The sequence below is a fragment of the Lepidochelys kempii genome, chromosome 21, assembly GCF_965140265.1.
Source record: "Lepidochelys kempii isolate rLepKem1 chromosome 21, rLepKem1.hap2, whole genome shotgun sequence".
NCBI classification, from domain to species: Eukaryota; Metazoa; Chordata; order Testudines; family Cheloniidae; genus Lepidochelys; species Lepidochelys kempii.
The window spans coordinates 12,472,007-12,542,399 of record NC_133276.1 but is presented as its reverse complement, the minus strand read 5'-3'; the positions used below and the strand labels follow the sequence as shown (position 1 = coordinate 12,542,399).

Genomic DNA, 70,393 nt, shown 5'->3' with positions numbered 1-70,393 from the left:
AAACTGTTACATCAATATGGGCCAAATTTTGCCCTTGACCACACACCCACAGTTCCCACTGAAGTCAGCTGCAGGCACCTACATAAATATGAGGGCCAAATTGGCCTTATCTCTTATGGAGATGATGCAGTGGCTGCCAAGATGGGTGCTTTAAGAATTCCCTGTAGAACTACATCACTAACACCCTTATTCTTGTGTAGGGAAAAGTCTCATGGGTTCTTTAATAACCATGAATGGTCACAGCCTTGATTTTGCATCTCATCTATGCGCTGGCTATAACTGGAGCAGGTGGAAGCTTTTCAGATTTTTTTTTTTTTTAATTGGCCACTAGCATTGGCCACTGTTTAAGACAGGATACTGGGAGCTTTGGTCTGACCCAGTGTGGCTGTTCTTATGTTAATTAATAGCATTTATTCTATCATTAATTTATTTATTTTGCAATACAAGTTCATTTTTCCATATTTTGCACAATATTTTCCTGATGTTGTTTACTGAAAACATTGTCAAAATGGCTGTCAAGTCTTTTTTGTTTTGATTTGGGGGAACTGAAGGATTTTGAAAATGATTTCCGTAGTGATTTTTTATTTAAAAAACTTCAAAAAATATTTTTTTTTTTAAAGAAAATAGATCAGCTTTGAACCCTGAGGAATGGAAACAAAGGCAGTTTTTTCGTTAAAATTTTTAATTAATTTTTCAACCTAACTCTGGGGTCGGCTGAAACTATTGCAACAAACTTCCAAGGGAAGTGGCGGATTCTCCGTCTCTCCATGGCTTCAAATCAAGACCAGACGCCTTTCTGGAAGAGAGGCTCTATCATGTAAACCCAGACCCCGATGGACCAAATCCATGCCGGTCAGTGGGGTTAGGCTAGTCTTTACCCTGATGTGTTCAGAAGCTGTGTAGGGTTATGATTTGAAGAAACTGCAGATCCCATTATGGTCAATGGCAAAACTCCCACTGACTTCACTGGGGCCAGGATTTCACCCCACCTGTCCTGCTTCACAGGAAGGAGCAGGAGATGGAATTGTCATCCTTCTACTTGGTAACAAATCAGACTGTGCAGCAGAAAGACAGGTATCTACTGAAGAGGGTGGACGCTTGGCTAAGGTATGTGCACAGATCTATTGGAGTTTGCCATCAGTTTAAATTCTTTCATCATCCTTAGTTGGGAAGCAGTTTAAAAGAATAAAGCAAAACCAAGGCTTTAATTAAGCCATGATGACTGACAGGATAGGCATTTCCTTCCATTAACGACTGGCATGGGAGTTGACGACCTGAGGCAAAGCAGAAAGCCCCGAACTCATCGGCTGGTCATTAATTGCCAGGAAATGACCACAGAACCATATTTTGCTTTCTTGCACCCGCCTGCTCCTTGTGTTTTTTGTCTTCTCCTGCTGGCCTTGTTTTAACTCAGACTGTGATCCGGCAAGCTATTCCCTGGCCGTCCTGCACTGAACTCCAGCAGAACAGGTTACAGGATCAGGGCCTCAGGCTGTAAGGTTTTTGAGGCAGGGAATCTGGCTCAGATCCTCAAAGGTATTTAGGTGTGTATTTCCCATTGATTTCAGTGGTAGTTAGGCTCCTGTATTGAGAATCTGGGCCTATCTGTACCGTAACATGCAGGCACCTCTCCAGCACTATGTAAATAATAAAAGCATAAAGCAATTACTGACTCATCCCTTTTGAAAGATGCTTTATGTGTCCAAGCTCTGATTCTTGTAATAGTCTGTTAGACAGACAAGTATCGTCCTCCCCATTTTACAGAACCCAGGACAGAGAGAGATGAAGTGACTTCCCCAAGGACACACGGCAAGTCACTAGCAGAGCCAGAAAGAGAACATTCTAGCTGCCAACTCTGTGTTCAATCCACTAGGCAATGCTGCCTCTGTTTATGTTTACAGCATGCCAGGATTTCCCTTGCTGTTAAAGACTAGCACTGGATTTCATTCTCAACATTCCTATAACTTAATAATTACAATGCACAATTTTATTCACATATGAATTCTGTGCCTTAGCAGCAAGGACACCCTCTGGGCTGTGCATTTCCAACAGATCACCACCTTTCCTCGCGTAATTAGTCCCTTGTGCTTTGTTTTCCCAATCCTACACAAACCATGATATCATTGCTCCAAATGCACCAACTCCCCCATCTTTTGTTGTTTGAGGATTATCTGGGAAAAATCACAACACTTGCGCTCGACCTGTTTTAAATCTATGCAATCTATGGCTTGAACCTACCAAACAGTTCTGGAAGGGACTGCATTTGTGCGTGCCCTCTTGTGTCTTCCAGGAGTGTGAGCTCTTGTTTTATGAATGCAGTGCCGCGTCAGGCCACAAAGTCTCCGAATCCATGATTGACTTAGCCAGGTGAGCAGTGTGCCGTGGGATTGTTGACTGTCCTGAATTAACAGCTTGGGTCCCGATTTCCACTGCTCTTCTTCAGCTTTGCATGCTGACATGACCCCTGCAGCTGAAAGCTGTATATCTCCGTGCTCCATAGATAATGTACGCAGTTCCTATGTGCCCATCCAGGGCCTGTCCAAACTGGAGCTACACCAGTTTACCACAGCTGAGGATCCAGCCACAGGTGCAAAGATCAGAGTCTTGTTCTAGCTGAGACAGGTTCTTATACTGTGCAGTATCAGAGCACTTTCCAGTCATGTATTAAGCAACGTGACTAATATCAGTCACTTGTTTGTTCTCTCATCCTCTCCCCAAGCAGAAAAGCACGTGCAGTGGCGTGGCTTGTTTTGGCAGGGGGAGTTGTTTTTTCCTTAAGTATATATGTTGATCTGTGTTTATGTTGGAGAAGACAAACTCAGAGAAGTGCACCTTGCACTTGGTGTGGAAGGTAGCGAGGTTTGTGATGGTATTTAGTTCATAGGGGAGTTCATTCCACCCTCCTGGCCCACCCTCTGATAAAGTTTCGTCTCCCACATAAATGGCCCTAAATGGATTCTTCACTGCAATGTCAGGATGCACCTCAAACATTCAGTCCTGTAAAAGTGGGTTAAAAAAACCATCAGGAGTATGTTTTTGTGCCTAGAACAGATTGTTGGAAGGAAGAATGGAAAAGGGCATACCAGGCCCAGATCCACTTACACTTTATGTTCCCCCACTAAAAACATCCAATGTGACTTCCAGATGCTGCCAATCCAATCCCTTCTCCCAATCACAGAATAACACAACCTGAGGGCACCAAGGACCTTAGCTATTTCTCCTTCTCCTGGGGTGCTGTGCAGATAGTAGGTAGCATCATTCTACCTGCTGGTTTTTTTTTCTTTGTTTTATTCATATCTGATGTAATGGCTAAACCACACAAAACTAATTAACAGATCAGACACACTGTCAACCGAGTGAACCGCAAAACTGACAATGCTTACCATACTTAATGCCCATATCCAAATAAAGACAAATTTTTATACAATACTTAGCACTTCCAGGGTGTTTTATAACCCAATTCATCCTTACAACATTGTTGTGAGGTAGGTTATGTTTTTTTTTTAGATAGATATTTACTGTTTTGCCTGGAGACCGCTCGCAACCTGGGCTCCAGTCCTCAGGATGTTGCTTAACTCCCCTATGGGTTGACTGACGTAAGCAGGTTTGTTTTGACTGTGGCTTGATTGAGGTTGGAATTTTCAATGGAGCCTAAAGGAATAGGTGCCCAAATTCCATTGAATTGCTGTGGGAGTTAGGCATGCAACTCTTTTCAGACCCTTTGAACACCCCAGCCCTACCCTTTACTAGAGCTTTCCACCACAGATGATGATGTAGATTCCAAACAGCAGGGCAATTACCTGGCTAATTTGTTTCATGTTTATCCTGCCAGGTCACTGAAAACTCACGAAGACAGATTAAAAGCTGAGGTGGTGGAGGTACCAGTGCCACCGAAGAAGAAAAGAGGTTGTTGCAGATGATTAAGAAACTCGGTGCTTTGATTAAAATATACAGCCTTGAAAGCATAAAAATGGCCCTCTCTTAACCTTCATCTCTGCTCCTCAGGTCTGACTCGACAGATTCCCCTTCAGCGTTGCAGAACAAACGCCGTTATGAGGGCGTGAGTTGCAATCTGTCTCATTCGTAGCAAATCTGTTTCTCTGATTGCCTATCCCCACAGTGTGTCTGGGCCTACAACATGAGTGGGCAAACGTTATTTCTTTCACTCAGAGATCAGACCTGTGCTCCTCCACTGCTGCCACTGATGCAAGAAGCGGAAAGAGCCCCGCCGGATTTTCAGATCTCAGAGTGAGTTTTGCAGCCAGCAGACAGAAAAATCCTCTCGGAGGGTGACACTCACTCTTGTGCAGGGGGCCTGCGCAAGGCCTATGAATGTATCGCAGGAGATCTCACAATTGGGTTTAAGTGGTGCAGGCACCTCTGCACAGTGGTGAATTTCACTCAGAATGTGTAAACTGAGAAATCTGATCCAGATTCAATTCAGAAAGAATACACAATATGCCTCAATCTCATTTTTACAGTCATTTTTCCGATTGCACTTTATAAAGTACGTCATCAGTTTGAAGTGTCTTCCTGTTTATAATATCTAGCTTTGCCCCTGCCTACGTCTCATATTGTACTACACCAGTAGTCAATAAAGGATCCCTACAAAAATGGCTACTAAAATTGTGATTAAAAAAAACAACGGAGGGTAGTTTGAGCAATGGAACAACCTCCAGGGTAATGGCTTGTTGCACTAGAGCAGAGGTTCTCAAACTGTGGTCCGCAGACCACCAGTGGTCTGCGAGCTCCATTCAGGTGGTCCACAGATAGTTCCCTCTAAGGTATATGCCTGGGTAGCCGTACACAAGAGAATGAAGGGCCACCCACCTAATTAGTGGAGCCGTGCAGGGGTGGCTACACTAATTAGGTGCCTGGACCCTGGAGAAGACGCACATGTAAGGTGAGGTGGTGGCCTTGGGAGGAATAAGGGGTAGGTGGGAGGGGGCAGTGGGGTGAGAAGGGGGGAGGGAATTTGGGATGTGCAGGGCTGCAGTGGCCAGAGAAAGAGGTGACTTTCCCCAGCTCCAGGGCTGTGGCTGCCAGGGAGAGACCCCCCTCCTTCCCAGCCCCAGCTCGCGGGCTGTTGCAGCGGGGGAGCGAGGGAGAGACCTCCCTCCTTCCCAGCCCCAGCTTAGTGGCTGCTGCAGCGGGGGAGACCCCCGCTCCTTCCCAGCCCCAGCTCGGGGACTGCCGCAGCAGGGGAGAGAGGGCACATCCATCACATTAGAAAGGTAAGACTACTGGTATTCAAATATGAGTTGTGTGCTTTTATTTGTAGAACAAAAAAAGTTAATTATTATTATTGTTTTTTTTTAATATAGTGCTTTTATCCAAAGCACTTTACAATAGTTAGCTAACGGTACAAACAATATTTGGAAAGATCATTAAGTGGTCCACCGAGACCCTCGGCAATTTTCAAGTGGTCCGCAAAAAAGGCAGTTTGAGAACCACTGCCTTAGAACAATTCTGGGTATAGGGAAAGCAAGGTTTTGCAAGCTTTTTACAAATGCAATTGCTTTTTTTTTTTTAAGTGCATTTTGTGCTTATTAACTTGGGAGTGACACAAGCACCAGAAATATTAGTATTCCAGTTTAAATTACAGTTTAATCTACAATTATCATGTAGATAATTGTGCTTTTGAGAGCTAAGGATGCAAACAGTTAAGGACCAGATCCTAGCTCAGAATCATGTGCCTACATACCTTTGCAGATCTGGGTCTAAGTGTGTAAGAGCTAAGTGTTATTGTAGAGCAGTGTTAAATATTGCTGGGGGATTTGTGTAACCTCTAGCACTTCAGTGGGATTTATTTAAATATTTTTGTTTAAAAATCTCAGTGTATCAGACTTGGAGACAATAGCTTGGATGGGTTTGGGTCCAATTATTATCATCATCAGTGTTATTTAACATTTATATCCCAGAGGCCTCAGCCAGGTCAGGGCCCACATTTTGCCAGGTGCTGTCCAAACGTAGAGACATGATGAGTCTCTACACTATAAATAAAAGCGTATTTTAACTTATTTATGGTTCTGCTTCTTTTTTATTTGTGTGTGTTATTCATAATGCTATCACACAAATTGGTGATGTCAGTTCTGTGCAAAGCTACTGAAATGTAGTGAAGGGAGCTGGGGCTCTTTCACAGAAAGGCAGAGGGTGTTTAGGGATCTAACAGAATGGAATTGTCCATTTGTTGCTTACAGTTGGGGGAAATGACCAATATAGTTACATTACAGGACAACTGTGAATATTCTAAGAATAGACCAAGACCAAAAAGATCTCAAAGAAAGCAAAGCTGGTTAGCAAATGGAGAGAGCCACTGATCACACATTAACAAATGGTATCAGATTGTAACCAGTGCTAGTTTGGGTAACAAAGGTTAGCCAGGTTCGGCAGGATCTTGTAATTAAGACAAAGGATCACATCTTACAATGTCAGAGCTCAGGTGTTTCAGTGTCTCACTGACCAGCTGTCTCTCTCTGTTAGCATTGCAACATTTCAAAACTCCATCTCCCCTGAATCACCAAAACACTCTGTGTAGGTCAGGTTTACCTGTCTCCTGACACTTATTACAGCAAAGGGGTGAACCTCCTGCAAAGTCGTTGGCTGAATAATCTGTTTTCTCAACATTATCGAGACTTTAACAATCTCTCTTCTAATCAGAAGTTATAGCCCTCCCTTTTCCATTGTATGCACCAGTTTAAATTCACACTGAATGGAGTTGACTGTTTTCACTTCCTGTCACATACCAAATTCCTTCAATGGCTGCCTTTGAGCCCTCGGCCTGCTATTCAATTCTAACAACCTTTTATTTACATAGCTTGTCTCATCTCTGACCAAAGTGGTATATTCCTATTCCTGATTAGGTGGCACTAAACTCTACCTGCATTTGTGCTGTATCTGGGAAATTCACACTCTTTAATGGACTAACCTCATCGCAACCTGTAAGGCAGGGCACTGCTATTAGCCCCATTGTACAGATGTGGAACTGAGGCACAGAGAGACTAAAGCCCAGACCCTCAAAGGTATTTAGGTGCCTAATTCCTGTTGATTTCAATGGGAGCTAGATGCCTATACAACTTTGAGGATCTGAGCCCCAGGGACTTGACCAAGGTCACACAGAAAACCCGTGGCTGAGGAAGGAAAATGAGCTCAGGTACCTCAAATCCCAGGCTAATGTCCTAACTCCTTTCCTTACAGAGGCATTCTGTTGCCTTTACTGTTAATGCCAGACAACTGTCCCTTAGCCCTAATAATAAAAGGACTGTATTTTCTTAATCCAATTTACATAGTTCTTCTTCTAGGCTAGCCTCTCTTATCACACTTCACTATAAAATGATATTATTCTATCTAGTACTAGGATCAGCCTTTGGAACATATTCACTAAAGAGAGACTCTAACGGCACAGTTCCGTTCTAGCTCTGGATGCAATATTCTGGGGTCTTCAGATCCAGGTTTAATTTGGGCCAATCTGTACTATTTCTATTTTAAAAGTCCTTGAACAGTATAAACCCAAATTCATTTGAAATTCTGAACAACAATGAAAGTAACAAAATCGCTATGTCCATCGGCCAAACCAGACCGCCTGTTCACTTCATGCAGCTGTACGTAGACAAAAGCTGCCCACAAGAGGTTACTCTTACCCTAAATCTTGTTTGGATTATGTACAGAAGATGGCGCTTTTCCTGCTTCAGTCGGTCAGCAAACAGCTTTATTTGCCTACAAAAGAAGATTAAATTAGCTAAAGCTGCTTTTCCTCAGTTCTTCCATTAGATGGTAGTAAATACAACAATGCATTCCAACTGCATAATATTTGACCTGTATAAGAGATGCTGATAACCTGAATTTGGCTCAAAATGTAGATCTATAAAGCCAAACTTTTATAAAACATCATACACAGAAAAATGGTACTATTTTATCTCCAATGGCATTAATTCTGATAAAAAGAGATATTTTTAAACAAAATCCCTCCCCCTGATGTGTTAGCAAACTTTCAAAACATTGCAGCACTAAACCGGAAAGCAAAACTGAATTGTTTACAATATAAACAAAAGTCAAATTGATTTTTCATTCTCCAAGCTGACAGAAATGCAAGAAAGTTAACAACGAGCATAAGTAATGACAAGTATGTTGCATTTTAACATTTCTTTCACTTTTAAATAAGGCCTGGATCATGCAAACACGTACACATGAGTCACTGAAGTCAAAGGGACTACTCAAATAAAGTGATGCATATTGTGTTTGGAGGATCAGGGCCCATGGTCATAGTAATATCATAGGAAAATACATTTTATTTGTTTGTACTATATGATTGATTTTTTAAGCTGTGTCTCTTTAAATCTTTCAGAATTACTATAAGCACTTCACCAGTAACAGAGAAATTTTCAAAATTAAATTCCATTTCAGAGCACGACAGAATCTTAGCAAACAACCACAAACCAGCTGAGTGCCCGCAGCCATACCACTTTGCGGGCTGCTCCTAATAGCGGAGCACAACTGGACTGAACAAGCACTTAGCTCATGACACATTTTAACAACATTGTAGAAAAGTTCAAATGCACAACTATTTGGTCTCCAAAAGCCACTTCTCCAATTCTCTCTGTTTTCATCGTTTAAGGGATTATTATTTACTCTTATTGGCATATAAAATATGCACCAAATGAAGCAGAATAACTAGCACTTTTCATCTACAAATCTCACAGTGCTTTACAAAGGAGGTCAGTATCATTACGCCCACTTCACAGATGGGGAAACTGAGGCACACAGCCGTGAAATGACTTGCGCAAGAACACCCAGCAGGCCAGCAGCACAGCTGAGAATTAGAATCAAGCTTTTCTGAATGCCAGTCCAGTACCCTATCCATTGGACGCAGGGAGTCCTCTGCTTTCTCCGTAAGCTACAGTTTAAAAAGGGGAAAATTAAAAACCAATAAAACGAAATACTTTCTCATTGCCACCGGAAGTCATTGAGACCAGTCTCTGTACAGAAACACAGAGTCTGTACTGGTCAGATGCCCCCACATAGTATTAACGGGCACTGCCCTGCTTGACTTTCCCATGTGTTTGAATGATGTCAACATTTTAGATTTGTTCATTCTTCAACTCTTGAAACAAGTGTCTTATCCGCCGTGATTTGGGTGGACTGCCGGTGATGAAGGTATTCCACAAACATTGTTAACTATTGAGGACGATGGAAAGAATTTTACCCAGGAAAGAATTTTCTGTAGTATCTGGCTGGTGAATCTTGTCCATATGCTCAGGGTTTAGTTGATCGCCATATTTGGGGTTGGGAAGGAATTTTCCTCCAGGGCAGATTGGAAGAGGCCCTGGAGGTTTTTCACCTTCCTCTGTAGCATGGGGCCCGGGTCACTTGCTGGAGGATTCTCTGCTCCTTGAAGTCTTTAAACCATGATTTGAGGACTTCAATAGCTCAGACATAGGTGAGAGGTTTTTCGCAGGAGTGGGTGGGTGAGATTCTGTGGCCTGAGTGGTGCAGGAGGTCAGACTAGATGATCATAATGGTCCCTTCTTACCTTAGTATCTATGAATCTGTGATGTTTACTATCGACCATAAGCACATCACAACAGGGACTGGTCCTGTATAATCTGTCCGGTGCCTCGTACAGTTTGGGCACGACTGAACATAAAAATGAGGAGGGGGCTTACTTTTCATATGGCACTGCCAGCAGAGAGGTGCAAAAGCCGACTAACGAAACAAGCGACTGCTCAGTTTCACTCAGCGTAATGTACTGCCACCGGCCAGAAGCAACAGACACTGGCCACACTCCTGTTAACTGTATGTAGCCAATGAGGTAACAGCTTTAAGCAGCGGAAGCCAGACGCTACGGAGGGAGACGGTGCGTGGACAAAGCCAAGGCACAGGAGGAAAGTGGGTGAGGCTGTAGGGTGACTGTGGACATGTTGACAAAGCTGTGGACGACTCTTGGCAAAGGAAGGTAGGCCCTGCAAGGGCACTTAGAGCAAAACAGGGAGTGCTGTGGGTGGCCAAGGCAGCTGGGCAGCACCTGGGTGGGGGGCGCTGTGGGTGGCAGAGCAGCAGGGGGGCTGGAACAATAGGGGGGGGGGCTGAGAGCCATTGAACCAAACCCACAACCCTGTAGATCACGGAAACCGCGTCAAGCCCGGGGGTGCGGTACCAGCCCCGCAGAGCAGACAGGTGGGAGACGGGTGGGTGACGGGGCAACTGGCAAGGGGGTGGGCAGCGCAGCGAGTGGCTGGCAGGGGGTGGGTGGCTGTGGGTGGCCGGGCAGGGGGTGGGGAGGCCACGGGGCGGGTGAGATGTGGTGGAGGTGAGGCCGGGGGTGGTGCGGGGCGGGGCAGAGGGGCATGGCGGGATGGGGTGCAGCGCATAGGGGCAGAAGGCGCAGTGGGGCGAGGGGTGCAGTGAGGCAGAGGGCGCGGTGGGGAAGGGGTGTCGCGGGGCGGGGTGCAGTGGGGCAGAGGGCGCGGTGGGGAAGGGGTGTCACAGGGCGGGGTGCAGTGGGGCAGAGGGTGCGGTGGGGAAGGGGTGTCGCGGGGCGGGGTGCAGTGGGGCAGAAGGCGCAGTGGGGCGAGGGGTGCAGTGGGGCAGAGGGCGCGGTGGGGAAGGGGTGTCGCGGGGCGGGGTGCAGTGGGGCAGAGGGTGCGGTGGGGAAGGGGTGTCGCGGGGCGGGGTGCAGTGGGGCAGAAGGCGCAGTGGGGCGAGGGGTGCAGTGGGGCAGAGGGCGCGGTGGGGAAGGGGTGTCGCGGGGCGGGGTGCAGTGGGGCAGAGGGCGCGGTGGGGAAGGGGTGTCACGGGGCGGGGTGCAGTGGGGCAGAGGGTGCGGTGGGGAAGGGGTGTCGCGGGGCGGGGTGCAGTGGGGCAGAAGGCGCAGTGGGGCGAGGGGTGCAGTGGGGCAGAGGGCGCGGTGGGGAAGGGGTGTCGCGGGGCGGGGTGCAGTGGGGCAGAGGGCGCGGTGGGGAAGGGGTGTCGCGGGGCGGGGTGCAGTGGGGCAGAAGGCGCAGTGGGGCGAGGGGTGCAGTGGGGCAGAGGGCGCGGTGGGGAAGGGGTGTCGCGGGGCGGGGTGCAGTGGGGCAGAGGGCGCGGTGGGGAAGGGGTGTCGCGGGGCGGGGTGCAGTGGGGCAGAGGGCGCGGTGGGGAAGGGGTGTCACGGGGCGGGGTGCAGTGGGGCAGAGGGTGCGGTGGGGAAGGGGTGTCGCGGGGCGGGGTGCAGTGGGGCAGAAGGCGCAGTGGGGCGAGGGGTGCAGTGGGGCAGAGGGCGCGGTGGGGAAGGGGTGTCGCGGGGCGGGGTGCAGTGGGGCAGAAGGCGCAGTGGGGCGAGGGGTGCAGTGGGGCAGAGGGCGCGGTGGGGAAGGGGTGTCGCGGGGCGGGGTGCAGTGGGGCAGAGGGCGCGGTGGGGAAGGGGTGTCACGGGGCGGGGTGCAGTGGGGCAGAGGGTGCGGTGGGGAAGGGGTGTCGCGGGGCAGGGTGCAGTGGGGCAGAAGGCGCAGTGGGGCGAGGGGTGCAGTGGGGCAGAGGGCGCGGTGGGGAAGGGGTGTCGCGGGGCGGGGTGCAGTGGGGCAGAAGGCGCAGTGGGGCGAGGGGTGCAGTGGGGCAGAGGGCGCGGTGGGGAAGGGGTGTCGCGGGGCGGGGTGCAGTGGGGCAGAGGGCGCGGTGGGGAAGGGGTGTCACGGGGCGGGGTGCAGTGGGGCAGAGGGTGCGGTGGGGAAGGGGTGTCGCGGGGCGGGGTGCAGTGGGGCAGAGGGTGCGGTGGGGAAGGGGTGTCGCGGGGCGGGGTGCAGTGGGGCAGAAGGCGCAGTGGGGCGAGGGGTGCAGTGGGGCAGAGGGCGCGGTGGGGAAGGGGTGTCGCGGGGCGGGGTGCAGTGGGGCAGAGGGCGCGGTGGGGAAGGGGTGTCACGGGGCGGGGTGCAGTGGGGCAGAGGGTGCGGTGGGGAAGGGGTGTCGCGGGGCGGGGTGCAGTGGGGCAGAGGGTGCGGTGGGGAAGGGGTGTCGCGGGGCGGGGTGCAGTGGGGCAGAAGGCGCAGTGGGGCGAGGGGTGCAGTGGGGCAGAGGGCGCGGTGGGGAAGGGGTGTCGCGGGGCGGGGTGCAGTGGGGCAGAGGGTGCGGTGGGGAAGGGGTGTCGCGGGGCGGGGTGCAGTGGGGCAGAAGGCGCAGTGGGGCGAGGGGTGCAGTGGGGCAGAGGGCGCGGTGGGGAAGGGGTGTCGCGGGGCGGGGTGCAGTGGGGCAGAGGGCGCGGTGGGGAAGGGGTGTCACGGGGCGGGGTGCAGTGGGGCAGAGGGTGCGGTGGGGAAGGGGTGTCGCGGGGCGGGGTGCAGTGGGGCAGAGGGCGCGGTGGGGAAGGGGTGTCGCGGGGCGGGGTGCAGTGGGGCAGAGGGCGCGGTGGGGAAGGGGTGTCGCGGGGCAGTGGGGCGAGAGGGGGCAGTGGGGCGAGGGCCTGGGTGTGGTAGGGGTGGGACTGAGGGGCGCGGGGGGGGGGCGCTGGGGCGACGCAGGGGTCGGGGCCAGCAGCGGGGCCAGGGCAAGTGCGGCGTGGTGGGGGCGGGGCAGAGGCCGGGAGGCGCGGTGGGGGCGGGGCTGAGGGCGCAGTGGGGGCGGGGCCCTGGGGGGCGGGGGGCGGGGGGCGGGGCAGCCTTGGCGGCGCTGCGCAGCTCCTCGCGCCCGGCTCCCGGCCAATCGGCGGCCTCGGCAGCAGGAAGCAGGAAGCGCTGGGCGGGTCCCCCCAGCCGGGCGGAGGCAGGAGCACCCGGGCCTGAGCGTGGATGGGGTGAGGGGTCACGGGGCCATGGGGGGCAGAAGGGGAGCGCCCCGGGCGGGGTCAGGAGGCAGAGGGGCAGGAAGGGGCAGAGGGGAGGGGTACTGGGGCAGGAGGGGGAAGGGGCAGAGGGGAGGAGTACTGGGGCAGAGGGGAGGGGTACTGGGGCAGGAGGGGGAAGGGGCAGGAGGGGAGGGGTACTGGGGCAGAGGAGAGGGGTACTGGGGCAGGAGGGGGAAGGGGCAGAGGAGAGGGGTACTGGGGCAGGAGGAGGGATGGGGCAGAGGAGAGGGGTACTGGGGCAGGAGGGGAGGGGTACTGGGGCAGGAGGGGGAAGGGGCAGAGGGGAGGAGTACTGGGGCAGAGGGGAGGGGTACTGGGGCAGAGGGGAGGGGTACTGGGGCAGGAGGGGGAAGGGGCAGGAGGGGAGGGGTACTGGGGCAGAGGAGAGGGGTACTGGGGCAGGAGGAGGGATGGGGCAGAGGAGAGGGGTACTGGGGCAGGAGGGGAGGGGTACTGGGGCAGGAGGGGGAAGGGGCAGAGGAGAGGGGTACTGGGGCAGAGGGGAGGGGTACTGGGGCAGGAGGGGGAAGGGGCAGAGGAGAGGGGTACTGGGGCAGAGGGGAGGGGTACTGGGGCAGGAGGAGGGATGGGGCAGAGGGGAGGGGTACTGGGGCAGGAGGAGGGATGGGGCAGAGGGGAGGGGTACTGGGGCAGGAGGAGGGATGGGGCAGAGGGGAGGGGTACTGGGGCAGAGGGGAGGGGTACTGGGGCAGAGGGGAGGGGTACTGGGGCAGAGGGGAGGGGTACTGGGGCAGAGGGGAGGGGTGCTGGGGCAGGAGGGGGAAGGAGCAGAGGGGAGGGGTACTGGGGCAGGAGGGGGAAGGGGCAGAGGGGAGGGGTACTGGGGCAGAGGAGAGGGGTACTGGGGCAGAGGGGATGGGGCAGGAAGGGGGATGGGACAGGAGCGAGGATGGTGGTAACGAGACATGGAGAGAGGCAGGAGGGAAGGGGGCATCAGAGGGGTGGGGTTACTGGAGGGGGCAAGGGAGGGCAATGGGGATAGTGAAGGGGGAGGAGAGAAAGCGGGAAGCGCCTGGGTGGGGGGGGGTGTGAAGGTGCTGGGGGCAGGGCAGAGGGGTGAGCCTGATGGCCCAGGTGCACCTGGGCCAGTGGAGGTACAGACGGATTCCCAGGGCACCCTGCCCCTTTGCTGCAAATCCCAGTCAGGGAGCCCATGTGCCCTTGCACCAGCTGCTGGGTGTCCTAGTTCCCTTCTTAGCCCTGCTGCGCTCCAACTGTGGAAAAATGAGAAGTGCGGAGCAGAGAAAAGGCCTTGGCCTTAGTGCAATAACAAACCAACCTGCAAGTGTTTGCACTGCAGCTCTGGGGTGGGGGGGAAGTGATCCCTTAAATGGGGTACCCTCAGGCAACAAAGGTCCAAAATTTCAGTATTGTACCAAAATACAAAATTTCTAGCAAACCTGGTGTCAGCAGAAGTAATCTAATTAAGGAACAAAATTTGAAGGCAAATATTTAGGTTTTTTGTTTTTGGCCTTTCAGCATATTGCTGTCGTGTTTTGCAATCCAGCATGCTATTGCATGAGAGCCAAATGCTCACAAGGGCTCTGATGCTGCAATTGGATCCCTGCCCCCATGCAAAGCCCCATGGTCTTAAACTGGGCTCTGTGCGGACTCAGGTGCAGGATGGGGTCTAGCTTTCTTTTTCTATTGCTCATGCAGAGTGAGGCACAGATGGGAAACTGACAGCATAAATGGTGAAATGTAAATTTGATTTTTAAAATTTGTTCAGCTTTAACAATCTTGGGTCTTATTAGTAATGTAGGTGAGGAAACTTGTCTTTTAAAAAAAACAATGAGGAGTCTGGTGGCACCTTAAGGACTAATAGATTTATTTGGGCATAAGCTTTCATGGGTAAAAAACCCACTTCTTACCCACGAAAGCTTATGCCCAAATAAATCTGTTAGTCTTTAAGGTGCCACCGGACTCCTTGTTGTTTTTGTGGATACAGACTAACGCAGCTACCCCCTGATACTTGTCTTTTAAAAATGATTTTTAATCCAATAACATCTGTTTTAAAATAGATTGCCACTTTAGCCCAGTTTCTGCAAACACTTATGCACACGCTTAACTTTCAGCACGAGCGTTCACGTTGAAGTCAGTGGGACTGCTCACATGCATGAAGTTGAGCAGATGTTTAAATGTTTTCAGGATTGGAACCTAAGGGCATGATCCTGAATAGAACCTTGCAACCCAACCCGAACCTGACGGGACCTGACTGCAACTGTCTGGCTCAGGTCTGGTCATCTCTGATCACCTTTTCCTGACTATGGGCTTGACGCGTTGTTCTACTGTGTACCTCACTCCTGTTGGCCGCCACATCAGTGCGCTGCTGCGTATGCTGCTGCTCTTGTGTGCTGACAAGTCACACCCCCTCTCCTGCTGCAGGAGGTGGCCAGAGATGGATTGCTGGCACCAGGCATAGGGAGTGGGAAGCTGCTACCAGGCCAAGCCCCAAGCTCAAGGTGAAATGTCGGGTTCAGGTCTGAAAACCTCTCCACACTCTCAGGTTGGGTTTAGGTCAGTTGTCCTCCGCTCGGGTTTGAGTCCTGGTCCGGCTTTAAAGTTAGGCCTGAGCAGACCTCTAATCCTGACAATACCTGCGTGTGAATCACTTTAATCTCATACATAAGTGTTTGCAGGATTGGGGCTTTAAACTATAAATTCTTCAGTTTAGTTAGTTTAGGTCCCTGATTCTCACTGGCTCGCTACCATAAATAAGTATTAAATAATAGTAATAATTAATAATAGTAACCCTGATGGCTTTCCAATAAATAAAAGCCAGAAACAAAACGTAAAGACTGTTATTTCTCTAGTAGGCTTAGCCGTATAAGATATAGAAGATTTATTTCCTACATGTATATAGCAACTAAGTAGAAGAGTTAGTCTGTCATTCTTATTTCATAAATCATGTTGCATTGATCTGAAAGTAAATAATGGATATTTTTTAAGGCATTGTTTATTTTTAAAACAATGTTAGACAAGTATTTTATTTTCCAGTAGGGAACACAGATTACTGTTGACTTTGCTAAGGAAATGTGAAAGGTTTTCAATACTAGTATGTGATTTGTAGGTGTCTTCTTCAATTATGCTCCCTAATAGTGGATACTCATATGGGGGGGCTAGTCTTAGGACATATCTCAGTATTTTTGACACTGATGAGCTTCTGCTACTAGGGAAAGGAGAAAACTTGCGCTATGTGACACTTACTGTAAGGATATCTGTCATGAGCTGCTGCATGGAATTGCTGTCAGCAGCTACAAAACAAGCGCTCAATTCTGCAAGCTCTTTGTGCACAGATTTCATTGAATTCACTGGAATTCTTTATGTGGAGGGCTCGCAGGATTGAGCTCTGGCATTTCAGCAAATGATACAAAGAGCTATACAGGAGCTACAGAGAAGCTCAACGACCTTTCAATCCATTTAGTACATCGCTTGCGGTTCCAGTGTCAAGGCAACTAGAACAATCATTAAAGTTGAGCAAAGACCGTTTAATTTTCTGCAGATGCTCTGGCTATTGCTTATTTTGTGAATCAGTGTGTTATATAAATGCAAGAGTCAGTACAATAATATTATTTTTATAGAGCCAGTTGTTTGTAAAGCATCTAGTACATAGGTAGAAAAGGTACCTTTCCTAGAGAGCTTGCACTCTATAATCCAATCTTCCCCATGCTAGCTCCTGGATGTACGGTGGGATTCACAAAGGTGCTTAGGCTCCTAACTCCCATGAAATCAATGGGAGTGAGGCACCTAAATACCTATGGAAATCCCACCCAGAATGCTTACTACTCAATGGCGCTACTCATAAAAGTAAGAACTAATTACATCTTGTAGTAAGCATTTGCCTGGTCAGGTCATAAATTAGCATGAGGAATAAAGACTGGAATAAGACAAGAAGCAGAGCAAAGTGGCATATATCCCATTCCATCTTTTTTTTTTTTAGATTGCTTGTTAGTGTTTCTGATATTGCAGGAATGGAGGGTAGAAATGTCATCACTTGGTTCTAGTTAATTGCTAAAGCTGGAAGGCTAGGAAGCATAATTTTCAGATGACTTCTTTAAGGACAACCAGATTTCAAATTTGGTTGCCTAACAAGGAAACGTGATTTCTTGAATCTTTCTTTTTATTGTGGGGGGAGGATTAGCAAAAATGAGTTGCTATGTAAAATATTTTTCACTGTGTGTTGTACTGCCCTTTGCGCCCTCCAGGACAAGCTGCCGAATTGATCTGTGGTTTTTAAAATACCGGATGAGTTGAGCGATTGGTCAGCGAATACGTGTATAATTAGCCATGTACACTGGTCTCATAATAATGCTGTAGGGAGTGTATCAGGCAGAGCGGAGCCAGAGGAGGAATTTCATGACTTGGTGGACAAGCTATCCACTCCTGCAGTTGGGTGGTGTTGAGAACAAAAGTGAGGCAGGAGCCCTGTTTCTGTTCTCAGCTTGGAGTGAGCCTGAAAAATCTGTACACCTAGGATTTTCACATGCGGGAAAGCACCCTCCGTGCTGGGCTGTATGTGATTAAACTTCCTCTCTCTAAATAGATTTTTGGTTGCCCTAGTCTAGTGGATAATAGAATTTTCCAAGCTCAGAATTAAGAGCTAGGGGAAGGCCCTATATCCAGTCCCCTCCCCTCCAGTGCAGGATATTCATAAGTTTTTATGTGAGTCTCTAATGATGGAACAGTTACAGTCTCAAATGGGTTATTTCCTTATGTCTTTCTACAGCCCATCCCCATTGTACAGTGTCCAGTACAGTGGAGTCCCGATCCATGACTAGGGATCCTAAGTACTGGGTAATACAAATAATTAATATCTTTATGTTATAAGGCTCGGCTATTGTGAAAGACAGGGGCAGTGTTGTGGGAATAAATTTCCTTCACGTATCCTGCTGTTCATCACTGTTCATCACACATCCTGCTGGTCCTCATGTGAAAAGTTTTCAGTGGTAGCATATGATTTGTATATGTCACAAACTTCCCCGCTTAAACTCCATGGTCGGGAATAATTTGCCCTCAAAGGTATCAGAGGGGTAGTCGTGTTAGTCTGTATCCGCAAAAACAACGAGGAGTCCGGTGGCACCTGCCACCGAACTCCTGGTTGTTTTTGCCCTCAAAAGCCATTTTGTCTCTTTCTTGTATTTGCAAGGAGTCTCTCGCTGTAGTACTTGATTGTATAGAGATGCCATATGTGTGAATCACTTGCAAGGAAACGTAAAGGAAGAGCCTAGTACTGTGAACTCTTCCTGCTTGCAGCTAGCACATATCGTATTGCTAATACCCAACAATGAGCTGGCCTTGGAATTAAATTGCAAGAATTTAAATAGTAAAATCGTGACCCTCCGCTCACCTGTGCTACTTATTTTTAACAAGGAAGAGGACAGAGGGACAAGGGATTTAATGAACAAAAGATGTGCTTGGTTAAAATAAGTGACTCACTAAAGCTATAACAGAAGAAAGCGTGGCCAATGCACATGCTTATTGTCTTCCATATTCCAAGGTTGACAGTGACCTTCAATGAGCAGTACGTTTTATGGGCCAGATCTTCAGCTTGGGTAAATGGATGTAGCTCTATGGATTTCAGTGAAGCTATATCCGTTTACACCAGCTGAGGATCTGGCCTTTTATCTCCATTTTCTGCCTAGTATCCTTATTAAATCTCATGACCCATAAGGCTGTAGTTTCTTCTTTCTTATGATCTGTAGGAGACACAGATGCAGCAAAGGAGCTTAGGGCTGCAGCTAACTGCTCTCAGATGAACTCCCTTTATGTTTGAATGAACTCTCTCTTTCTTTGGTGACAACCGGCTTTGCAGCTGTGCTGCCTTCCTTTCTCATTTAAAACCTTGAGGATGTGCACTGTTCTGTGGAGGGTGGCCTTGGGCTCTGTGTGTGTGTGTGTGGTGATGGGGAGCTTTTGAAGGTTTCTTGTTGCTTGACTGTGTTCAATCCCCTCGCAGGGATTTTTCACTGGTGGCCATGGAGCTTTCTGCCAGTGAGCTCAGCATTTATGACAAGCTTTCGGAGACCATTGACCTGGTGAGGCAGACTGGACACCAATGTGGAATGTCAGAAAAAGCCATTGAGAAGTTTGTCAAGCAGCTCTTGGAAAAGAATGAGCCCCAAAGGGGACCCCCCCAGTACCCTCTCTTGATGGCTCTCTACAAGGTAAGCCATCTTTCTGACCTGCAGGGATAGGAGATGTTGACACTTATACATACGTGCCTTTTGAGGATTTGACGTTCTTCCTCTACATAATGGCATCTGAGGCTTGTATTTCCCCATGATTAAATAATAAAGGCACAATTGGGAAACTATCCCAATGAGAAGGAAAGACAGGAAGAATACTAAGAGGCCAGTGTGGCTCTATCAGGAGCTCTTTAATGACCTGAAAATCAAAAAAGAATCCTACAAAAAGTGGGAACACGGACAGATTGCTAAGGAGGAGTATGGGAGAATAGCACAAGGATGTAGGGATAAAATCAGAAAGGCTATGGCACAAAATGTCCCCCAGCAAGGGACATAAAAGGCAGTAAGAAGAGGTTCTATAAATACATTAGAAGCAAGAGAAGGACAAAGAGAAGTGTAGGTCTTCTAATGATGGATATCATCAAGAAGGCTAGCAGGTTTAATGCCTGTTTTGCTTCAGTCTTCACTAAAGTAAATTGTAATCAGATTCTTAAGGCAATTAATATTCACAACAAGGAAGAAGGAATGGATAATAGATGTATTCAGATAAGTTAGACGTATTCTAGTTGATGAATTGATGAACTGATGAAATGCATCCTAGGGTATTTAAGGAACTAACTGAAGCAATCTCGGAACCATTAGCCATTATTATTGAGAATTCATGGGGGATGGGTGAGGTCCGAGTGGAGGAGGGAAAACATAGTACTCATCTTTAAAAGGGGGAACAAAGAGGACGCAGGGAATTATCAACCAGTCAGCCTAACTTCGATACCTGGAAACATACTGGAATAAATTGTTAAACAATCAATTTGTAAGCACCTAGAGGCTGATAGAGTCGTAAGTAATAGCCAGCATGGATTTGTTAAGAATAAATCATGCCAAAGCAACCTAATTTCCAACTTTGACGGGGTTACTGGCCTAGTTTGATAGAGGAAAGCTGTAGACATGATGTATCTTGATTTTAGTAAGGCTTTTGATACAGCCCAACATAACTTTCTCATAAACAAACTAGGGAAGTATGGTCTAGATCAATGGCTCTCAGCCTTTACAGATTACTGTACCCCTTTCTGGAGTCTGATTTGTCTTATGTACCCCGAAGTTTCACTTCACACTTAAAAATTACTTCCTTACAAAATCAGACATAAAAACTCAAAAGTCTCAGCACGCTATTACTGAAACATTGCATACTTTCTCACTTTTACCATATAATTATACAATAAAGCAATTGGAATATAAATACTGTGCTTCCATTTCAGTGTATAGTATAGAGAGCAGTATAAACAAGTCATTGTCTGTATGAAATTGTAGTTTGTACTGACTTTGCTAGTGCTTTTTATGTAGCCTGTTGTAAAACAAGGCAAATATCTAGATGAGTTGATGTACCCCCTTGAAGACCTCTGCATATCCCCAGGGGTATGTGTACCTCTGGTTGAGAATTACTGGTCTAGATTAAATTACTATAAACTGGGTGCAAACTGGTTGAAACACTCTTTTCAAAGACTAGTGATCAATGGTTTGCTGAAAATCTGGGGGACATAACTAGTGGGGTTCTGCAGGGGCCTTTCCTGGGTCCAGTAATAGTCAATATTTTCATTAATATGGAGTAGAGAGTATGCTTATAAAATTTACAGATGACGCCAAGCTGAAAGCGTTGCAAGCTCTTTGAAGGATAGGTAAGTCAAAATGACCTTAAATTGGAGAATTGGTCTGAATTCAACAAGGTGAAATTCAATAAAGACAAGTGCAAAGTACTTCACTTAGGAAGGAAAAAAATCAAATGCATAACTACACAATGGGGAATAACTGGCTAGGTGGCAGTACGGCTGGAAAGGATCTGTGGGTTATAGTGGATCACAGAGTGACTAGGAGTCAACAATGGGATGCAGCTGTGAAAAAGGATAATATTCTGGGGTGTATTAACAGGAATGTCATATGTAAAACACAGGAGGTAATTGTTCTGTTCTACTTGACACTACCGAGGCCTCAGCTGGAGTACCCTGTCTAATTCTGGGTTCCACATTTTAAAAAAGTTGTGGGCAATTGGAGAGAGTCTAGAGGAGAGCAACTAACATGCTAAAAAGTTTAGAAAACCTGACTTATGAGGAAAGATTTAAAAAAAAAAAAAAACCCACGTTGGCATGTTTACTTTTGAGAAAAGAAGAGTGAAGGGAAGGACCTGATAACAGTCCTCAAATATGTTAAGGGCTGTTATTAAGAGGACAGTGATTGATTGATCTCCATATCTGCAGAAGGTAGGACAAGAAGTAATGGGCTTCATCAGTAGTAAGAGAGATTTAGGTTAGATATTAGGAAACACTTTCTAACTATAAGAATAGTTAAGCACAAATAGTACTCCTGGGGGAATTCTGCACCAAAAAATTAAAAATTTTGCAAAATTCTGCATATTTTATTTGTCAAAACAACACAATATAATCACTCCAGTTTCAATTATTTTGGTAACTGATTTCAAAATACAGTAAGTATGTCAACAATACAGACAGCAGCAAAAAAGATTCCCCCAGGAGTAGAGAGTTAAAGAAACCCTTACAACAACAACCCAGTTCCAGTTGTAAAGAATTGGAGGGGACTCTGTGGGGCGCCCAGACATCAGCACCCCCCTCATCGCAGAGCCAAGCTGCGGGGCACTCCCCGGCTCTGCAGAGCCCAGCCACAGAGCACCCCTGCCTTGACACTATCACCTCCTTCCCCTCCAGATTCCATCCACTGGGCACCCCCCAGCCCAGAGACCAGCATCCCGTTCACCCAGAGACCAGACACCAGCACCCTTCTCCCCCTAGAGCCTAGCCACAGGGCACCCCGCTGCCCAGACACCAGCACCCCCAGAGCCTGTACTACCCCCAGCTTCTTTATTGTCCTGCCAGGGGACATGGTGCAGCCCTGCCCTTCCTCACCCTTTGCCAGAGCTGGGTCTTCGGGTCCCTCTCCCGTCCCTGGGAGAATGAGGATCAAGCAGAGCGAGCAGCCACCAGCCCAGCCGGGTTTGGTGTTCCGCTCACTGCGAGCTGGGCTTTGCAGAATCCAGGTGCCCATCTTGGCAGCCAGCAGCTCTGTAGGCCCAATTCTGCAGGGAAAACAGGGAATTTTGCAAAATTCTGCATTGTGCAGTGGTAGAGAATTCCCTGAGGAGTAAAATAGGCTTCCAAGGGAGGTTGTGGAATCCCCTTCATTGATGGTTTTAAAGAACAGGTGTTACAGTGGTTGAGGTTATTTGGTCCTGCCTCAGCGCAGGGGCTGGACTAGACCTTGTGAGATCTCTTCCAGCCCTACATTGACTCCCCATTGATCCTGCACCTGTCTGCATCTGTTTTCTCATCTGTAAAATGGAGATGCACCCTCAAGAGGTTTAATGGTGGGAAAGTGCTATATAGGTTCAAAGTAAAGTGTTTATTGGGTAGGGGGGTGGGTAAAGGAGACAATTTCCAGTAGGGAGTGGTCAGATATTTGCTACAATGATAAGAAATTTCACATTAAAAATACTACTGGATATAATTTTATAGTCCTCTTCTACAACTGACTCTAGAGCATTTTTTGTCATCAAAAGAAGTCTAGTTTTGTCATTCCCAAGAATACACAATGCTACATAGTGAGACTGTGGGTCTTCTGATTTGTATTCCTAGTTCTGTCAACTCAGTATGATTTCTTTGGGGCTTATTTTGGCTGATTGTACCAATGAAGTAACTCCACCAGAGTGTTTTGAGGCTTGGTTAATGCTTGCAAAGTGCTTTGAAATCCTTGCATAAAAGGTGCTACGGAAGTGCAAAATATCTGCTAAGAGACTAGGAGTCTAGAATTGTTCATGGAGATCCCTGGCTTTTCTGATGGAGAATGTTGGTACTTAAGTGTTAAACAACCCCCCATGTCTGCAGATGTTTGTTTAAATACCAATTATCTTCATTCTTGTACAGCCCCAGTGAACGGAAATGAATGAGAAGTCTACACCTGTATGCAACTAGCATTGCTGTTTAAATGAGGTGTCTCAGCGGAAGTTAAAACACACACAACTCCGACACTAGAACCCTTCTTCGTACCTGGATGGAGAAAGTTTCCATTCTGAAGATGACTTCTTCTTTCAGTGTAATTAATCACTTGCCTGTCTTCTCTCACAGGGCCTGCTTACCCTGGGGTTAATCTTGCTAACTGCGTACTTCATGATGCAGCCGTATAGCCCTTCGCCACCTGAAACCACACTCTCCAGAGCCCATGGCTGGGGCTTCCTAGTTGGTCACATCCGACTGCTGTCTTTGCCTATTGCCAAGAAGTACATGCTGGAGAGTAAGGAAATAATTTCTTTGCTGTTGCATAACAGGTGTAGTGAGGCCAGAAGGACAATTGACTCTGAGTTGAACAGTAACTGCACATGCCCGTTGAATGTTTCACTTTCCACCAAACTAATAACACTTTACTGTGATGGTACCAGTCTTGTTTCTAGCACCATATTTACATGCAATCTGGTTTTATCAGTAGCCAGAGCATGAAGTTAGCCTGAAAAAGATTCCCCAAAGCAGTTTCCAGTGTGTAGATCTAGGCTAGGGTGTATCTTCTCTATTAATTTTTTATATCAAATCCTTCTTGCATGTTCTCTTCTAGTACCAAAGACTCTGGTAGAGAAGTTCACTTTCCCTCTACCAGCATATAAAAATGGTGTCCTTGCTTGAAGTGGCTCGGTAGGATACGCAGATATTGCAGTGATAGAAGTACAGTGAGGGCCTTGATAGATAGATTTGCCTGTAAACACTGCCTCTTCATTCTCAGTTAAGCCAAGCGACCTCCCACTTGCAAATCAAAGACCCTGGTGTTTGTGAATAGAAGTTTGAAATGCCAGCCTGCAGTTCTGATTGGTTTAGGGAAAGGCAAGCTTTGCCCATTAGCGTGTTGGGAGGAGACTCTGGGCTTGATAACTGCAGCTTTTGTACCCCTAGAACTCCCAGGGAAGTCAATGGCAGTTCAATGCATGGGATATTAGTGCACTGAATCCGTGATTAGATGTGTCCATGTCACAGTGATGAACACAGTGTAAATGCCTAGATAGACATAATAGGAATGGAAAAGTTTGCGCTGAGTTCTCATTTCCATTCTAAGTCCATTTCCACCAACCCAGGGGACCATAGGTGGGCAGTAGTGTAGGGTCCTGTGGTAATTTTGATAAATCCCTCCTCCAGACTTCAGTAATGGCAATAAACTTTTCAGTTATTCTAACTGAGAAGGTGGCGTGATAGTGATCATCTTGCAGCTCATTGTAAAGCAAAGGCTCAAGTTCTTGCCCTGAGTTGGTTTATATTTAGCGTCAGCGGTTCATTGTGTCCGAGTTCCATTATCTGGCTTTGAACTTCCTGAATTAGCTAAAAAAGACCCTCTGAAATGCCAGCTCCATTCTGCCTTTTCTGAGTGTCTCTCTCTGTTCCGTTGACATAAACACTAGACGGGCTATTGATTGAATCCCATGTGGGTGGGTCATGTGGGTGATTCATTTCCTAGCTTGCAAATTGGGATTTCATGGGCAAAAAAAACAGAGGTGAAGGAGAGGCCTCTGATTCCACACTGCCACTGGTAGCCTGCTTATCTAACTTTCCCTATGTGTACTTGCAAAAAATGTCCTTGATGCCCATAAAACGTGTCTCGACTTCTCTGCTAGAAAGAGAAACACAGCTGATAGTTCTAGGTTTTAAATTTTTTTTAACATGATCTAGTTAATAAAATGCCCAAATACTTTTTAAACACTGTCAGATGCTGCAATTTGTATGTATGCGGTTGTCTTGAGTGGGGAAAGGACAGTAAGGGTTCCTGGCACTGTGGGAAATATCTAGGAAGGAGGCGAAGTCCCAATTCTGCTTCTGTTGAAGTCAGTGAACATCTTCCTATGAGTTCAGTGGGAGCTGGATCAGCCTTTTTATGTTGGGGTGAATGGTAGGAGATGGAAAGGCATCCTAAGGGAATAGGAAAAGCCAGGGACTCTGGGAAGTTGGGAGAAGGAGCTGTTTAAAATTTTTCAAGTACCATAACTTCGCATGGATTTTAAATCTGTTCTAGACGGTGAAGCAGTGTGGTTTGACTAAATCCCAGAGGTAAGGAGAGGAGGAAAGCAAGGAGTCAAAGATAACCCCCCAGGCTTTGCAGATCGAGTGCTGTTGGGACTGTTTCATTTTGAGGGGGTTATTTTTGTGTGCCACCTATATGGTAACCAGAGCACCCAGACTTGTGCTCTGCAAGGTAGCTTTAGTGTCTCTGCCCACTTCAGGAATAGGGATGTCATCTCTCGTTGGAGCTGTCTCTTGGAAGAGAGAGCTGTGTATTCAGGGCAGCCAATGTTGATTGCTGATGTGGCATGTACATGAGCAGTGGTGGTGATCGGCGGTTTCAGAGTGCTGCAGTGTGATTGGGGCTGTGTAAGAAATAGTGCAGAGACGCTAAAACAAGGGAGTGCTTGGGAGATAAAGAGGGAATTCAGACAGTAGCTGGTGTCCACAGACAGTAGCTGGGAGACCACCCTTAGTTGATCCATGCTGCAGACCTCCGACCCCTACCAGCCTGGCAATTCGATGGGAAAATCCAGCTGACTTGATGTTCCCTGGAACCTGTGAACGTGCGCAGTCCACTTTCCTGCCCAGTGCTTCTGTAGGAAGTGTAGTTCACAGCTTGGTTAGTCACTTTTGCTACAGTTCCCACACAGGATAGATAATAAGAGGGAGTGAAAGCTGCTGCTTGTCTTGGCAAATGGAATACTGGGCACCCTGAACATTAAAAAATGTTAATAGCTATAGTTTGACCAAGAGGAAACCAGTTTAGGGGCCTAAAATGTTCTGCCAGTGACCTCTGTGGAAGGGCCAAGTGTCTGAGATGGGTTCTGATTTTTTTTCAAGCTTATAGCTTCGTGAGGTCAATGGAGCCTCTTTTAAATCTGTGCTGCGCTTGACGTAACTAAAAGGGCAGTGAGGAGAGAAAATAGCAGAACACGTGTGTTGGAAGGATGTCAGCACTGAGGGAGAGGAGTCCTTTAGGGTAGTGGAGGAGTGTGTGACTTGGAGCAATGAGATAGGAGAAAGGAAACATGCCAAATATCAGGAAATGCAGTGAGATTGATAGACTGGAATAGTCTCCCAGCAAAGCAGAAGCACCATCGCTTTGGACGTTTAAAACTGGGCAACATGCTTGCCTGAGACACATGCTAGAAAATATATTGCAAGGACCTTGCACTGGCAAAGGAGGAAGGAAGGTGGCACAGTTAAGGCCCTCGACAGAGACTCAGGAGATCTGGGTTCAAGCCTGGCTATGCTGCAGATTTCCTGTGACACCTCGGCAAGTCACTTCTCTCTCTGGGTCTCAGGTCCCCATCTGTAAAATGGGGATTATAATCTACCACCCATTGACTTTCTTATCTATTTAGTTCTTTGGGGGCTTAGGGTTTCTTACTACGAGTATGTACTGTGCCTTGCACAGTGGAGCTCTGATCTATAGGCCCCACCCAAGGTGCACTGCTCTGGTAGTAATACTAGGGTAGAGTAGATGACCATGTGGGTTTTTCCCTCTTTGTCTTTTATGATTCGTTTAGCTCTGAGGCCTGTTTTGGGTTAAACTTGCAACATTCCCTTAGCGCTCCAGCCTTTCTTATTGCTTACTACAGAAAGGTCATAATGCTGAGTTTGTCATCCTACTCATTTCCACAACTGAAGGTTGTGATGGTCCTAAAGTCAAGATTAGGCCTTTGCTAAGAATGGCCCAAAAGGAGAAACTCTGCCGGGAGGCAGAAAGCAATAAAGCAGTTAAAGGGGAAGGCAAAAGGAGCAGAGAAAAATACTAACCAAGGGATCAGATTTACAATGCAGTGTGGACGTTCAATCATGGGCTTGGAAACACAGAGTTCACAAGCCCTGGTCTCTCAGACCCATGTTCAGTGTAGACATACCTTATACGAAATAGGCCTGACAGCCTCAGTCTAGTTCTTGGTAGACAAACATCAGCCATGCAAAACCCACCAATCTAACTGGCACTGTCATGGGCAGCGTCTGTATGGAGGCAAGGGGCTGCCAGGCGCCAGGGAGTGTTATGACGATGTATGTTAAGGATTGTGAGGCACTCATACTATGGTAATGGGGGGCCATACAAGCACTTAGTCAAAACAGCCCCTGGGAAAAGCACCTGTGTGGAGCTGATACATGGTAATGGACGGGACATAAATAGCTTGACAGACTGACCAGCTGGTTCTCAGAGGGTTCCCTTTCCCCCCGCCACATCAAAGTAGCTGCATACTTCTGATATTTTTATTCTCATTTCAATGTGAATTTAGATGCCAGATTGACAGCTGTGGATAGCTGAACCCTTCTCAAGAGAACAGGTGCAGCGTGGGCTGCGTCAGCTCAAGCCTCCTTCATGCAGCCTGCTTGCCTGCCACGCACCTGCCCTGGAGGGAGCAGCTCTAGGGGCAAGTGGATAATCCACTTTCAGTGACCCATTAGTGGTGGTCTTTGTGATGTGGATGCCTGCGAAATGGCCTGAGACCCAACCTGCCAAACTCACTTCACACAGGTCCCCAAACAACCTTCAGATTGTGGTTGTATTCCTGCAGTCCCAGGAGCCCGACTCATGGGCCAGGAGCCCGCTGTGCTACGTGCTGTACAAACACAGAACACAAAGCGAATCTCTGCCCCAAGAAGCTCACCTGGGAATGTTAATAACTTTCAGTCACAACTCAGGCTGGACTTGAGCCAGCAAACTTGAGGGAGAAGGTTCCATTGCCCATTTGCGGTCTCCTGAGCTGCCCAGCTCCCTGAAACAACTTTCTCTTTGGACGCTTATTTTCTGCTTCACATTTTGGTCGCATACTAAAATGAAAAGAATAGTGAATATTTTCCACCATCTCCATTTCCCATAGGATCCCTCAAGTTGTCCCTGAATCACTTGGACTCAACAAAGGGTTGGTTTTTTGTCTGTGTGTATTTAAATTTTAAGTGGGTTGGAACTTTATTCTCAAATCTTTCTGCCCCCCAAATTGTTAATGAAAACCTCAAGGATTATATCCCTTTCTAAATGGTGTTTACACTAATATTACCCGCTGTCGGGTCCACTAATGCACCCCTCAACATGCTTTGCAGCTGCATTTTAGTGTGGTGTGAAGGCAGCCACCCCTGAGATGAAACAGACAAGTCCTACATCATTGCTCCTGTGGTAAAATAATCTTCCTGGGTGTTTCTGCCATGAAACTGAATGAAATGCCCATGTTGGCAGAAGGAGCTCCCCCTATTTAGGGCCTGATCCTGACTGAGCGTCCTCTACCCTGATTGAAATCAATGGGATCTGCAGGTACCCAGCACTTCTGAAAATCAGGGCCAAGATGTCTCACGCTGGGCACACAAAACCGGCAGCACATGAGATCAGAGGCTGTTTGTGGAAACGTTAGCCCCTGCGACTCTCCCCAAGCCACAGAGGGGAGTAAGTGTTGGAGATTAGAATTTGGGAATTCCTGGCTCCCAGTCCCATGCTCAGACTACCAAGCCACCTAGATCAGAGGGGTCTAAAAATGTGTTAAAATAGATTGTTCATGAAACTGATCAAAAATTAGCCTTGCCACAGTTGTCATGTTTAAGCAACAAAATGTAACTCAAGTGGGGTGGTTATCATGTTGCAGAGCTCTGCTCGGGTGCATTTGAGTGCTAAGTGGTGGGACAGATCACAGAGGGAGTGGTTAGCTGGCCCTGAATAGCTGGGAGAAAGTACAACAGCAATGTTTGTCTTTTGGCTGGCCACCTCGGTTTCGCTTGAGGCTTGTTTGGCTCCCAACCACGTTCCAGCTTCCCTGTGAGTTTAACCCTTTCCAGAGCAGCCTTTGCACAGATGTGTCTGTCTGTCTATGGGACTTATATGGCCCTGATTACTGTAACATCTGAGCGCCTCACAATCTTTAACATACAGCATTTATCCTCCCAGCCCCCTGTGAGGTAGGGCAGTGGTATCGTTATCCCATTTTACAGACGGAGGACTTCGAGGCGTTGAGGGTATATCAGTACTACAAGGGCTATAGTTGCATTGTAGCACTATAGTGTAGATACTTGATACAGCGCCAAAAGGAGATTTTCTGTACATCCATCCCCTTCGAGGGGCAATAACTAGGTTGACGGTGCCACATGACAAAACAACCTAGCAGCATTTACACCGAGACTTAGGTCAGCTTAACTGTGTCTCTCAGGGGCATGAATTTTTTCTGGTGGAGAAGGAACCGACCCTGGGTCTCTCATGCCCCAGGCTGGCACACTGACCACTGGACCAGCCTTCCTGTCTACCGTCAGCCGCAAACCTTGGTCAGAGACAGATGATGATTTTCGTTCGCTTCCCAGCGAAAAGCACTTCTGCCTAATGGGGCACTCGGCTTTTGCACCGACTTCGCTATGCCCCAGGGCTTCCTCTGAATCCTGTTGCTGCTGCAAGCTCATGAGACATAATAGCAGACATGTGTGTTGGCTCATGTTTTTTAAAAAAGAAAAAAGGAAAAGGAAAAGTCAGGCTGGCTTTGCAGTGAAGGGTGGCGTAGATTCTTTGTATTTTTCAGCTTTACTTTGGCCCTCATTCAAGCAGTGGAGTTGTTTGGTTGAAATTGCTGACGGTAAACGAACGCCTCGTTATTGCGGGATTGTGGAATGCAGAAAACTTGCTATGTTTTTGCATTTGGAAGCCAGTATCTCTCCTGTTCCCTGGCTCCCTCCTCTGCCCGTATGTTTGTTAGTGGAGGTTTCTGTGAGAAGCTCTGATGTGCTACACCAGTGAATGATACCTGCCTCTCAGGGCTATTGTGAAGCTTCATGTGTGTGTTGTGATCCTTGGATGGAAGCAGCTATAGAATTGCAAAGTGGTGGTGTTATTGTCCTGTCCGATTTGTGCTGGGAGTCGGAGTTGTATATGCTGCCTTACAGGTCACCTGCTCATAGCTGGAGGTGCAGGGTGGAGTGGATTTCTTAAAGGGTCTTTTGGCCAGCCAGAACTTTTATCTTTCAACTAGCAGATTTGTTGCAGCAGAATTGCCCTGCTTATTCTGATCACTTGTTTACATAAATTGTGGATCCAACCATTCAAATGAAGTTGGAGATTTTATTTCCCCATTTTCAGTTGGATCAGAATGATTATTCAATCACTCTAACTATGAGTGAAAGTTGTTCTTTGACCAGCCACTTGCCCATTGGTGAAATACATGACTTTGACCCATGAGACATTGGCCCGTTTGACCCAGAACAAACTGTAGGCTATTTTGTTAGTAGGTTTCCCTTGGTAGATGCTTCCCACCAGCTTTGAAGGGAGATGAGCTATATCCAAATTACCCAAAGGTAGGGGTGAGGATTGTGAGCGCTTGGCAGGGGCCATCTCTTTATACTGTGTTTGTACAGTGCCTACAGAATGGGGTCTGGGTCCATGCCTGGTTCTCTTAGGCGCCACCGCAACATAAAACAGAACCTGGCTCACATGAGGAGAGGGTCAGGTTCCCTTAGGCATCTCTGCCCCCATTCTCCCTTAGTTCCTCTACCACTCACCCTCTTGTCCCCTTCCCAGTGTCCCTCCTCCAACCGCCCCTACTGTCCATCCCCATAATCTCCACTTCCCAGAATCCTCCCTCCCCTGCCAGCAAGCTTTACAGTGTCTCATTTCTTTTTTTATAAAAGTACTTTGATTACATTCCCCCAAAATGAAAAAGAACCCTGACACAGCCAGATTTTAGCAATGTGCTTTCCCACCCTTCCCAGATTTCTGACCGAGATGAGACTTGACCTGACGCTGGCTGGGTAAGTTCTTCAGGATGAGAGGCTTACTGCTTAGCCCCTCAAGCTACCCAGCTGCAGTGAAAGTTTTCCACCTACAAATCCTCTTAGCCTCGCTGTCTGCACATGTTCAGTGATCTGTTTGGCGCTTGACCCTTATTCCAGAGCCCAACTGGAGAGCCAAATTCTTGCTAATAACATTCTGAATTTTGTTCCCCCGCCAAGGGCTAGTGAGTACCATGTGCTCTGGGGGTAGCCCTCAAGCGAGTGAGACCCTTGTGTCAGGTTCAGATCCAAGGTTTCATCCCTAGGTCTGGGCAAAAAAACAATATGCCTTTTTCATAAGCTGTTAATTTGGGGTGGTGGGGCTGTATCTTTGGAACCCGTTGGTTAAGTGACCTCAAATTTGGTTCACTACCCATACCCCGCACCCCCATGAAGCGTGCCAAATTTCAAGGCAATCTGGATTTTAGAGCACTAAGAAGAGTCTTTGTTTAAACGGAAATGACATCTCAATCTTAACTATTGTGCAGCTAGCTCTCCACTGTAATAATAAACACTCCTGTGAAAATAGGCTTTTCTGAACTCAGCTGATGTCTAATGCACCAATGTGGTCTCATTCTGACTTTATATTATAAATGACCAAGTTAATTTTTAGCCTAGTTTAAAAATCACGATGAATCATTTTATTTGTGGAGGAAGGATGGTCCTTGTAGCAAAGATGCGATTTCTGGCCCTGACTTGGCCAAGGTCTTGTTGTGTGATTTTGAGCAAATCGCTTCATCTCAGTGATCTTAGTTTCCACAGCTGTAAAATAGGGATGATCATAGCTTTCCTCAAAGACTAAATTGCATTCATTCATTAATATCTGTAAAGCGCTTTGAGATGCGTAGGTAGCAGACTTTTCAGAGAGTTGTATTAGAGGATCTTACAGTTAGGTAGTGCTTGTCATCCCGATGGATTCCCAAAGCACTTCGCAAGCTGATTCATTGGGTATAGGATGTAGAAACTGCAGTAGAGACAGCAGAACAAAAATATACACACTACAAATGGGCAAGGGAGACACTCAAGGGGGCATAGAGGTTAGAAGTCTGCAGCAGTGCTAACATGGCCATTGGCTGGTCGCATCTCAGAAGCAAGCACAGATGGGAGATGAGACAACAATGGCTCTGGAATGGAGGCCAAAGGCAGGTAAGTGCTGTCAGGGCTGGCTAGAGGAACTGAGAGCCTTTGTTTAGCCGTGCTCAATCTTGGCCCAGAAACGGGGTGCCTAGCAACACCAAGATGAGGCCTGCATCCTTCCGCAGATTTAATGAAGCTGTTTAACTCTGTAGTTTGTCCAGATAAAGGATTCTGGTCATAAGCATGATGACAGGTTTCTGTGACTTTGGCCACATTTTCTTTTGCTGTCATGGCAATAGTGGCTCATTTAGAACAGAGACCTCACTTTTAGGTTGAGGGCTCCGTTCTGCAAATCCCTACTTCCAGAAGGGCTCGTTAAACTAGCAGAAAACGACATAACAAACTCCCATGGCTGAAAGTTGAAGCAACTGGAAACAAGGAGTGCATTTGTAACAGTGAGGGAAATTGACCATTGGAATAATAAGGGATGCAACTGGAGTCTTCATTGCTTGCAGTCTTTAAAGCAAGATCAGATGTCTTCCCAAAGGATGTGTTCTAGCTCAGTGGCAAGTTATTGGGCTCAGTGCAGGAATTAAAAATCCTGTGCAGGAGGACACACGAGATGACCATAATGGCTCTTCTGGTCTTAAAGTCTGGGAAAATAGCCCACTGTGATCTCGCCCACTGACATCCATAAAAGTACTTGTGAAAAAGGCCTGCAAATGTGAGTAAGGATTTCTTGGGCCTCAAGCAATCATCAGAAACTGGAGACCCTCTCAGAAATTTGTCGGACTGTTCAAAATATTGCCTTTGTTCAGGGATCTCATTAAAGCCATTTTGAAAGGCCTGTGGTTTAAGCAGCTGTGCACAGATGTTGTTATGGAAGGATCAGCAGATGTCCATCTCAATCGCATCCAGTGCACCTAAAGTCTGAATAGATAAATCATCCGCTGGCTCTCAAACCAACAGGATAGATGAGTCATTTTACCATGCCTGTAGGGATCCACCCCAAGCCTGAATTCACCTTTGAATAGTCTTGGGTTAAAATTAGTCACGCTTATTCCACAGCTGGTTGGAACCCATATCTCTGAGGCTTATCTGTCGACCCACCCAGATTTCCACTATTCTGGTACTTTCTGACAATGTAGTTCACATCCTGTGAGGGGGGGCTGCAGCATTGGGTGGTTGTTACTGGAAACTGACCAGCACAATTGCCATAGAAGGAAAAAAACAAAAATTGAGCACGTAGACCCAGCATATAGAACTGCACTCTTCAAGGGCCTGATCAAAAGCACATTGAAATCAGTGGAAAGGCTCCTGTGGAACCAGGATCAGGTGGGTTTAGTGCTGTTTCTTCAGACTTCCTAGGACTTGTTCAGAGAGAGGAGGCAGGAAACCCAGAAGAAAATGCATCGGAAACCAGGTTGTGAGGCTTCTTTGCGTGACTGACTCACTGCCGTGTTTGCTTGGTGCAGGGAGCTCTTTTCCATTCAGCATGAATGATGATGGCCGTCCCTTCCTCTAAAGGCAGCATCTAGAACAGTGACTGCAAAAAAGCTGGGACCTGATCTAAAGCCCGTTGAAGTCAATGGGCCTCTTCCCATTGACTTTGGAGCAGGTTTTCCAATGCAGAGAACTCATCTTCGGTCCACGCACAGTAAACTGCCACTGGTTTGCCTAAAGGAGCTTTTCGGAGTCTTGGATGCTTTGTGGGCCACTAGGGGAAGCTTGTAGAGGCCAGCTGACTCTGAGGTTAGCCAGCAAACTGTCAGCTCTTAACATTTTGATACTTACACTTTCTGAAGCACTTATCTGAGCTCTAAGCTGCCTTTGCTTCCACAAGCATAAAATTTTCGGCAGAGTCGGGGCCGCCCCTAGCTCTCCGCATTATGGTGCTCAGGGTCCCTGAACTAGATTTCCGGCCTTGTCTCTCAGCCTTCTGCTGTTGACTGATGTTAAACCACAACACGGCGCCTTTCCATCAGATCCATGTGAGTGGGCTGCCATTGATTTCACTGGGGTTCTGCACAGCAGTGCCAAGCTTGTTAAGAACCTTTTAGTTTCCAATCCAGCTGTGCTGCACACAAGCCCTTATTGGCTTCGACATCCATGTGCATCTGCAGGTTTAAAGACCGTTGCATTCCTCGGTGAGGAGAGGGCCAAATATTGAGACAGTTTGTGGAAATGTAAAAGAGGGTAGGGTGGTCATTTTAAACCGATTATAACTTGAACTGCTTGTTCTGTGTCATGGAAATGTTGACCCAAAATCCCTCTTACATTAATCACAGTAACATTCAAAAAGACGTTGTGTGTTTACATTAGCAGTAGCATGTAAGAGCCCCATTGCGCTAGGCTCTGTACAACTGCAGAACTAAAGGAGGTCTCCAGGGCACCGACCATAAGTTTAAGATGAGACGAGAGGTGGATATGACACGCAGGCAGGGAGTGTGATGTGAGAATGAGGCAATATTGGTCAGTTGCCTTCCCGCAAAAAGCGAGAGGGCTGTATGAAAATATAGCAGGGGAGGGGAGGGGAGTTTCAGCTTGACCATTGCCTCCTTAATGTACATGTGTAGTAGGACATATCAATACAACAGCCACTCCCACTCATCCCATGATCAGGCTACACAGGAATAATTTAGCACGCTTGCAGCTTTACATTGTAATGGACCTTGATATAATCGTAGTTCGACAGTAACACTCTGTCCTGTTTATATGAAGATGCCTCCTCCTGTTAAATCTACAAACAGATCACACGCCCAGTGTGCTTCATTTACAACCCCAGTGATCCCCCAGGGTGGCTGGACAGAGTGATAATCTGAAAGGAATGTAGGAGTCTGATCGAAATGGAGAACAAATACTTTGTGAAGTGCCTGCTCCAATCCCTTGTGTGCTCTTACAGGCGCGTTGTCCTCCCATCTATGTGCAGTCTAGCCTTGCATCACTCCCTCCCTTCTTAGCAAGGCCGGGCCCTCCTCTCCGGTCACACTTCTCATGCAGGTCACACGCATTCTGATACGCAGACTAACACCCTCAACAATAAATCTAAAAGATTAATTAAAAACAAACCAACCCAGCCCTGCCGGCAGCACTGGGAATCCATCTCGAATGCTCTCTAGATGGCTTATTCGTGGCAAAAATAAATAACCTCTTCAATCGGGCAATTGAGAATGCAAATATCCCATGCTAATTCAAAAGAGAAATTCTGGACTGGAGAGCTGATTAACATACAGTCTTGCAGGCTACTGCGCTCTCGGTCTCGTGTAGAATTTCAGCAGACCAATTGGCTACAGCACCTAAGGACAGTGCTTAGAGGATTTCACGATAAACAGATTATTTTAATGTCCCTTGCTTTATTGTGAATTGCCATTGTCTAGTCCCAAGATATGTTTTGTTGTTCTCTGGCCGTGCTAATGGTGACTGCAGTTACTCCAATGAGATCGTTCAGGTCTTTGTTTCCCATCAGCAACTAGATGCGTTTTTAAATTCACACTCCCTACTGCTGACAAAACAAAGATTTTTCCCTTTTCCTTCTGTAAGCTGGGAGGATGGGAAAAGCACACTGAAGTGGCTGCTTCTTCTGTCTGTTAAAACATCATGCATGCGGAGGGGTGCAACTGACCTTTTGCTAGGAATAAAAATGTTACACTTGCATATCTGTTTAACCAAAAAAACTGTGTTTTCCAATGAGAAACAGGAATTCTATCCTGATCCTCCTTAGTCCGTATATCAGCAGTAATATGTGAAATGCCCTGTTCAAGCCTTACAGATTCACAGGTAATAAAGAATTGAAGCCTGGGACCTGGATGAATAAAAATAATGTAATAGTTCCAAATAACCCTCCCATATTGTTATCCCTCAATGAACCGTAAACCTCTGTAAAGCTACTCCTTGACTGTTGGGAAGGAGGGGAGCTAAAGTAGGGGAAACAAATCTAATGCTTTTCCATCGTATGATGCCCACCAGATATAACCTGTTACATGTAATAACTCCAGCGTTCATTCACATTTGGGAGCTTCTTATTTTTTATTGATTTTAGTATTAAAAAAGTCTCCAATCGTTTGGATGCACGTTCTGTAGAAACACTTAGGCTGTGAGTTTTAAAGCCATCTGAAGGATTTGGGCTCCCAGTTCCTGGCCATCCAAACCTCCAGGTGACTTTGAAAATCACATGTCTGGATTAAAGCGAAGGCACTGTAGGCCTGTATCTGGGATCCCAGCTGTTGGAGTTACATGAGATGAGAATCTCTGCTTTTGTTACAAATGTTGCCAGCCCTCTTAGATCACATTTTCAAGTGTTTCTTCACATCCAAGTGTCACTAATGTCTGTCTGAGTCTGTAGGTGGCATGAAACAATAGCTCCAAGAGACGTGCTCCATTTGTCTTCTCTCTGAAACGTGCTAGCACGCTAAGGAGGGGGCAGGGCCGCAGGCTGGGAGCAGGTCTGGGGGGGCACCATGTGAGGTGTGTGTAGGGCTCTGTATTGCTTTAACTCAGCCCTGCCTGCTTCTGCAATCTGATGTGTGTGGGAAGTCCCCTGCACCGATGCGGAGTGCTGTTGACTTCACTGGGACTCCATGAAGGTATAAATGAGGGTCTCCCTGTACTGATCAAATTGTATAATCAGGACCATAGCTTTTACCAGCTGAGACCCTGATCCCACAATTGGATGGACCCCTGAACATTGAAGTCAGTGGGGCATTAATCCTTAACTTCTCTGTGCCCATTTATCCATCCGACATAACTCAGATCGTGCCCATAACTCAGACTCCTTTCTGACTGGGATCTGCTAAGAGTTGAGCACCCAAATTGATCTTTTAAAAAAAATTACATAACCAGATAGAAATAAAAATGCTGATGCTTTAAAAAGATACATATCCGCAGAGTTTCTATCTTGTTTAAATCCAGACCATTCCCTTGCAAGCTCTGCAGCCAAGTCCTAGCAGCACTGTGCTACTGTATAATAGAAACTGGCCTAGGGACACAAGTGGAACCTGCCCAAGCTGAGGGCTGGGTAAAAAGTAAATAGGCAGCTGATTGTCGTAGTCTAAGGTGTGGTAATGACCCCAGTAAGGACATTTGTAACCTGACAACTGAGTTTTGTCTTCTGGGTGTCTTTTAAACGGAAGAGCAATCCAAACGTTTTCTTTGTGGATTTGTTTCAGTTTAGTCGCACAATAATAAAGGCCCATCAGATTTCCCCAAACTTCTGTAGTAATGGCATAATCTAGCCCACATTCCTCAAAGATTTACAGACAAAGAGAAATTTCCATAAAGCTCTTCCATGCACAGCCCCAAGACCCTGTCTCCAAAAACATCAATTCACTGCCTTCTCTAACACCAAAGGAAAAAGAGTCTATTAAAAGCAACATTGATGACTCCAACAAAGCTTGCCCGATTAATTATTTTTAATAGCTAATAAACCTTGGATGTCATCAGTAATCTGACAATATTTTGTGTTGGGTTAGGAGATAATGAGTGTATAATTTGGACTCCGTTACCTTTCCATTTGACTCATCCTGATATAAAGCTTGTTTTTTGTTTTTCCTCCAGAGTGCCATGACTGGTGGGGACTAGATTGCAGGCAGAATGGTTCTGAGATTCCTGCCAACTGCTCTTGCTGTGCTGCCATTAAAAGCCTCCAGGTAGTGACTGATCTAGGACAATTATCAGAAAACCTCCAGAGGCCTCAGCCCCTCTTAATCAAGGTAATGTGTATGTTTTTAACACCAGAAGGGAGCGTCGTGATCATATAGTCTTAACCATCTGTGTAACACAGATCAGAGAACCACACCCTGTGATATCTGCATTAAGCCCATAATTTCTTGGAGACTGAAAGTGATTGAGATCCTACCACATCCCTAGATAAATTGTTCCAATGGTTAATTGCTCTCCCTGTTAAAATGCAAAGCCCAGAGGGCTGTCCCTGTTTGAAGTGATGCAAGGAATTGGAAATGGGAGAGAAAATAGCCAGGTTAACACTGCTGATCTTTCTCTTTTGCTGTTGTTTAAGACAGGGCAGTATCTGTCTTATGATGAACTGAAGCATTTTCAGTCCCAGTACCCGGAATTGACAGAGATCACAATAGAAGAGAATTCAGCTGAACATTGGCGCTGCCTTCCAAGACAGATGTTTCCATTTGCCTTCCCCTGGTGAGTTGAGACAAAACACGTGGAAGTTGCATGCCACCCTTTTCCAGGGGTACCCAAGCTCTGCCCAGTTCAAAAACGTATTGATGACTTCTCAGGAGCCTGAGGGTTAAAGCTGATTGGCCAAAAAAGATAAAAGCAGAGTTTAGCCCACCTTTGCCACTAATTGAAATGCAGTCCATGGAGACTGGGGAGATATGATTGAGGTCTATAAAATCATGACTGGTGTGGAAAAAGGAAATAGGGAAGTGTTTACTACTTCTCATAACACAAAAACTAGGGGTCACCAAATGAAATGAATAGGCAGCAGGTTTAAAACAAATAAAAAGAAGTATTTCTTCACACAACACACAGTAAACCTGTGGAACTCCTTGCCAGAGGATGTTGTGATGTCCAAGACCATAACAGGGTTCAAAAAAGCACTAGATAAGTTCATGGAGGATAGGTCCATCAATGGCTATTAGCCAGGATGGGCAGGGATGGTGTCCCTAGCCTCTGCTTGCCAGAAGCTGGAATGAGTGACAGGGGATGGATCACTTGAGGATTACCTGTTCATTCCCTCTGGGCACCTGGCATTGGCCACTGTCGGAAGACAGGATACTGGGCTAGATGGACCTTTGGTCTGACCCAGTAGGGCCGTTCTTACATTCTTATGCTGGCTTCAATGCAGAATACTCCATCCTGAGCCATGTGGAAGGCTCCTCTGATCAAGTTGGAGCATTGCATGCTGGGACTTTGTGTGCTGTTCCTCACAGTAAGATCAGGCTGAACTTGGGTCGCATGATACAATTTCTTGGGTATAATCTGATCTCAGTCCGAAGGAAACCTGGGTATCAGAGTTTCAGGAACCATCTACGTTCCAGATGTAACTATGTAGGGTCTTAAAATGTGTCAGGGACCTCAGCTTGTGTTGACCATGTCTGTGACCTGTGCTAAAGGGCTACAGTTGTCCAAGGCTTTGACACAGTACAGGAGCATGATAAGGTCCCATCTAGAAGCAACACCATATTTTTACAGGTTTCAGAGTAGCAGCCGTGTTAGTCTGTATCCGCAAAAAGAACAGGAGGACTTGTGGCACCTTAGAGACTAACAAATTTATTAGAGCATAAGCCTTCGTGGGCTACAGCCCCACTCATCGTATCCTACCTCCTGTTCAAATATGCAACACTGTGTAAGGGAATGGTGTGACCTGGGCACAGGCCTAGGAGCTGGGGAGTCATGAGTTCTAATCCCAACTCTGATAATGACTCTGTGGGAGCAAGAGCCTTCACCTGGCTGTGCTTCAGTTTCTCCATCTATAAAATGAGACTAATAATATGTAGCTACCAACCTCATAGGAGTGTCAGGGATGAATGTTTGCGAAGACCTTTGACGTTGGACAGAGGCTATATAAGCGCTAAGCATTATTATAAAGTGATTCTTTAATATGTTTTATAGGAACAAAGCCCTGAATAAAACTCAGATTCTCCAGGAACTTTTCCCTGCCTTGTCTTTGCTGGCGTTCCCAAAGGCAATTTCCCTGGAAAGCTGCTTTCTCATTCACAACCCAGAGTTAGGGAATAAGGTGAGACATCCATCCCGGGGTATGCTTTCCTCTTTTGTGTAGGTACATGACTGCCTTAATGCAGGGAAGTCACCCACGTGCAGAGAGCCAGTGTAAGGCCTATGTACCAGGAGGTGCTCGCATGTCGCTTGGCCTGTACACCTGCAAAGGAATACATTTCACCCACCAGTGCAATCAGTTGCTTTTCCGAAGCGCACTGGGAAATGGAGATTCTTGTCTGATGAGTAAAGCTTAGGGAATGCAAGTTGGGATGGCTGGGTTTTGTTCCTGCCTCACTGTGACTTTGGGGGCCAGTCATTTGACTGCTCTGTGCCTCAGTTTCCCTATATGTAAAATAAGGATCTGACTTGGGGTCTGTCTACCCTACAATTAAACACCTGCGGCTGGCCTGTGTCAGCTGGCTTAGTTGCAGTGTAGGCGTTCAGGCTCGCCCTGGAGCCCAGGCTTTAGGATCCTAAACGTGGGAGAGTCCCAGAGCTTGGGCTGCAGCCCAAATGTCTACACCACAATGAAACAGCCCCAAGCACTGCAAGCCTGAGTCAGCTGGCCTGGGCCAGCAGGGAGTGTCTAATTGCAGTGTAGACATACCCATAGCAACTTAGGAGGAGGATTGTGAAGTTGGATTAATGCAGTAGCTCCCGACCATTTTTTGTTGGCACAGATCAGGGATGGGTGCTCCTGAGTGTATCCCCTCACTCTGGGCCTCTGCCCGTTCTCTCTCCCACCTCTGGGCCCATTTTTCCTCCTTGTCTTGTTTGTTTTCCTTTGAGTGCGGAGGAGTGGTGGGGCTGTGCTGCTTTGTATAGCTGAAGAGGGGCATCAGCAGCCTTCAGGGCCTTGGATTTGGTATGATTTCATATTGATAGCCCCGTAATAAATAGTCCTCTAAACAGCAGCCACTGGCCGGGGTGAGCCGTGCCCGGAAAGGACAGGGAGAGGTGTTGAAGCTCCTTCCTCTATATCTTTCCTCCTTCCCATCTGTTACAGACCCACGGACTGCACAGCCTGTTTGCAGTTGGAAGCGGCCAGCTAACCCTGAATATTGCACCTTCCAAGGAGTGCAGAGGACACTGCAGGACTCTGTCGGTGGAGCTGGAAGCTGGGGATTTCGGTGAGTTCCAGTACTGCAGTGAGTAGACCTAGGTGATCCCCTCCCGAAGCAGGGCCAGGCGCCTGATCCCGATTGTGTCTTGTACCAAGTGCCTCCGACAGAGATGAGCATCTACTTCCAGCACCAAATCATTGCACCCAACCAACTGTGCCAAGCTGTCTCATGTAGCGGGAGAGAAAAATTACTCCTCAGCCCCTTTGAGGGCTCAGTTTATGACCTGGAGCAGAAGCGGCATAATGCCTTGAGATACTCTACGTAACTTCATGCCTAAGTCCTGATCTCTCACTGTTTTCTTGGCCAAGCCCCCACTGATTTCCAAGGATCATTTGAGTCTCCTTTCCCTTGAGGGTCTTGCAGGCAGAGGAGTTTCATAGCCTTGTTCATTAACATTTTCTCTGCATATATCAAATCCCTTCTAAAGCATTGTCTTGTCACATTGCCGAAGACGAGCAGGGTCAGGTTAGGTGATTGCTTAGAGAGGAAACCACTCAGGAATAGCCAGGATGCTGGAGGAAATGGTGTGGATGACTTACTCGCCCCATTCCCTCTGAGTCTGTTCTGATTGATGCCCTGCCAGGGTGCTGCTGAAGGTACTGCCTTGTGATAGAGATGTAAAATGGAGGCCCTGATCAGCTTCTCTTCCATCTACATATTTATCACAGTGGTGTCTGAGCTTGTCCAGTACAATAACCAGTCATGGGCCCGTCTCATGCTACTTCCTGTTGTGTTTCCCAAAGGCTATGCCAGCGCGGATTACTGGAAGATGAGCTTTAACTCCAGAGGAGCAGAGCCCATAGTCATTTGCGATGGATCCTCTAGCTAAGAACTGTGGGAGAGCTGGAGTCCAGTCCGGTGCGAGAAGAATGCACGAGGGGGACAAGAAAATGGGTGTATAAAAGCAATGAAACTGGTGCAACTGAAACATCCTGGGGAAGCAGCTTTGCCCACCATGTGGGAGGCCTTGTGTTTCAAGCAACCGTTTCCCTGGCCCCCGAGGTAATACTTGCCCATCCTCCGACGTACCTTGGGAGAGAGGCAGTTGCACTGATCGCCCCCCTCAGGTAAGCCCTGGGGGTGCACACGTTTGTTTTCCTGAGTGCAGGGGGATGCATTTCCGAGAACAAGCTTCTCCTTGTGTCCTTTGTGACTATTGCACTGTTAGAATTTCACAGGGAGCCCCAGAGTGGGCGAAACCGTGACTGAAACCCTCCGGTGCATTCATCCCGGAGAGGTAACATTGGGCCTGTCTATTGGGGCAGCTCTGTCAAGGGGACATATGACTGACATGTTCCATGGTTCCTCCCCCCACATCACAACCCAGTTCCATGCCCCACAAGGAGGAGAATGAGCCCCACAGCCCCCATTCACAGACTCAGGCCTGGCTCCCTGCCACAGGAAAAGAATGGGCCTTACAGCCCGGTTGCAAAGACTGCCACACACAGCAGCGTTCTTGTATCAAATGAAGCTCTTTAACCCTCCCCCCCTCCCCCCCCCGTCTCGTTGTGATTGGCCTCTTCTGCATTATGGCAGCCTCAGAGCATTGCTGGTTCCAATAAATAGTCCCTATGTTCTTTTCCTCCTCTAACAAAAATACCGGCGTGAATTTGGCTGTCCAGGTTCTGAGAGTGCAAGAGCTTTGGCAAGAGCCAGGCTGAGGTGCGGGGAAGCACTGCATAAGCTTCCCCTTCCAGATCGATGAGTGGACTGCACCACCCGTGCTCCCCCACGGCTCCACCTGGGTCTGACCTGGAAACCCCTGGTTAAGATTTTCGAAAGTGACTAGTGATCTTGAGCCCCCTGACTCTCAGACAGTGCTGAGCACCCACCCTGTGAAAATCAGACTCCCTTGAGGTGTCTCAAGTTGGCCACCCAGAATCACTGATTTCCTTTGAAATCTTGGCCCCTGTCTACATTGGCGAGGCAAACGGCACCAGCACCTTACTCACAAATCTTGCTTGCATATACTATGCAGCTCTTGTTTGAAATGTGCTGGCTTGCTTTCCTTGGCCAGTATGGGAAGGACCTAAATGAGGGCAGCTTTTAGGATCTGGTTTACCTGGAGGTTCCTTCTTCCCCCCAGTCATTTGTGTGTTAACTCCTTCCAGATCCCAAAGCTCCATCTCTCTCCAGAATGAATGTTGATTTTTTTCCTGAGTCCCTTCCGAGCTTCCTCTGCAGGTTTCCTGTTGCTTGTGTGCTCCCCTGTCCGGTGCCTTTAGAGAGGATCAGTTTCATCATGTGCCGGCTGCAGTTACAGCCATTCCTCCCAAGCCTGATCCTATGGGTCTTTGTTCCTGCTGTGGACGATGGCTTACAGATGTGTCAGACTGAAGTCATAGCCCTGGGCTGCGGTTCAGGACATACTCTCTCACTTGTTTGTATGGTATCGTGAGAGCCTCTTTTGTTTTGAAGCAAGTTAATCAAGTTATGAGACACAAGAATCTTTTCATTTGTAAACATCTTTAGGTCAATTAAAAGAACGGAGTGGAACAATTTCCCTCCACCCTCTTGCAAGTTTTTAACAGCTGGAAAATGGGTGTGAAGCTGCTGCTGGTATTAATTGTTACAGTAATGCTTAGAGGTTCCAGTCCAGATCAGAGCCTCATTTTGCTGGGTGCTCTACAAAGCTAAAACAGAAGAAAGTTACTGTCCCAAAAGAATTTATAATCCAAGGGCACGATCCGCAAACACTTCCCTACATGCATAATGCTAATGAGTTACTCTGGCGGGGTGTTTGCAGAATCAGTCCCTAAAGAGGGAAAAGACAAAACAGGTTGAGTAGAACGTGAGAGGGTGGGGGTTATTTTAGTTGGCTTTGACCAATAAAGGTCTAATTTAATTGGTAGCAAAATATCACAGGGAACTAGGGTAGTACAACTCCCAGTATTATTGTTTGCTAATTTTTGTTGGTGGGTTTTATACTAGTGATTGTGTGCACACCCTACGCTCTCACACACGTGTAGCCCTCTGAAGGACTGGATCCTGTGCAAGCTACCCTTGATTTCAATGGCAGACAGATCATGCCCTAAACACACAAATTAGGGACCGATGCTATTTACAGTTTGGCAGCTTCTCAATTTACATTTGGAGGCTAACAAGGTTACCTCATCAGCTCCCAGGTTTCCCTCTGTCTCGCTCCGTTTTTATTGAGCATTCAATGAGAGACACGCACAGGGGCTGTATTGGACTCGGTGTTAAGATCATGAGTGAGTTAGTGTTGCTATTGCTTCTAAGTGTCTGTGAATGTGATTCGTAAAAAGTTGCAGAGAAAATTGCCAGTAGTCGGTTAAATGCCTGTGTTTTGTGACCCCCATCACTGCCAATGCGGCTCCCTGGCTTTATGGAAGGACAAGAAATCAGCCACTAGGACAATCAGCTGTCAGGCTCTCTAACAAGCAGTGGGTTCTAAAGCTGGTTTATGTCTACTCTACAGACGTGCACCCATAAAAATGGCTCCTCCCCAGCTCAAACACAACTAGCAGAGCGTTACGCCAGTTGGCCAGAGGATGGGGAATCTGTCCTGATTGCAAATCTGCTTTCCAAGTGCACTTTTGGTCTCTGCTTAAGTTTCCAGAGCTGTGTCTAGGAGACACAGTGCTCACATGTCCAAACCTCACTGCCTTTGGAATTTACATCATTTGTTTTTACACTTCCAGTATGCTTTCTCCTCTGCTTCCAAGAGCTGTAAGACATTAAAGGCAGACTTAGCTGCTAAACCAAAACAGGAGGAGGCTGATTTTACTCTGCTTGTTAAGATACTGAAGAATCAAATGTGGCCCCATCAGCACTAGAGTACAAAGCCCTGGTCTGTAGCGTGGTTTCTGTCTCTGGCAGCCAGGAAAATAGCGTTAGCACTTTGCTGTGATTCAGTACAGGCATGGCTGTCAGGGTTTGAACTCTTGTGTGGATAAGGCCAAAGGAGAATGAGGTTGGTGAGGCTGAGATGCAGCATGCTCCTAGTCAACATTTCAGCTCCTAGTCAACTCTTTCCAGGCTAGATAGTCTGATGACTGCCGGCAAGAACTGGTCCCATCCCACCCACTACCCCGTTTGTGTCTTGGGGGCACAACTTCTCCCAACCAGAAAGGCAGCAGCATTTCCAAAGGCAGTAACAGGCTTGAGAGGTGGGGAAGGGCAATTCTATTCTTGCAATCTCCCCAAACCGAGGACTTAGTAGAGAAAGGGTTGAATGTTGCCCCAAACAGCCAGCCGGCTCCTATGGCTCTGGAGTTTGTAACAGAGTGGAGCAACCTGGCCATCTTCTCAGTTACTGAGGCATCTTAGCAAGTGGATCAGGTCGTTGATGCTGTATATTACGTCATGGGTGTCAGTGGCCTCCAGCATTGCCCGACATTTGTGGGCCCTTCTGCGTACAACATGTCTTAAACAGACCCTGTGTGCGGCTAGTTGCACACCTTGCCCTACTCTCTACTGGGGCCCAACCCCATTCACCTAGTTCATCCCTCTTTTGAAATTCACTGCGTGCCTAAATGCTTCGTGTATGAGCCTGGAGATGGACTTGTACCTCCTTGAATGCCATGGCCTTGCAAAGCTGCTGTGAAAATTCACCAGTCAAGGCGCACAACTTGCTCACTTGCCCTTGCCCATAATGACCAGAGATAACGAAACTGTCGTATTTTACTCACCTGTAAGGAAAGACTACCTGCTCCAGGGAAGGGGGCAGGCAGAACTTTGCAGAGGCTGGTTTAAGGCCTGTCTCCGATAATCCAAGACACTGACTGTCTATCTCGATCTCTCTGGTTTCTGAACTCAGGGTAATTGAATGCAGGAGAAAGGAGTCTGACTACTTTCCTAATTTCAACAGTGGGAAACTAGAGGGATCTGGACATCCAGTTCCCATTGATTTTTAACAAGAATTGTGCAGTGCTGCAAATCTGAACCTCTGACTCCCATTGCAAAGCCCTGGAGAGTTTTCTAGGGTAAGATCCTACTGGAGTCAGATGGCTTTTGGTGCATGTACCAGCCCCTCCCTCAACAGCTGTTGCAAAGTGCCCACTCTCCAGACGGGAGGGGAGGCACTGGGTGTGCCGTATGGTGCATTTTGTCTTGGCGTATGTCTACGCTAATTGCAGCTTGGGTTGACGTGGTGAAGACGTGGCGGCATGGACCTCAGCACGGGCTAGCAATGCAAGTACATACCCAGGATGTCAGGTGGTCTTGTGGAGCTCACGTTGAAGTCCGTGCCACCAGGCCTTCACTGCTCTTTTTAGCTGTGCCAGCCAGGTTAAAGCTGGCATGGATATGGCTACCCAAGCTGCAGTCCCACCTCTGATTGCAGCATTAGATACAGCCTTAGAGGAACGGGGAAGAAAATCAAGTCAATAGTGATTTGGATGGTAACCGCGCTACACGGTATGAGGAAGACGAGCCTACCACCCTTTCTCACGCAGGTAGACCTGCCTCACTGCAGTGGGACTGCTGTCGTGAGGAAGGGTTGCAGGATCGGCTCCGATCCTGTAGTGTGCTGCCGCGCCCTTGGCTCCTTGTTAATTCATTGGGAAATAAGGGAACTCAGCACTTTCCAGGATCAGAGCACAAGTAATGAGCCATTCCAGCAGCCTTGCAACCAATGAACAGAAACCTTTCACCGCTCAGAGAATTCAGCTTTCTTCTCTTTGTATATTTACTATCAAGAGCTATCTCTTCTCCTCTTCTGGAATACCTGAAAATAGGTGTCTTAAAGGATTGAGGGACTGTCGTGTTGAGTTAAACATGAGAAGTGCTGGCCTTTCCTTTTGCTGTGCAAATTCCAACAAAGGAGCATTGATTTATTTTTAATGTTCTCTCTTTGTGTAGTGGGAAATGGGGGGGGGGGTAATATGGTTAATTGTGACATTATTACAAAGACTCAGGGGTATGCTGGGCAAACTATTCTATAGATATATGCATAAAGACTGTTGAATTATGTACACTGTAAATTCAAGTGGCTGTTAAAGAATGTAAATATGCAGGGAATTTTATGGATGATTATAATTTAATATATTGCAAAGTTTGTAAATACTTGGGAAAAGCCTGTAAAGAGTGTAAATAAATCAGCTTTGTATGTAAGAAGAATTTAAAAATTGTTTTTACTTTTTGCGTTTAAATACAAACAATGATGCACCTTTTCCCCCAATGTGGATTTTTCTTTTTTTATTAAAGAAACAGTGTCGTGAGCAAGAGCTGTGGTTTTGTGACTATACTTAAGCTATAGCATAGAGGCCCTGACTTTTTGGTTCCTGGGGGGTGCTTGACCCCTGCTCCGCCCTGGGGCCCGCCCCCTCTCCACCCCTTCCTCCAAGCCCCACACCACCTCTTCCCGCCCCTGATCTGCCCCTACCCCACCTCTTCCCACCCGTGCTCCTTCCCCTCCCCTCTAGCCTCTGCACACTGCGGAACAGCTGATCACAGTAGGGCGGGAGGGGAAGGCGCTGATTGGTGGGGCTGCCAGCAGGCGGGAGGCGATTTTTTTCATGGGGTCAGTGCCCATGCTATGGTGGCAGAAGTGGTGGAGGAGGGTATAATAGAGATCTGCGTATGCTGGGTAGGTTGACAACAGTCAGCATACGGCATTAAATATCTGATGGTCTGACAATATTTTGTCGTTACACATCGGTAACATTTTCAAAAATGTGTAAATGATTTGAGCCTAAATCTCAATTGCAAAAGTGATTTAGTCTCCTCAAGTCTTGTCTACACTTAAGCTTTGCAGCCTTACCTCTACTACTGTGGTTAAAGAGGCAACCGCACGAGGGCTGTTGTTGGTATATCTGTGTCAGCAAAAAATCAGCTGACATAGATAGCTATATCAGTAAAAGCAAAGTAGCTTTTGAAAATTGGATTTAGGCTCCTAAGTCACCGAGGTGCTTTTGAAAATGTTACCCAGAGGCTGGTATTTTCAAAGGAGCCCAAGGCGTTTGAGGCCCAACTCCTGTTGATTTTCAGTGGGATCAGGGTGCCTGATGCCCTTATTTTCTTTTGGAAACGGTAGCTGTTGGGCCTGATCCAGAACCCACTGAAGTCAGATCAGACCCACAAACCCCACTGTGCATTTTATATCTCATATGTTATGTAACAAAATTATTTGTTCCTAATGATCCATGGGTTTATTGCAGTTGCACAATGCATTTCTATATTGAAGCATTTGAATACAAGAAAGCCACATTCCTCTCACACTTACCTAATGGGCCCTGCAGGAGACGAGCTTGTCAGCACAGGGGTGGGAGCTTGGTGCTTGTTTTGCAGCACCTCAGTGCTACCAACGTTGGTTCCAAAAAGAACAACTGTGGGTGGGATCCTGGAGTTGAGAAGCCGCCCTTGATCAGTTTAAAATTTGCCAACAGCTGCAGCTGACCCTGCCAAAAAAATCATTGTTGCTAGTAGATGAGCCATGGCGATTTTGAATGGGTTGGGGTGCTGCTGGATACCCTGCCCAAACCACAAGTTCCAGCACCTGGAGAGTCCACATGGGGCAGTCAGAGCACAACACACAGCCTGGGCCTTGGGTGGTGGATCCAAGCAGACATAGAATAGAATATCAGGGTTGGAAGGGACCTCAGGAGGTCATCTAGTCCAACCCCCTGCTCAAAGCAGGACCAATTCCCAATTTTTGGCCCAGATCCCTAAATGACCCCCTCAAGGATTGAACTCACAACCCTGGATTTAGCAGGTCAATGCTCAAACCACTGAGCTATCAGGCCTCCCCACTTGGCCATAGACAGGGACAGGAGGGGATGGAGGAGACTGAGGTCCAAGTAACTTCCCTAATTCCTTCTTACTTTTTTCATAAACATCCCTAAATGTCCCAGAGCAAGGTTGGCATTTCTGTGTTCAGGGTAGGAAAAAAAGCAAGGTGGGAGGGAACGTGTGTGTGTTAAATGGATATATATTAACAGTTCTCCTTTAATTCCTCTGTTATTAAAATTGTGCAATTGTTTTGTCAGCTGTATTTAGAATAGCACTCACTGCGTAAAAAGCAAGTTTCCTTCTTAAAATGAGGAAAGGACATACATTCTTTATTTATACTGCTTCCAGTAAGGAAAAATTAAATACAGTTTTCAAAAAACATCCTATTCTTTTCAAAATGGCCGACAGCACCAAAAATGCACATCTCCAAAAATGATACCTACGGGCCCTGGAAAGGACGGAAAGAGTAGGAGGGACTTGCAAAACCATAGGGCCAAAAAGGGGGTGGGCAAAAGGCGGGGCCATGAAGTGTAATAGGGAGTTCTGATTGGCACAATGCCATGATGCGGGACAAGGAAACCTGTCAAAATTCTATAGTGATGAAAGACAAAGAGCTATTACTGCTCTCCCTTAGCACCCCTCCGTATGCAGTTTCATAAGGTTTTTCTCACTTCCTATCCAACCCAAAAAGTTTGGGAAGGGCTATAAGCTCTCCTGCTGAAGGGCTATAAGCTCTCCTGCTTAAGGGCATAAGTTTAACTGATGAGGGCCAGGAAGAAACTTTCTGTGGGGAAGGTTATTCCATAACTGCCCACTGCACCTTCCTTAGGTGCTGGCCACTCTAAGACATGATAATGGACAAGATGGCTGGGACCCCGCTCTGACCTAGAATTACAATTTCTGCATGTGTACTGTTGCTGCTTGCTGTTAAACAGCTGCCGTGTTCTGCCCCAGAGGTGGCTGCATTTCATTGGTAGGTGAAATGATCCCTGACTATAGCCGTTGTTTCCATTTGGAAAACATTTGGGGATCCTCTGGAAGGAAAGGGGAGGAGTATAAACATAAGTAATTACAGCACATCACAAAGTGTTATATTAATGTTTAAAACTGAAATTACAGCAGTAGCAGGGCCCCAAAACGGAGCTCCTACGATTGTGGAAAAAATTAATACCAGGATTTCACACACGATAGCTCTCAGGGAGTGGGCATTGCTCACTCATTGGCCCCTTAAGCAACATTCCTTTTTCATCAGTGACATTACATGGGTGTGTTCCCTGTGGCTCTGAAATGTATTATAATAAAGAGATAAATTTCCTCCCCTAATCTCAGGCTTTGGGTGTTCCTTGTTTTGGGAAGTGCTTTAAATCTGTCTGCCAGAGGCATGGGCTGCTAAAGCCAGAGACCGACTGCCACAATGCTGAGCTCTGGGCTTCCTCCCCTTCTCCTATTGCTCACGGCTGCGGAGCTGAGCTCGTCCCTTACAGATGATGACAAGAGGTTGATTGTGGAGATGCACAACCAATTCCGCTCCCAGGTCTCCCCTCCTGCTGCAGACATGCTGAAAATGGTAAGTGTTCCATGGGAAACCCAGGGTCTGATTGCAGTCATATCTGGGGTCTTCAAGATCAGTGTTTCTCAGTGACTGGTCCATGAACTGGTGCCAGTCCCTCAGATTTCACTCATATAGTTCATTAAGGCAGCAAGCCGGTATCAAAGCCTGGCAGCAAGCCTGGTATCCAAAAGATTGAGAAACACTGTTCTATATGACAGGAAGGTGTGGCATGTCTGGAGGTCTCCTGTATGATAGAAAGGGAATCCTGCATCTTATTGAATAACGGAGGGTCTCCTACACTTCTTAAAATAAGAGCATCCCTTGTTGTGAAAAAAGAAAAGGAGGACTTGTGACACCTTAGAGACTAACCAATTTATTTGAGCATAAGCTTTCGTGAGCTACAGCTCACTTCATCGGATGCATCCGATGAAGTGAGCTGTAGCTCACGAAAGCTTATGCTCAAATTGGTTAGTCTCTAAGGTGCCACAAGTACTCCTTTTCTTTTTGCGAATACAGACTAACACGGCTGCTACTCTGAAACCTTGTTATGAAATGTACTTTGAAAGTTTAAGTTCATAAATGTGATTGACTCTAGCTGGAGATCCAGTGTAAAAATTGTTTCTTTTTTCCTCGTGTAGCAATGACTGGGCTACACACCATGTGTCGTAAATATCATGGCTGTAGTAAACAAACTTGCAATGAACAAATAACCAAAACTTAAATTCACCAGCCAGAGTGACAAAATCCCAACTGAGCTTGGAGAATTCTTCTTAGTGTTGCACTTCATTGATAAATACTTGTGATTACTGATAGACTCTTTTGTCTATAGGATGGAATATAAAATTGAACGTCAACCACTGATTTTGGCTGTATGGGTATCTTAAGATTGGCCATCTTTCATCCAAGGTGCTCGTGTATGTTCCTTCTCACAACACCTCTGTGGGGTAGGTCTGGCAAAAAAGTACTATCCCCATTTTATAGAAGGGAAAATCTAACGCATGAAGAAGCAATATGCCCAAGGTCATATAGTTTGTCTAAGCTACAAATAGAGCCTCATTCTTTCTGTCCCTGCTCTAACCATAAGCAGATGCTGCTTCTTGTATTAGACCCCTTGATTTCAGTAAGATGTCTCTCCATATCTGATGAATTACTTATTATTTGTAAAGTGTTTTGAAGAGGGAAAGTACTACATAAAGTGCAAGGTGTTGATATTTGGACTGCATTACCTCTTTGGCTAAAGACAAATTTGCAGCGGGTTCTTTATCATGACTACAGTCGGTTGGAGATTTTTTGATGATCACTGAAAAATGTCAATTTGTCAAAACCAAAACGGTTCACGAAACAGGATCAATTTTGATGACTTCTTGTGATGCCAAAATATTTTGGTGGAAAAGTTTTCATTTTTTCAATTTGAAACAAATGTGCATTTTGAAATTTTAGTAAATTTCAAGTTAAAAGAAGATTTTTAAAAGGTCAGAATTGAAACAAAATGTTTCAAAATTATAAAAACGAAATGGTTCCATTGACCCAAACCAATTTTTTTGGGAGGATTTTTGGTTTGTGAAAATTGTTGGGATTTTGATTTTCATCCTATTTTCGGGATAGGAAAATTTTTCAATATCTCAAAAATATTCACAGGACAAGAAAACTACCCTCCTCTACCCTCACCTCTAATCATGACCTGGTTGTTTTAGGCCTTGCCAGCACACACAGTTTGCACTGATTTAACTAAACTCGTTTTGTGTAGACAGAACCCAAGTTAATTTGACACTATTTTAGTTCAGGGGTGAAATTTTTAAAAAGCACCTAAGTCCCATTTTCAAAAGGGACTTAGGAGTCTAAATCTCAGTGAAAGTCAAAGGGACTTAGCCTCCTAAGTGCTTAATTCATTTTTTTAAAATGAGGCTTAAGTAATGTGCTCTACTGGGGTGTGATTTCTAAAACACACTAGCGTGCTGCACATTAATTGACCCTGCTGGTTCACTTTAATGCAGTGCTGTTTGGGTAATGATAGATTCCCCAGTGCTGTTTGGGTAATGATAGATTCCCCAGAAAATTTTTCTGGGATGAGTTGAAACTTGGAAAGCACAAGAGGGGTGGTGAATGAAAATGCTTCAAAGACATTATGAAGTAGAATCTGACCTTCATTGACATAAATATTGATAATTTCAAAGCCAAGGCCAGACCTGAATGGAGAGCAACTATCCATAAAGGCAGTAAACACTATGGGGAAGACATACATGAAAAATGGATCAAAAAAAGGGTCAAGCATCTTGCCAAGTCCTCAGTGGGACCCTGCACATTCTTATGTGACATCTGTTTACAATCTTGCTCCTCAAGGATTGGACTGTACAGCCACTTGAGAATGTGTGATGTCATTATCAGATACGACAGCCAGCCATACAGTGCTGTCTGAAACATTAAAGTGCACAAGGGAAACTTTAGTGTGCACCAGTGGGGCCTTTATACAGACCAATTAACACTCAACACATTAGTGTGCTTTAGAAATCAAGCTCTTGGACAAGCTCTTAACTCATTTAAGCAATTTTGAAAATTGCTTAATGAAGTATGCTGCTGCTTATTGTAAAAATGGAATGATGACTTAGGCATATGACAATAAGAACATTCAATCCTATTTGTTTTAAATAAAGGCTTGAAGCCAGATTTGACTGCTTTGTAGCACATTCCGCCTTGACACTGATTCTAACTCAGATCCTGTCCTGAAAAATGTATTGATCTTGACTGTGGTTTACTCAAGAGTCTTGCCTTTGTCCTGAGTTTACCATGAACAGTTTACCACCCGTGCTACATTTACTATTATAGAACTTAAAAGACCTGATGGCCAGCAGCAGCAGCTTCTCCATGGTAAACTTTTGTAAGCCGTTCAGTTTAGAAACAATCCCGTGAGTCTCTGATTAAACTCCGGGTGTCTGCATTGCTCTTCTGGATTTCCAAGGACGTTTTCCTTTCAGAAGAAGCAGATCTCAGCTTCTGAGTTCACCTACTCCCATAGCTAACTGCCCATCGGCTGTCACCCGGTGCTTGTGTTTGGGACAGCAGAAGTGGTTACCATGGAAATGGTTATACAATGGACATACGCAGACCAAAGCCTTATGTTTTTTAATGAAGCAAATAACACAGAGGTTAGTTCTCTGCTTATGGAACCCAGCTCCCTGCTACAGGGAGGGGATAATGAGCCCCCACACCAAGACCTGCAGCCAACCCTCTTTCCAAAGCCACATCAGACACCCCTCTCCCCTGCCACCGCCCCTCTTATAAGTAAGCAGAGAGCCACTTGGGAGAACAGAGGCTGCATCTTCTGTGATCCTTGCTGCCTACCCTTGGGCTCTGACACATAAGAATCAGTGAACCAGAAATCGTCCAATCGTCCTCACACCAACTAAGGTAATCACCTTCCTCACAAAATACTGAGGGTTTCCCCACTGGATCACACCCCACTCCTGCCCCCATCAGCTGATAAACCCACCTTCCTCACCCACTGCTCCATCCTTTGATTTTCATGATCTTTCAGTGGGCTTGTACGTCTGGGTTCTCCTCCCACCTGCCCTGCTATCTCTGCTGGTTGGATTTCAGAGAAGCTGCTGCCTCCTTTAAATAATGTAAAGAAAGTCCAAGCAGCTGTATCTTCATGTTCCCTTTAATGCTTCTCTTGTGCAAAAACATCTCCCTCTCTTACCTAGCAACCGCCACTAGGTAGGATATGGAGCCCAGGGGAGCTCAGCTGGACAAGAAGCTGTTGTCAGTCCGGGCACTGGAGGGATCACTTGGGAGGCAGCTGTCAGACTGAGTCTCCGGTCAAGTTTAAATGATGAGGTTACCAGATGTGTGCGCTGGCTCCTGTTCTCTGGCCTTACACAGCTGTTGAACTGGGCATGTCCCTCTCTCCATGCATTCCCACAGTTTGTCCTGTTCATTGCAGTCAGCGGTTCCAACAAGGGACCCAGATCTTCTGGGTTCCATTCCCAGCTTTTTGCTCTGTGACATTGAATGACACCACGCTGCTCATTGCCTCAGTTTCCCCTTTGGTAAAACAGGGATAATTCCTAACTGGGTAGGGGTGCTTTGAGATCCAGGGATGGAAGCGACTGTAGAACGGCTGCTATTTTATTACTGTCCATTGACAACCAGTGTTTTATATTCACATTTGCCTTAGGCTGGTATGTTCTAAGGAACCTAAGGAGGTTAGATACTGAGTTCCAATGAATTTCACTGGAATTTGAGCAGCTAATGCCCTTGGGTTCCCTTTAAAACCCCATCCTAAAACCCTAATTCAGCAGTTGCATCCCTAAGGGGGACTCCATCATTATCATCATGGCAAATCCCAGGAACATGGCCTCCTTGCAGATTAAGCGCCACCCAGATCAATCTCTGGCTAGATCCTCAAGGTGGTCTGGCTGGATATTCAGTCTGTGCCTATTACTGGCAATCTTATGGCGCAACCAAAGCTTTTGACGCCCATGTGATCCCTTGTAGCGGTGTTTGTTGGTAAACACACTTTGGAATTCATTGGTCTTCCATTGTAATAATCCACACACACCAAGAAAACTGCTGAAACCAAGCCAGCGCTGGAGGGGGCAGGGTTGAGCTTTGAATATCCTCATTTCTGATCTTGTCCTACTATGTAATATGGACCTGCCGACAAACATGATAAGAATCGGAAGTGTCACTCTGGGGGTCTTCAGCCTCACTCAGCACCCACGTTTTGCTTCTATACCACAGAGCTGGTACAACTGTGCTTCGACAGATCCGCAGCCTTGTGGAAAGTGTCATGTAACTATGTCTGCACAGAGCCCCCAGGAGACTCTGCTTGGGCACAAAGGCTTTGGTAACAGATCCAATTGCAGGATCAGGGCCCTTAATCTTTAATCTTATCAATTAATCTAGATGGAAAATGTGAGAGCCATAGCCTTTACCAGTGCTTGGGAACAGAACCCAGGAGTCTAGGTTCTAACCTCGGGCCCCACTGGATAGAGGATAGGCTGTGTGTCTCTCAGCGTGTCAGAGCGTTTCATCCATGTGAGGAAGGACTCGATCCAGATGGACAATTCTTGACCCAGCCTCATGCTTTGTGATGGTGGCAGCTTTGTGTTTGTTTCAGAGCTGGGCCCCCGACCTGGAAGCCTTTGCTAAAGCCTATGCAGCGAAGTGCATCTGGGGCCACAACAAGGAGCGGGGCCGGCGGGGTGAGAACCTCTTTGCCATTACAGACGAGATGGACGTGGAAATGGCCTTGGAGCAGTGGTACAACGAGCACGAGCATTACAACCTGACCACGTCCAAGTGCACCGTAGGACAGATGTGTGGCCACTACACCCAGGTATCTGGCTACAGGGCATGAGGGGCTGGATTCCTGGGAGGGAGTTGTGCTTGGGACTTGACCCACCGTAGAAATATTGTTTAGGAGCTTCAATACCATGGTGATGGGCCCAGTATAAGAATCTCAGCTGGCCAGGATAGAACTGATTCTTATTCAGTATGGATGCCTCAATTGTGTGGGCATCATGAGCTGCTGTGATCATAACAGGCCTGCTGAACAGTTTCCCTTTAGGGGAAAATAAGTCTTTAAAGTCATTTGTGTATTTTAATGCTGCACCGTTTGGTCACTCAGCGAGCCTGGTGTGGATGCCTCAATTGTGTGGGCATCATGAGCTGCTGTGATCATTACAGGCCTGCTGAACGGTTTCCCTTTAGGGGAAAAAAAAGTCTTTAATGTCATTTGTGTATTTTAACGTTGCACCGTTTGGTCACTCAGCGAGCCTGGTGTGGCTTTCAAGTCCCTGTTGCAGATGGGCTCTGGCCTCAGAATTAGGATCCAGGTCAAGCTCCATGTTTTAAACTCTCCACTACTCCGGGACATTTGGATCTGGACTTTTCATTTGGCTTAGTAAAAGACAGGGGCCTCTTCCAAAATTCAGATCTGGATTATGAACAGCACCATAATTCAGGAGCATGTGGGTTGTGTCCAGCTCGACAGAGAAGAATTGTTGATGGGGGTCTCTCATCCAAGCACTAACAAGGCCTGTCTCCGCTTAGATGTAACTCTGAAATGGTGTGACCTTCATGCACAGAGTCCCTGAGTCTCCTAGTTCGGGGAGTTGGTCCTTTAGCCCAAGCTGTAGTGGTTCATGCTTTAGCTCTGGAGGTCAGGGGAGAAAATCCTGGTGATGACTGAGCTGACGCATATGGCATACACACTCATCGTCTAAACCTCTTCTCACAGGCAGGGTGTCTCATGGTCTCCCATCTGTGCTCTTCCTGCCTTGTGCGGACAGACGTAACCCTTCTCTCTTCCTCCCTTGCTTCAGGTGGTCTGGGCAAACAGTGAGCGGGTTGGCTGTGGGATGCAGTTCTGTAAAACCCTGCATGGCGTCGAAGACCCTGACCTCTACCTGCTGGTCTGCAACTACGATCCCCCGTGAGTGCGCGCTTACCAAGGGCTGCTCTGGTTCCATCCGGGCCCTGTCACATCTACTTATCGTAACCTTCACCCCCGGGCTGAGAAGGAAAATCCTCCCCCAGGCTCTGCTTACCTTGCTTTCAGGTAACGCGTGGAAGCCAATCCCAAGAAAGCCCTTTCTTGTCATTTTCCTGTGGCAACAAAGAGAGGCCGATCTTGTAAATCCAGCCCAGGTCTGGGACAGAGGAGTCCTCGGCTCTATCTGTGGTGCTGCCATGGACTGTGCGTCCTTGGGTGGGTCATGAAAAGCCACATAGTTACAGGGCTGTAAATCTAAAGTTGCTCCACATAGGTCAACGGAGGCACCCTGGGTTTATACCAGTGTCACTAGGAGGAGAATTTGGCTGTTAACTTCTCTGTGCCTCATATTCCCCAGCTGTGATATGGAGAAAATGAGCTTGATTCTGCTCTCAGTCTGGTGTCATGCCACTGACTCCATGGAGTTCCTCGTGAAGATTTACATCAATGTACTTCACGGATGTGTATAGGGGTCTTTGAGGTCCTCTGTCGACAGGGCTATATAAATACAAGGGCTAACTATCAGAGCTGATCAGAGTGTTCCCAGTCTGGTAAACCCTATGGAAATACACATGGAAATTTTAATGGAAAAAGGCAAAATAAAATGATGAATGTTCAGGAAACTGAGGGGTCATTTTTTGAGCAGCTGTAATAATTATTAAGGGCCTGATCCAAAACACGGCTGAAGTGAATGGAAAGGCTCCTGGGCTCAGGCTCAGACCTCTAGACAGTGTTCGTAAGCCCAGGTGCCATTAGTAACACAGTCAAAGCTCCCCCCGCTTTTTTAATGACCCTTGATTTATATCTTGGCAAGATCTGATTTGAATTAAAAATCTCCCTCCTTTTTGAGATGGGGAGGGGATTCGTCCTCTCTGTTGTCATGGGCTGTTCTCTTTTCATCGGCATATTCTGCTTCCAGTGGCAACGTGAGAGGTCGCAAGCCGTACAAGGAAGGACCTCCTTGCTCCAAGTGCCCCGAGGGCTATACGTGTAGGAATTCAATCTGCGGTACGTGAAGGGAACTAGAGGAGCCAGTGTCTCCACTGGACAAGCCAGAAAACTGGGTGGGGGGGGGGAGGTTCCACCCATGAGACAATCCCCCTAAAAGCAGTGGGGTTAGCTTCTGAATGAGGTGCTAGTCCAGGAGTAAGGGGGTAGAATCTGGCTGTATGTGGGGAACCCAGCACTTCCTCAGCCCTGCCGGCAAAGTTTTCCTACGTCTCAGGGTTGGGATTCCAGGGCTTTCCCTGGAGGTGAATCTGCTTTTTGTAAGTGTATATTAGTACTGTCAAAAAGGAGCTGGATTGGCCGACCTGGGACTGGAGTCCTGTGTTTATCTACAGAGCAGGCATAGCCTAGGCAGCAACAGAGTAAGCTTCCCTCACACACGCTGCCTTGCCCATGTGCCTCGTCCTGATCTGATGGGACCCCCCCCACCCACTCCTCGGGGTAGGTCATTTTCACATTCTGCAGCCCATGCAGTCCTTCGCGTCTCTGCTGCAGACACCTGTGCATGGCGGAAGCTCTGTCCACTGGGAGCTCCCCCAGCTCGTTCCACTGTTCAGCCACCAGAAAACAGGAACGACTCACTGTCTTTCAACCTGGGCCATGTTCATGCTGGTGACATATGGGAAAGGCTTCCTATCCCAATAGCAACCACCTGGACCCCTGCTGCCAGGAAGTACCATTCTAGAGGGGTGGCGTTTTCCTACATCAGGTCTGAAAACAAATGAAATCTTGGGACCTGCCCGGAAAAAAGGGTGTCCCTGTGTCCGGTGGGCTACCTGCTAAGCTCAGTTCCCACCAAGGGGCAGAGAGGTGGGGTGTGTTTCCCCGAGAGCCTAGTGAAAGCACCTGCCCCTGCTTTCTCCAGCTCTCCTTTGCTGGGTTTTCATTGGCACTGCTCGGGGGACTGGAGCTCCAAGTGAAGCTGGTGGTAACCCACAGCCCTCTTTGTCTCTCATCAGAACCCAGTGTAGACTCAGAAGAGGCCTCTACATCCTCTAGGACAACAAGGCCAAACCTCACCACTAGGCCAGCTCTCGCCACTGACATCACCCCCACGAGCCCGACCACCACCACTAGCCTAAGGCTGGCACCCACCCCCACGAGCCCGACCACCACCACTAGCCTAAGGCCGGCATCCACCACCACCACCACCACAAAAAGGCCAAATCCCACCACAAGGCCAGCACCTGCCAGCACCACCGTGAACAGAAGCCCACCACCCACCCGAACAGCAAGGCCCCACCCCACCAAGGCTACTGGGCCAACATCCTCCATAGAGCCCACCTCAGACCTGAACCTTAAAACATCTCCAGATATGCAAGTGGACTCTGAGGAGACTGGTGCCCCATTGGTGACCATGGAGGCTGTGCTCTTGCTAGACCTGGAGTCAACCCTCAGCCCGACTGCCTCTCCAGAAATGGAGGGAGACTTGAAGGAGTCTGATGCAGCCTCCGTGAGAGCTGAGCCAGCCCTCTCCTCAGAGCCACCTCCATCCTTCAGCCTTACGACTCCAGAAACCGATCTGAGCTTGGACGATACCAAGCAGCCCCCACCTGCCCTAAAGTCAACACCCGCCACTGCTAAGGTGACCTCCCTCCTGCACTTATTACCACCTTCCAAGGCCGCAGGGAGACACAGCCTCACTGTCCAGTCCGCCCTGTCAGGTAAGGCAGCTGTGGAGTGAGTCTGTCTGTCCCGTCTTGGACGTAAAGGACATAGACAAAGAAACATAAATGCACTTGGCAGGAAACAATAGGAGACTGGCCCTCAAACTCCTCCCCCACACAGCACCGACTCCCTTCCCCGCACCTTCCCCTGCACTGTGTCCCCTAACATTATCAGGGGCTGTCTGAGCTGCCTGGTTCATGAAGCATGAGCATGGATTTGGCCTGTTGCCCACTAACCCACGAGCTGTGTCTTGCCTTCTGAGGAGCTCTGTGCTGCTGTCCTGCGCTATGCATCATCCGTGCCCATGTGGCAGCATGTCGCAGAGGGAGCAGTGTGAACTGGGCCGGTCCTTTGCCTGTGGCTTCCGCTTTGACTCCAGGTTTCCTTCCTTTCTGCACACAGGTGCCAGAGAGACCGAAGAGCTGATGACGGGCCCCACAAAGAAAGACTTGGACCAGCTCAATGGTTCAGCCACCAGCAACTTTCTGGAGTTCTCTCTGTTCCTACTGGCCGCGCCCCTGCTAACAGGCCTTCTCCTCTGAAGGGTCTGCCTCGACCCCCTGTGCTCCTATCCTCAAACTCTCCTCCAGTACTGATCGTCCTGCTGCTCTGCTGCATGTGGGGCATATCAATCAGGTGAAGACCCCCTACTGGGCCTTCTTGCCGCTGGCTAAGTCCACTCCAATCCAGTTATACTCAGTGGTGCCTGGCAAACCGCAGTGGCCATTCTGTTACACTAGCACTGCTGAGACCCCGCTATCCCTGGATACCAATATAAGGGGGGTAGCTAAGTTTTAAGTGCCCAGCTCATCTGTCGAAGGGGCAGGAGCAGCTGGGTGAAGAGAGGGGAAATTCCTTGGTGCCTCTTCCTCCCCGAGCTCTAACTCTAACCTGAAGCTCCATAATTCCTACTCCAGTCTGACTCAAAGATGGGACTCCTTCATACTGAAGATCCTGGATCCCCACCAGTCCGGAGGCTCAGAGCTTCATGGCCCTCCTCCTCACTGGAAACGATGAATGATCTACTATCCTTGTAGGCCTATGAGGTCCTTTCCTACAAATCCTATATGAAAGGCAGAGACATGGATGGTACAACCCTATCTAAACTCCTCTCGCTTCCTCCACCAACTATGTCTACGGTGCACATGCCCCTTCAGGAGAGCCAGGAAATGAACCCTGCTCATAAGTTTTGCTCGGTCCATTGCATGCATCTCATTCCAGAGTTACTCCATGTGGCAAGGCTCTTATTTTGTTGTGCATGGGGAAAAAATACTTCTGCACTAGAGAGGAGGGGGTGGCTCATTATAAACCTCCTGTGGGCATCGTCTGTATCTTGTGGTATGTCGTTAGACTAGCTTCTCTTGAGTGCCTGAAGCGTACAACATAATTAAAGTTAGATACAGATCTTGGCCTATGGTGTATGTATCTTATACGCACAGTGGAACCTGACCCAGCAAATATTAGGTGGCGTGATGAAGCTCAAAGCACATTCTGCTAGGGGCTATCCACTGGAAGCATGACTTACCATAGAGCAGCTTTCACTATATGTGTCATTAACGTTTGTTTTCCCTCTGCGTGTCTGCTCCATGTATCTTACGTTTCCAAGAAAGGTGTGTTAACTACACGACAAGCCTCAGGTGGTCTAGTTAAGATCCAGTGGAAGATGACACTTGATACGAACCTTTTAGCACCCATAGCATCCCTTGGTTTTGCTAACAGATGAGGTGGGGACTGACGTGAATCCTGTAACCCCTTAGCTACAAGGGACACTGTTTCCAATACCCCATGAGGTCCTGCTCTCAATAAACGCTGTTCTGAAACCATCACGCTGGAGCGTACCATGTTTCACTGAGTGGCAGATGGAGTCCTGCGGCTGGGAACTTGGTAACGTGCGTGTGAAAGACTCTCTTGGCTGTTTTCTTAGTGGAGAGAGAAATGGCTTCTGTGGTCCATCCCTTTGCAGTAGTGCTAGGAATGAGGCAAAGTCCCTTGTTCATTTCCTTCAGGATCCCCGAGCATTATGAGAGTGGGGGTGTGCACAACATGTAACTCAGTCACTCTCAACCTTTCCAGACTACTGTACCCCTTTCAGGGGTCTGATTTGTCTTGCGTACCCCCCAAGTTTCACCTCACTTAAAAACTACTGCTTACAAAATCAGACATAAAAATACAAAAGTGTCACAGCACGCTATTACTGAAAAATGGCTGACTTCCTCATTTTTACCATATAATTATACAATAAATAAATTGGAATATAAATACTGTACTGACATTTCAGTGTATAGTATACAGAGCCATGTAAACAAATAATTGACTGTGAAATTTTAGTTTGTACTGACTTCACTAGTGCTTTTTATGTAGCCTGTTGTAAAACTAGACAAATAGCTAGACGAGTTGATGTACCCAAGGGTACATTTACCCCTGGTTGAGACCCACTGATGTAACTGACCTTCTGTCTATCCCTTTCTATGGCCTCTGTTCCCACCATTTGTGAGCATCTCACAATCTTTTAATGTATTTCTCCTCACAGCCCCCCCTCTGTGAAGTAAGGCAGTGCTATTATCCTCTGTTGCTGGAGGGGAACTGAGCTACAGAGGGACAAAGGCCCGGATCCGCAAAGATATTTAGGTGCTTCACTCCTAGATATCACTCACTGAAATCAGTGGGAGTTAGGCACTTAAATTCCTTTGAGGACCTAAGTGACGTGCCCAAGGTCACTCAGGGAGTCTGTGACAGAGCAGGGAATTGAATCCAGGACTCCCACATCCCAGCCTAGCGACCTAACCCTTGGCCCATCCTTCCTCTCAGTATAGTCACAACTGTGTGTACATCTGTTGTGTCTTATGGCCATGTTGCTCACCGGTCCATAGTTAAAGGTGAGCTGAGTTTTTCACCACAAACTGGGATGCAGCCACTTTGCTATGTACAAAGAACACTCTGTACCCTACTCAGCATAACAGAGGACTCGCTCTTGGAGTACAGAATGGATTTTCTGAGAATTTACAAGTAAATGGTTCATTAGTTTATGTTAAAATTAATTTTAAAAGGGGGCTCTAAAAAACAGTAGTACTTTGGATCAGCCCTTTGTCCTGAATTTCAGAATCAGGGCCTCCGTTACATTATTGCCTATGGTACTATGGAGCTCTAGGCTCCTGCAGTGGAGGACTTTGTATTGCTCCCACGACATGTTTATGGCAGCACTTTAAGACCTAGGGAGTGGTCCAGCAGCAAAGGAATTACACAACTCCAGAGTGCTACAGCCAAAGTTTTGTGTGTGTGTGTGTCTTTAAAATAAACAAAGACATTACATGCAAATTCCACCCTCCCCCGGCAGCAGTTTGACTGTACATTTAAACCAGAGCAGCTTTGCAAACAGGAATAGTGGATCAGCTTCATTGCACTTTACGGTGTGAAGCTGAAAGCTGTTAAATGTATAATAGCCTATATGATGTGTGTAATATGGGTAAGTAAATGTTGTTATTTAGGCTTTTGCTTTTCCTGATCCTTCTGAGCCCTGCTTTGCTCTGTTCATGCTGCACTGAGCGAGATATTAAAGAAAGAGAAAACTAGCCTATATCAAAAACTCCAGTTACATAACAGGAAGGCGCCTGAGGGGGGTTTTCAGGTCACTCATGGGCACCAGCTGTTCTATGCTGTGGCCAGCAGATGGCAGTGGTTCAGATACAAGCAGAAACTGGACCACTTCGAAGTAAATTGCTGAACAAACCTACAGAGACTTGAGTGCTTTATTTAATCAGAAATATCAGAGGTATTTAAGTATCAGCTAAAAATACGCTGGTGCCCAAGTGACCTGGTTTGTACGGGGCGTCAGTGCAGGCTAAGTGCCCACAGGGCAGCTGCTGAGCCGTGTCCAATACAAAATCTAGCCTTGGCCTATCTGCAGTGAGACCTCCCTCAAAATGCAGATTTAGCTATTACAATTTTCTTATGGTAAAAGTACCAGGGTGTTGCCCAGATGCTACTAGAGAGGGGTAAACCAGGAAGAGCCTTTCAGGCCTATAACCTTTAATCTGTGCATAGGGCAAGGCTAAAGACATGATATAAAACCCCTGCAAATCAGCAAAAGAACCAAATAAATAACATTGGGTAACCCTGTTAGGTTTGCCAGACCTGGACCAAGGCATCAGAGTACAGGGCTATCCACTTACCAGAGAACCACAGCATTGCTAACTCTCCCAATTGTATCCCGAACCTCTCTATATAATTCTAGGGTCTTAATTTTTTCTAACATGATTCAGTGTTGCTAACACTTGTGATAGTTGGTTTTTCTTGGAAAAGTGAACCTCAAAGGCTCAGAAACCTGAAAACAACCCCCTGCCCCCTACATACACACTGTTTGTCTACTTTTAGAATCATGATTTAAAAGGTAATCTGATGGTTTTTGCAGGGAGAAGAAGGGGATAGTTCCATTTTTGAATGCTTGGCAATACTGAAGATAAAGTGTTTTTTGTTTGTTTCTTTAATTCCAAATGTATCTGGAATCCTAGGGGAGACTTTGAAGATGGCCACTTGGCAAAGGTGATGCACCAGCCTTTAACAAGTTAATAAGTAAGATCATTGCACGGGGAGCAGGCTGCGACTCCATGAAGCTCTTAGGTCACTGACCATCCCAAACACTGGCTTGCAGAGATTAATTTGTAGGGGATGAAGAAGGGGCTAGACTAGGTTGAGGTGCTCAGAATGACAAGTGATTCTTCAGGGTGGCCAGATAGTTACAGGGATGCACACTACTGGGACGTCAGATCCCAGGTCATTTCCCAGGGGACCAAACTGAGAGCAAGGCAGAAAGCAGCGAGGCTGTAAAGCCCCAGGTAATTCCATGGGGTAGCGTGTGTGGTTTAAAGGGGGAGTATGTGTATGGTTTAAAGGCCCCAGGTCAGGCCCAAAGGTAGTGGGATAGTATGAGGGACAGGTTTGCAGGTCACAACTCCCAGGGGAGGGAGGTTAGGGGAGGGTGATGAAGGACACTGCAGGGGAAGCTCACAGCTCCATCCCTGAGGCAGGGAAATGGCATGGGGGTGCAGAGGGAGGATGCTGAAGAATACTGCACTCAGGCCCCAGCCTGCTGAGATGGGGTGAGGCAGAGCTAGTCAGTCAGGAGCGGGGTCCCACACCAGGCTGGGAGACGCCAACGTACCGACCGTCCGAGCCAGACGCCCCAGTACAGCCAGGCCTTGTGGGCAGCGGGGACACGCTGCCTCAGGCTCCCCTGATCCTGGAGACTAACCGCTTCTCGTTGCCTGCGTTTGGCTCCCCAAGTTGCGCTGCAGGCTGCAGAATGGGGCAGCTCGGCCTCTTTCTCCTCAGCCATGTTGCTATGGCAGCTGGAGCCTTCAAACACAACCCCTTTTGTTAACGGCCAGCAGCTCCACTCTCCCTCCCGCTCCTCCTCCCCGCGCTCTGGGGCTCGGCGAGTCCCTGCCTAACGTTCCAGGCTCTTCGCTCCTCTTCCAGGGGAGACAGCGCTTGCTCTGGTGACCGCCAGTCGGAGCGGGGCTGCCTGCAGCAAGGCACCGGTGAAGTGGCCTCCGGGACATTCATCAGGCAGGACCCCTGTGCCCCAGAGAGGCCGAGGCGGAAGTGCCCTGCCACTGTGAGCTGGCCCAAAGGACTAGCAGGTGGCATCCGCAGGGAGCCTGAGGCAGGAGATGGGTACGTCCTCACGCACTCACAGCATGGAGAGCAGGGTGAGCTCCGGCAGCCACGTACAACTCACTTAGGAGCGCAGGAAACGTTGGACTCATGGAGGCCCATTTTTGGCTCCCCTTAAGGCTCATGCTTTTTTCATCCCTTCCTAGAGACACAAGACTCCAATCGGCCCCGCCTGCAGCCATCCGAGGCTAGTCACTCAGGCAAACCCCTTTAGTAAACAGGTTAAACCGCTGTAAGTTGTGATGTCTTCTGGTGCAGTGTAGCACAGGTGAATGCTATCAGTGCAAACAGCCTCTAGCCTAGGGCTTTGCCCAGCAGCCCTTTTTTGCACTCAGAGCAAATCCCCCCATGGGGATAAGGCCTAGCTGTTGCTCCAACTACTTTGTGCTTCACTTTCCCCAGCCATTCACCTCCTGGTAGAGCTGAGCAATTGCAAATAAACACAGTGACCACTTGTGTCCTGTTCCTGTTTTCCACCAATGAGCTTTATTCATAAGGATTTAGTGGATAGATTGAAACAAACCCAACCCAGCCTATGGGTCCGTTCACGGGGATTATTCGCAGTGAGTGATTGGTCACCGCAGTCACATGGTATTGTTTCTGCTCTGATTGGAGGACTGATTTTTAAACAGACAAATAATAAAGACCAAATTACTAGAGCAAGTTGAAAAACACAGAAGGGGGGGAAAAGAGCGGAGGTAAAAATCTGCATCCCTACTTTTCATATTTTATTAGAATTCAAAATTTCAGTGAAATTCTCCAACTAATTCAAAACCAAATGTCGAACATCACTACAAATAACGAACAGCAGGTGTTCTTGTGGGCTAGTGAATATCCTTGTGGCTTTAAACAGCATCTGTTCCCCAACCAAGAACCTAGGTGTGTGGAGGAAGGATTCAAAGCAAACAGCTGGAGCTTCCTTCATAGCTCTTAGCCTGGGTTTTATCTGATGGTTGCTTCTATTTACATTCTGATTCCCTCATTGTAACCTTTGTTTCTGAATCAGCTTTTATGACACCACCTGAAAATACAGCGGGTGCCCAGCTTATTATCTGTGTTGTCATTTATCTCCCAAACTACTGTCAGCCAGCTATCCAGCTGAGCTACAGCTGGATGAAATGTTTCAGTCAAACAGTTCATTCACTGAAAAATTCAGATTTGGGGCATCCAAGGCTATCAATGAATTCGGGTTGACTTCAGCAAACAGGTTTAGCTGATTAAAAAACGACACCAAACATTTTTCTGAAAAGTCAAAGTGCTCCATTCTGACTGGGTTTTAACAGAAATGTTTCGACTTTTCATTTGGAAAGGTTAATGCAGCTAGCTTGGTTTAAAAAAAATTAAAGGGTAAAAAACACTGGAAAATGTAACAACCTCAGAAATCGGGGGGGAATAGTTCTGTGTTGAAAGTAACATTTCATACGACCCAGAACAATTTTTTTGGTTTCAGCCAACAAACCAAAAAATCGGTTATTTGCTCAACTCTACTCTAAGTTATTAGAGTCCATTTAGCTCTGAACACCAGCCTACTGGCACTGAAGCCAAGAACTTACCAAGATTCAAAATGGGATGGGACAATTATGTGGATAGCGAGAATCATCATAATTAATTACAGTGGTTTTTTTGGAAGGAATACTAAACCTTGTGCTTCAGAGCTTAATTCAGTCTCTAACTATTAGAGACCAGGGTGAGACTTTCATTGGGAGCAGATTATTCCACATTTACTACTCTGCATTCTTATACCTTTGTCTCAAGCATCTGATGTTGGCCAGTGTTGGAGATGGGATACTGGACTGGACTGGATGACCCTTGGGTCTGATCCAGTCTGGCAATTCCTATGCTGCTAAGATCATGAATAGGTTGAAACATGTTGCTTTATGTGTGAAGGTCCTACTTCGCTTACCACCTCTGTTTCAAGGCAATAAAAAGAAACTACAAAAAACAAATACCGGACAAGGGGCAGTTCCCTTCACAGCATTATATTCATGGCACAAAATAATGCAGTCTCACCGTATAGGATTCCCTTGAATTAATAGTGCTGAAATACAGGACAAAACGCATCCTATATTCACTTGAGATGGGACACAGAAAATTAAACCCCAGTCAAGGCACACCCTTGGATACAAATCCAGCTCCGAACTCTACGAGTTCAGAACAGTCCCCAGTGCTCTCAAAGCACTAGCTAAGTTTGGAACTGGATCCAGATCCAGACCCAACATTCACAGCTGGGCACAGCTGTATGAAAGGCTGAAATTAGATGCCCAGATCCAAACCCTAACTTTGAGTCCAGTCATAAACTTTCTATAACAGGCCTAGAGCAGAACAGTGTATCCAAACACCCCAGAATTCTGGGGAACAGTGAGTTGGAGTCAGGAGTTCAAAAGCTTCTGAGCTTGGTCCCATCTCCTGGAAAAGAGTGAGCTCTAAACACATGCACCTGATGACTCCATCGAATAGTAATGCACCCCCTAACCTATGCTTTCGCTGCCCTTACCTTACGCTTTTAAAATGGATGAATGGGCATTAATTTTGAAGCAGATGGCTTTCTGTTCCCGTGCCTGAGATCAGTGATAGGCCCAGAATGACAAGACCCTGGATACCGCATGAGAAGAACATTGATGAGTTGTTCACATCCTGGTTTGAAGCCCTTGTTGGAAAGAGGTATTGTCCCTGGAGCTCTGTGGCTGAGCCATTCCTCAAGCCGTTTTGCTGCTCTTTAAGGAAGGCAATAGACTGTATAGTTATCACCTGAAATGGGATGAAATCCCTCCCACCAAACTATACAACCTACTACCTCACCTCCACAGAGCAGTACAGAGGCTTGCTCTGTTCCACAGCCCCGACCTGGCGCAGGGGTGCGCCCACGCTCGGCTGCGGCTCCACTTGCAGCACTGGGGTGGTTGTGTGATGACCTGACTGTCTCCTTAGGAAAGACAGTAGATTGTATAGTTAGCTCAAAGGGAGGGTAGGACTCCACAACTATTCAATCTACTACCTCAGCCTCAAGGACAGCATAGGGCCACGATGGCCCATCCTGGCAACGACAGCTCCGGGAGGAGGGTCATGTGGGTTCTGCAAAGAGAAAAGAACAAGCAGGGTCAGACTTCGTAATGACTAATGCTTTACACTTGCTGTTGCCTCAGTCTTACTCACTCGGGCTCCCTCTCCTTCTTTAAATGTCCTTTGATTTGCACAGGCCAAGTGAACCCCAGTCAGCAATTAAGTTGCCAGCAAACTTTAGCACTTGAGTGCTTCTGAATGTACCATCTGCACCAGGGACCCGCTGTAAACTGTATCAGCAGGACTGCTGAATATAGGGAGCTCCACGCAGGTAGAATGTCCCTCCTGCAGTATCAAGTCTACCAGATACCATCTATCCAGTTAGAATGCAACTTCTGAATGTACCCGGTGAATTTATAACATTATATTATAAGAATTATAACATTCAAAAACCAGTCAGAGAACACTTCAACCTCCCTGGTCACTCAATTACAGACCTAAAAGTCGCAATTATTCAACAAAAAACTTCAAAAACAGACTCCAACGAGAAGCAGCAGAGCTGGAATTAATCTGCAAACTGGACACCACTAAATTAGGCTTGAATAAAGACTGGGAATGGATGAGTCTTTACCCTAACTAAAAACTATTTCCCCATGCTAATTTTCCCCCTACCGTTACTCACACCTTCTTGTCAACTGCTTGAAATGGGCCATCCTGATTATCACTACAAAAGTTTTTTTTCTCCTGCTGATAATAGCCCACCTTAATCAACTGGTCTCATTAAGAGTTGGTATGGCAACCCCTGTTTTTTCATGTTCTCTGTATATACATATAATCTTCCTACTGTATTTTCCACTGCATGCATCTGATGAAGTGGGCTTTAGCCCAAGAAAGCTTATGCCCAAATAAATTTGTTAGTCTCTGAGGTGCCACAAGTCCTCCTCATTCTTTCTGCTGATACAAACTAACAAGGCTACCACTCTGAAAACAGATGAGTTTAGAACACACCTGGTGGGCCACAGAAATGGAGCAGGTCAGACAAGGCAGAACACATCCACTGAGGCACTGAGCGTACCAGTTAGATGAACAGACTAGATATAAGCAGGTACAATACAGCTTCCCAATGTACCTGGTGCCAGGTACATCTAGGTAGAGCTCATTTGCAGAGCTAGTGAATGCACCAATGCGAGAGACAACATTCCTTCAGTGTTATAACAGAGGGCAGCAGCACAAGAGGGCAAAGTTTAACAAGGGATGAAAACATGCTGGCTTTCATCCAACCCCAAGTGCTTGATATATTTCTCCTCCACTTAGCACACAATCAGCACCACTGTTTTTATTCCCTAGCCGCCGAAATACTGATGCAAACCGGCTGCGGGGTGCAGGTGATTTAAAGAAAATTAATGAGTCTGGTTGTAGTAACAATGGCCAGCTGCAAACAAACTAAAATTCTCTGGAAGGGTAAAGAACATCTGGGGCATAAGCAAAAGACTACTCACTGTAGCACAACAGATGAGGTGAGCGTGTAACAGTACTGTCTGTAGGCCATTTTTTCTAAAGAGCTCATGTTCAGATCCTCAAAGATCTTTCAGCCCCTAATTCCCATTGATTTCAATAGGAAATAGGTGCCTAAATATTTCTGGGGATTTGGGCCTCACCTCTTATTCAGGCACCTAAAAAAGATTTTCAGAATTGCTCAGTATGTTGGGTGAACATTGGGTGCTGAGCAATTCTGAAAATATGCCTGTATGTGGTCCAATGAGAGCTGAGCCCTTGGAAATCTGGCCCTCTGTGCAGGTTCTAGTGCTGGTTAAAAAATGCCAATTATTTTGGTGGAAAACTTGCAAAATAACGTGGATGGTTGTGGGTATTTTTAATTTCCTGTGAACGTTTCATTCCTGTGAACGTTTCATTAGTTTCCTGTGAACGTTTCAATGAAAAAATAAAACCTGAAAAAATTCACTTTTTGAAAACTGTTTCCAGTATAAAATTTCCTGTTTTTTTTTAAAAAGCCAAACATTTTTACCAAAGCCCTCTCCCCCAAAATTTCAGTGTTTTATTTCCAAAAAAAAAAAAGAGAGAAAATTTCAGCCAAAACAGAGAAAAAAACTGCTTTGGTCAAAAAGATATTTTTCACCCTCTGCCCCAAAAGGTTTGATGAAAAATTTTAAACCAACTCTAGTAAGTTACTGTAGTAGTTAAGTTAATTCAAAGCAATAGTGGGGAAGGTGCAGAGGAAGAGAGAAAGTATGTTGTGGAAAAGTGGGCAAGCACAGAGATGCCCATATACCTTCAGCATCTTCTGCCCAACTCATGCAATGGTATGGAGGTATTTGTTTTTAAATGATGGGGAAAGCTTTCTAGCAAAATTTCACCTACATCTATTCCAGCAGCCGCTAGTTCTGGGGGAATCTGGTTGAAATTTCCCAGTTTCCTCACATCTCCCAGCTAACAGTTTGACGGATCAGAGCTCTGATAAACATTTTCCGTCTCTGCATCCTCAATGCAAGCACCTCCGTAGCTTAGACCCGTTCATCGCTATCAGGTGGGCCTGAACATTTTAGGAAATACCAAGTCTAGATTCCGAATG

At 47.0% G+C, this 70,393-nt stretch overlaps 3 protein-coding genes across 7 annotated transcripts in view; all 3 read left to right on the top strand.

The window, feature by feature from the left end:
- Positions 1-4,918, top strand: part of RAB44 (RAB44, member RAS oncogene family) — a 26,210-nt gene extending 21,292 nt beyond the window's left edge. Inside the window, exons 13-15 of the mRNA XM_073319785.1 lie at positions 1,006-1,107; positions 2,291-2,367; positions 3,833-4,918. Of these exons, the coding sequence (XP_073175886.1) occupies positions 1,006-1,107; positions 2,291-2,367; positions 3,833-3,920 (267 nt within the window). The 3' untranslated portion in view covers positions 3,921-4,918. The remainder of the gene's footprint in view (positions 1-1,005; positions 1,108-2,290; positions 2,368-3,832) is intronic.
- A 7,761-nt stretch (positions 4,919-12,679) lies between these two features.
- On the top strand, positions 12,680-46,850 carry C21H6orf89 (chromosome 21 C6orf89 homolog). 4 transcript variants are annotated; one of them, XM_073319499.1, is made up of 9 exons: positions 15,109-15,294; positions 17,559-17,626; positions 18,789-18,996; positions 23,145-23,310; positions 37,449-37,603; positions 37,909-38,048; positions 39,483-39,609; positions 40,597-40,720; positions 41,458-46,850. In XM_073319499.1, the coding sequence occupies exons 3-9, from the start codon at positions 18,808-18,810 to the stop codon at positions 41,541-41,543; spliced, it is 987 nt and encodes a 328-aa protein (XP_073175600.1). In that variant the 5' UTR covers positions 15,109-15,294; positions 17,559-17,626; positions 18,789-18,807; the 3' UTR covers positions 41,544-46,850. The 4 variants fall into 4 exon arrangements, with proteins under 4 accessions (XP_073175599.1, XP_073175601.1, XP_073175600.1 ...); XM_073319498.1 differs by lacking the exons at positions 15,109-15,294; positions 17,559-17,626 and adding an exon at positions 12,680-12,760; XM_073319500.1 differs by lacking the exons at positions 15,109-15,294; positions 17,559-17,626 and adding an exon at positions 14,759-15,066.
- A 2,898-nt stretch (positions 46,851-49,748) lies between these two features.
- PI16 (peptidase inhibitor 16) lies at positions 49,749-60,958 on the top strand. 2 transcript variants are annotated; one of them, XM_073320108.1, is made up of 6 exons: positions 49,749-49,973; positions 55,078-55,296; positions 56,285-56,394; positions 57,374-57,462; positions 58,422-59,126; positions 59,533-60,958. In XM_073320108.1, the coding sequence occupies exons 1-6, from the start codon at positions 49,821-49,823 to the stop codon at positions 59,670-59,672; spliced, it is 1,416 nt and encodes a 471-aa protein (XP_073176209.1). In that variant the 5' UTR covers positions 49,749-49,820; the 3' UTR covers positions 59,673-60,958. The 2 variants fall into 2 exon arrangements, with proteins under 2 accessions (XP_073176209.1, XP_073176211.1); XM_073320110.1 differs by lacking the exon at positions 49,749-49,973 and adding an exon at positions 53,282-53,363.
- Positions 60,959-70,393: the final 9,435 nt, after the last annotated feature.

Excerpts from the sequence above, each read along its gene's own strand:
- PI16 (XM_073320108.1), top strand. The coding sequence starts at position 49,821 with ATGCTGAGCTCTGGGCTTCCTCCCCTTCTCCTATTGCTCACGGCTGCG. Across the intron at positions 55,297-56,284 it reads TGTGTGGCCACTACACCCAG|GTGGTCTGGGCAAACAGTGA; the intron begins GTATCTGGCTAC and ends CCCTTGCTTCAG. Across the intron at positions 59,127-59,532 it reads TGTCCAGTCCGCCCTGTCAG|GTGCCAGAGAGACCGAAGAG; the intron begins GTAAGGCAGCTG and ends TTCTGCACACAG.
- C21H6orf89 (XM_073319498.1), top strand. Across the intron at positions 18,997-23,144 it reads TCTTGATGGCTCTCTACAAG|GGCCTGCTTACCCTGGGGTT; the intron begins GTAAGCCATCTT and ends CTTCTCTCACAG. Across the intron at positions 38,049-39,482 it reads TTTCCATTTGCCTTCCCCTG|GAACAAAGCCCTGAATAAAA; the intron begins GTGAGTTGAGAC and ends TATGTTTTATAG.